A 72,089-nucleotide genomic window follows, 5' to 3' on the forward strand; every position below is an offset into this window, starting at 1 on the left:
GAGTGCTATGAGCGTCCTACACAACAGTTTATTTTTTCCAGATAGTAAGTCATATGTGTATCAATTTTGGTTGGCAGCTATGCCCAAACGTACATGCATAATCTAGCTGCTGTAGAATCCTGGAGCTGACGTTGCCATGGTTACGGCCGTTCGTTTCTTTATCCGATTCCTAGAGCAGGGGTAGTGTGGTGCCAATATCTCCATAACGGTTGGTTTTAGGGCCTTAAAACATTGTTTCCGGACCCGTAGGATTTACCGAGTCTTGTTCTTTGAGTCATGGGACGTAAAAAGAGCTTTGTCTCATCCTTGTACGACAAATTCGATTTCGCCTATATTGGGCTATTATTTTAATATTTTTATATCTCCCCCGTCGCCTCCCCCCCTCGAATTGTTATGAAAATGAAATACAGCCCATGTTACTCACTGGCAATGTAGCTTTTTATAGTCATTTTTAAAATCGGTTCAGTAGTTTTTGAGTCTATCCGTTACAAACAAATATACACATTTTCCTCTTCATAATATTCGTATAGAAGTATATATTACATCCCTACACATACGGTTGCTATCAGGAAGGGCATCCAGCCGTAAAACAGGGTCAAATCCACATGTGCGGCACAGTTCGCACCCGCAACCCCACAGGTGTGCGTGAAGCTATAGAAGAAGAAGATAATCATTTTAAAAATTCACCCGCTTTTTATTCTTTTCACTCCCTTAAGTGGATTTTCCAAAAAAGTGTGTTCATTTGTAAAGTAGATTCCAAGTACCAATTGAGATATATGTATCCTCATATAAATAATTCAACTCCTTCCTCACTTCTTTTCACACACACACCCGCCCCCTTACGTGGATTTTCTGAAAACGAATATTTGTGTTCTTTTATTTTTAAAGGGGATTCCCAATATCAATTTTCATGTCTGTAATATGTTAGGTTTTAGTGATTTATGTAGATAATTTCGCTGCTGTAGAATCCTGGAGCTGACGTTGCCATGGTTACGGCGGTTCATTACTTTATCCGATTCCTAGAGCAGGGGTAGTGTGGGGCCAATATCTCCGTAACGGTTGGTTTTATGGCCCTAAAACACGGTTTTCGGGCCCGTAGGGTTTACCGAGTTTTGTTATTTGCGTCAAGAGGATTAAATTGAGCTTTGTCTCGTCCTTTTACAACAAATTCGATATTTAGCCTATATTAGCCTATTATTTTTATATCTCCCCCACCCCCGTGCCCCCTACCTCGAATTGTTTTGAAAATAAAATACAGCCCATGTTACTCACTGGCAACGTAGCTTTCTATAGGTAAAGTAATTTTTAAAATCGGTTCAGTAGTTTTTGAGTCTATTCGTTACAAACAAATTTTTCCTCTTTATAATATTAGTATAGAAGTATAGATGAAAATACCGACCCCCACTGTGGGTGGGGGAGTAGGCTACATCCACGGTATCCCCTGCCTGGCATAAGAGGTGACTAAAGGGGGGCTCCAGGGGCTCTTAACTATGGAGCGTGTGTTGGCGACTACGGGGCCATTATCTGAGTTCCGGAATTCCTTCCACTTTCTTGTTCCAGGCTCCTCACTTTCATCTACCCAATCCGACCAACCTTGGTCAAATCTTGATCTTTTCTAACCCCGAATGTATTAGATTATTCGAGGCCTAGGGAGTCTTTCATATTCATGCCCTTCGCGGCTCTTGCCTTTCTTTGGCCGATACCTCCAGTTTCGAAGTGTTGAACCCCTTCCATTTTTCCCTCTGATTAGTGTTGATAGATATTTTTATATTTATTTTCTTACAATTTTGCTTTACGTCGCACCGACACAGATAGGTCCTATGACGACGCTGGGATAGGAAGGGGTTAGGAGTGGAAAGGAATCGCCCGTGGCCTTAATTAAGGTACAGTCCCAACATTTATCTGGTGTGAAAATGGGAAACCACGGAAAACCATCTTGAGGCCTGCCGACAGTGGGGTTCGAACCCACTCTCCCCCGGATAGAGGTTGGTTTCCTAGTTGAACTTCCTGTAGAAACAAATAATTATCACCACCACCACAACATCAAAATATCGCAGACAGCAGCAGCAACAGTATTAGTAGTAGCAGCAATAGTTGAAGAAGATAAATAGGAGATATATGTGCAAAATAGGACTAATATTGATAACTGGACGTACTTATAAGTAGGAAGTTGAACTAATTTGAAACAGTGTATTCGTAGTTCATGAACCTCCGTAATTGCAGTTAGTTTAGAAAAACGCGCGTACGGAACTCTGGAATTTAGTTATAGAAATTAAACGTTGGAACGATCACCAATGGGCCGTTACCAATACTTCTAGTCCCATTGCTGAAGAGAAGACACACGGACTTATGTGTTTCCGGCAAATCCTTCAGTTATAGTTAATAGCATAAGCCTGTTCTCATTTCTTAATATTCCTTCCTTCATTGCTCAGCTATGAACAGGGCTAGTATTTGTATGTCTTCTTATTCCTGTCATTTTTCTCAGTTTATTTTAGTCGGTACTTGATATTAATTTGGTCTAGTTTTTGGCCGGATGTTCTTCCTGACGCGAGTCCTATTGGACTATTGTGGTGGTTGATAATTTGGTGTGTTACATGTAGATGAAGAAAAGTGTATTAAGACGGACACAAGAACTCAGTCCCCGAGCCAGAGGGATTAACCGTATTCAGTTAAATTTCCCGGTTCGGCCGGAATCGAATCCGGGACTCTGTGAACCGAAGGACAGTACGATGACCAGTTAGCCAAGAAGGTAAACAATTATACACCACTTATCAGTTTTAATGCAATGTTCATACATAGTTTTTCTTCCGCAGTAAATAAAACCAGCACTCTTCTCATCGTCAGTGACAAAAAAGTAATGCACGTAAATGTTATAGTTACAGTATATACAGAAATAGTTTCTGAATTTGAAGATAAATAAATACTTAACTATATGTGGCTATAGGCTAACTAGAAAAATAGCGAACATCCCTTTGAGTCCGGTAGAGGTCACTGGCATGATAATCACTCACGTAACTACAAAGCATCAAGCAGCCCAATCAGTTAGTGTTCTGCTTTTTCCAGTTAACTTATGGGACAGAAGGAAGAGCTTCACAGTTGAAAATTTTAAACATCCTTTTTGTCATTCCGGTCTCGAAAGCCAAGAATAACGGCCGAGAGGATCAGTCGTGCTGACCACACGACGCCTCGTAATCTGCAGGCCTTCGGGTTGAGCTGCGGTCGCTTGGTAGGTCATGACCCTTCGGGGCTGTTGCACCATGGAGTTTTTTTTTTCTGTAAGAAGGAAGTGAGCTCCCAGACGAAACTATCATTACATCGGTCTGTTTTCAGACCAACTTTGCTTTACGGGAGCGAAAGCTGGGTGGACTCAGGATGTCTTATTCATAAGTTAGAAGTAACAGACATGAAAGTAGCAAGAATTATTGCTGGTACGAACAGGTGGGAACAATGGCGGGATGGTACTCGGAATGAGGAGATAAAGGCTAATTTAGGAATGAACTCGATGGATGAAGCTGTACGCATAAACCGGCTTCGGTGGTGGGGTCATGTGAGGCGAATGGAGGAGGATAGGTTACCTAGGAGAATAATGGACTCTGCTATGGAGGGTAAGAGAAGTAGAGGTAGACCAAGACGACGATGGTTAGACTCGGTTTCTAACGATTTAAAGGTAAGAGGTATAGAACTAAATGAGGCCACAACACTAGTTGAAAATCGAGGATTGTGGCGACGTTTAGTAAATTCACAGAGGCTTGCAGACTGAACGCTGAAAGGCATAACAGTCTATAATGATAATGTATGTATGTAATGTGTTTTTTTTTTGGCATTCTGCTTCAGTAGCGGCTGATTTAGGAACTAGAAGGAAAACTGAAAGTGGAATGGAAAATCAATTTTTGATTAATTGATAAATTCAGTTTTTTGATATATTGTTGTATCATAGATCCTAAGAATCAATAATATGAGGCGTTTAGTAGTTATGCATATTTTATATTATCCACAATTGACCATATTTAATCAAATATAACTGCGTACACTATGTGCACATAATTTGACTATCTTAAAACACACATATAATTATACATAATTTGAACATTTTTAGTACATATAAATCCTAGCCCGGGTTATGAGTATTGTAGAGTAAAATTCCCCGGAGGAGGAATTTCAACCTTGAATTTAAAAGTATTTGAAGAGTTGTCCTGAAAATAGGACACTGGGTTTTGAGTAAGTTCACTCCAATGTCCCAGACCCTAATGTGTAACAACAGCAACAGTAACTATAAAGGGAACAAGATGGAAATTCTTAATTGTCTATTAGTTGTATTTGGCTTGTGACAGGACCTACAGTCTTATGAAGCACCCGAACATCTGAGATGCAACTAGTCATTTTGAAAATATTACTTGCATTGACCAGAATCAGAATGGCAATTCCCACGAAGACACAACATATACAACTACAATCAAACATCTGCAAGTTTAAACAAATAGTCTAGATAGTTTATTTGCAAACCCGGACCTGAGGAAGTGAAATTATTTGTAAAATGTTGAACCTGTCAGTCCTCCTGCAATAACCCAGTGCATATATGAATAGTGTTTGAAGTTTCAAATCAGTCTCTAGAACAGGAGTTTCCATTTGGTAAGGGCTCGAGGGCCATTTTGGATACTTTAGTTATGTTCGCGGGCCGCACTTGACTAGGCCAATTTTCGTAAAATTCTGCAAATAGTACAGAAGCACCATTATGAAATAATATGCATAGTTCAATTGAAATGAGGGTTTGATCATTTTAATTGCTTAAAGCATTATTTTAAAATTGCATAAAAGAGTGAAATTTGGAGGCAGGCTGCGTGGCCGAGACGGTTGAGGCGCTGGCTCAGTCCGGTGGTATTTGAAGGTGTTCAAATACGTCAGCCTTGTGTCGGTAGATTTACTGGCACGTAAAAGAACTCCTGTGGGACAAAATTTTGGCACCTCGGAGTCTCCCAAAACCATCAAAAGTAGTCAGTGGGACGCACAAATAATAACATTATTACTTGAAATTTGGATTTTAAATGTTTTAAAATAAAAAATAATCTGTTGAGAAGAAGTGAATACTTAAAAAGAGGAACTAGTATTAAAGAATAATTAGTTTTGACTTGGGTCTGTAAGGTGTATACAAATTAATACGCTTTTGAACGAACTAATAAATATTTTTGTGACTTTCCTTCACATTATTTCTTACAGTGCTCTCGCGGGCCGCAAAAATGGCTTCGCGGGCCACATGCGGCCCGCGGGCCGCCATTTGGAAACTCCTGCTCTAGATCATACTACATCGACTCAGTTCGAAAGCGGTAATTACTTCTTGCATAGCTGTATACGATCGAAGTTTGCTCAGTGGAACTGTCGTAGTTTCACGTGGGGAAAACCGTAATTCAAGATTATCGTGATATTGACTCATATTCAATTCCTTTAGTTATCTCACTTGGGGCGATAGAATGTCCCCTTTACCCGGAATTGACCTTGCCCAAGTTGGCCCATGTCCGGTGGGGGTGGGGCTGCGAGTGTTGCAAGACGGGCAGCTAGACATTCCGCAAAAGTAGGTCGCGTTAGGCAAACTGCAATGTTTCACAGCGAGGCATTCACTGATCGCAAATCATTGTATGGCGACACGGAGCCCGTCATCGAGGAAGGTACCTTCTATGCTATGTGCTTGAATTTCGTTGTAAGAGTGCGAAAAGTTTTCCGGCTGATCGAACTAAATTTTATAATATACTGAAACTGAAAAATGCTGGAACTTCACTAAATACAGAATGACACGTTTCGTCTAGTCGAGTGGGTATCTTCAGTTACTCATGATAAAAGAAAGCAACTCTGTGCAGGTAGACAAGTATCAGACGCTGTTAACCGGCGTTTACATGGGGTAGTGTGGTCAAATCATTGGGATTTTGCCAACAGCATGTGGGCTACCCATCCAAGTGGGTACCTCTACCAATGTTGCTTAACTTCGGAGATATAACACGATGCGATGTTTCAACATGGCTAAGCCACTGCAACATATACGTGACTAATTGTTTCACTCGTCCGCCTCCGTAGCGTAACGGTTAGTGTTATTACCTGCCGTCCTCGGGGCCCGGGTTCGATTCTCAGTACTGCCAGAAATTTAAGAATGGGACGAGGGCTGATATGTGATCGAAATGGTACATCCAGCTCACCTCCATTGGGGGTGTGCATGAAAAGAGCTGCACCACCTCGGAATGAGGACACAAGTTTACTTTTTTATTCTTTCACTCGTATGTACACAGTTGAATTATGACTTACCATTTACCGCGACACTTTGACTGAATTTTCTTGCAGACCAAGTTCTTCTAGATGACGATTCAGAAGAAAAAATTAAGCCTGACACATTCATTTGAAGTCACTGTTAGATTGCTCCAGTCAGGACCTGCATTTAGCTTAATGCTTTAAACCTGGTTATTGGAAGAGGGTGTCGCGGAAATCCTTTACCATCGTCTCCGAATTCCCCTACCTCTTAGCTCTAGTCTGGGGATGAGGTCATAACTCATCTCCGATCACACTGTGAAGGAGGTTTATAAACTAGGCAACTTTCTATGTACTGTACCTGCAGCACACACACAAACACATACATTAAGAGACAGAAGTATCCTCTGTACTCGCTTCATGCATAAAACTTCGCTAGTAAAGAAAAAAATCCACAGTTCCAACCCTTCCGGCAAGCAACTCAGTGTTGAAAACATCCTAGGGATATGAGCTATACATTTCAGGTAAATACAATACAGTATGGGAATATATTCTTTATTTATTTCTAAAAAAATGCCTTCTCTCTTTCTTTATCTGCTTACCCCCCAGCGTTGGTTTTTCCCTCGGACTCAGCGAGGGATCCCACGTCTACCGCCTCAAGGGCAGTGTCCTGGAGCGTGAAACATTGGGTCGGGGATACAACTGGGGAGAATGACCAATACCTCGCCCAGGCGGCCTCACCTGCTATGCTGAACAGAGGCGTTGCTGAAGGATGGGAAGATTGGAAGGGATAGAGAAGGAAGAGGGAAGGAAGCGGCCATGGCCTTAAGTTAGGTACCATCCCGGCATTTGCCTGGAGGAGAAGTGGGAAACCACGGAAAACCACTTCCAGGGTGGCTGAGGTGGGAATCGAACCCACCTCTACTCAGTTGACCTCTCGATGATGAGTAGACCCAGTTCCAGCCCTCGTACCACTTTTCAAATTTCGTGGCAGGGCCCGGAATCGAACCCGGGCCTCCGGGGGTGTCAGCTAATCACACTAACCACTGCACCACAGAGGCGGTCTAAAATATTTAATCTTCTTAATCATCGTTATCCGATCGATTAGATCAGCAGTTTGCCTTTTTCTGCCACTACGATCGCTAATGTGAGTCAATGCAGAGTTTCACGTAGACCCTTAAAGCTGCATATGCCTGAGGGTATTGAACCAAGGAATGCATTACAGAAAGAATTATGTAAATAAGTTAATTTGGCTAGGATTTAAATTAAAGTAAACGAGTAAAAATAAAGCGATTTTAGGCTGTTTTTCCGGAACTGCATTTAGGCCGGAAGTGATTTTCGAAATTTGTTTTTTTAGTTTGAAAGGTCTATCCAAGACTCACAATTTGAAATATTGAATTTTCGAAATTTGTTTTTTTAGTTTGAAAGGTCTATCCAAGACTCACAATTTGAAATATTGAATTTTCGAAATTTGTTTTTTTTAGTTTGAAAGGTCTATCCAAGACTCACAATTTGAAATATTGAATTTTCGAAATTTGTTTTTTTTAGTTTGAAAGAGCTATCCAAGACTCACAATTTGAAATATTGAATTTTCGAAATTTGTTGTTTTTTTAGTTTGAAAGAGCTATCCAAGACTCACAATTTGAAATATTGAATTTTCGAAATTTGTTTTTTTAGTTTGAAAGAGCTATCCAAGACTTACAATTTGAAATATTGAATTTTCGAAATTTGTTTTTTTTAGTTTGAAAGAGCTATCCAAGACTCACAATTTGAAATATTGAATTTTCGAAATTTGTTTTTTTTGTTTGAAAGGTCTATCCAAGACTCACAATTTGAAATATTGAATTTTCGAAATTTGTTTTTTTTAGTTTGAAAGGTCTATCCAAGACTCACAATTTGAAATATTGAATTTTCGAAATTTGTTTTTTTTTAGTTTGAAAGAGCTATCCAAGACTCACAATTTGAAATATTGAATTTTCGAAATTTGTTTTTTTTAGTTTGAAAGAGCTATCCAAGACTCACAATTTGAAATATTGAATTTTCGAAATTTGTTTTTTTAATTTGAAAGTTTCAACATTTAACAAAGAAATCACAAGTCACGGAGGATAAAGGCTTCCACTATCCGTAACTTTAGCGGACAAAGTGGTTAGCTCTACGTCCGGCCGCAAGACACAATTTGAAATATTGAATTTTCGAAATTTGTTTTTTTAGTTTGAAGGAGCTATCCAAGACTCACTATTTGAAATATTGAATTTTCGAAATTTGTTTTTTTTAGTTTGAAAGAGCTATCCAAGACTCACAATTTGAAATATTGAATTTTCGAAATTTGTTTTTTTTAGCTTGAAAGAGCTATCCAAGACTCACAATTTGAAATATTGAATTTTCGAAATTTGTTTCTTTTAGTTTGAAGGAGCTATCCAAGACTCACAATTTGAAATATTGAATTTTCGAAATTTTTTTTAGTTTGAAAGAGCTATCCAAGACACAATTTGAAATATTGAATTTTCGAAATTTGTTTTTTAAGTTTGAAGGAGCTATCCAAGACTCACAATTTGAAATATTGAATTTTCGAAATTTGTTTTTTTAGTTTGAAAGGGCTATCCAAGACTCACAATTTGAAATATTTCCGGGTGCTTCAGCCCTTCAACTTTTGGCACAATTTAAGAAATTGTTTAATTTTACGTAGTATGAAGACCCCTACTTTGTCTGCTGAGAAATAGTTTCAACATTTAACAAAGAAGTCACAAGTCACGGAGGATAAAGGCTTCCACTATCCGTAACTTTAGCGGACAAAGTGGTTAGCTCTACGTCCGGCCGCCTTTGCTCTCAGGAACCAACATCGTACTCATTTTGGTGTAGAATGAGTGAGCTTCTCTAGACGTCTTTCCGCGTGAACCAAGCACGCATTTACTACCTCAGTCAGACAACCTCTGAAGCTTCAGTGGACGAATTGTTTTCATTGTCCTTGACCATTAAAATCCTACTCAGATGAAATGCCTCTTTCCACTTTTGTAAACTTTCAATCCCAGGTTACTTTTAACTCGTGAAGCCAACTTCAGCTCACGGATTATTACTGTACATAGCATTTCTGCGTATATGAGCTACTATCGTGTTCAAGAGGGAGTCCTTATGATGCGTGGACTGGCCATTCAAAGTTCCACTGTCCTAGTTTCCTATCCACAAAAGTACACAATATTCAGCATTTAATCTACTGAAGGCTGTTGAAATGAGGAAGCTGATATTATGCAGAAATGAATATGTCCAACCAGATATGAATTGAAAATTTAAAATATACTCATTTTTGCTGTCCGATTCCACATGCAATGCTCAATATGTATCTCCACATATCTTAGTACAGGAAGTGATGCTACAAATTATATTGCCCGAATAATTTGATTAATACAGTAATTTCACCGTCGAGAGAACTACACTACAGTATTTTAGGTTCATGTCATGTTACATGTCTAGGCCAAGATTTAGACCAAGAATCTCATGCAGTAATGGGTAAGGATGCGAATGAGTTTCAAATATTCTCTTTCCCTTTCTACGGTTGTGTAAAGGGAGTTGCATAAGCATTAGGGGTTACAATATCTATGCTTCGGCGAAGAGGATACTTCATACTTTTTTTGCATTTTAATCTATTTTTGCATGAAATTCCTGGATCTAGCTCCTTGACTGAAACAGTAAGCGTGGTCTTCGGTTCATAGTGTCCTGGGCTCGACTCCACTCTGGGCCGGGGATTTCTACATCTTTGTTAATTCCTCTGACTCGGGGGCTGGAAGTTTGTGTTTGTCCCAACATAGTTCTCTTCATATATACACATGCAACACACCATGCTACCAACTACCACAGAAGTACGCAATAGTGAATATGTCCCTCAACATCCAGCTGGTGTCAGGAAGGGCAACCGACAGTAAAACGAGGCTAAGTCCACATGTGCTACACAGTTCACATCCTCGACCGCACCACGCGGTTTTGAGAAAACCGGTGGAGGAAGCAGAAGACTAAATGAAATTCCTGGACTACATGATAGTAATTCAATAATATAGTCACGAACTTCCTACCAGTGAACTATCCCCTGTGGGCGGGTGCGGTAAAATATACCCACGGTATCTCTTGGCTCTCGTAAGAGGTGAAAAAAACGGGTAATCCCCAGCATGGTTTGGTGATCACTGGACCTCTATCTGAGTCTGATATTCTTTCAACTTGTATGAGACTCTCTGCTTTCATCTTTCCTATCCGATCTCCCTTACTCAATTTCTGTCCACTTCCGAGCCAGGTGGTGTTAGATTTGCGAGACCTTTACGCCCTTCGAGGCCCTTCCGTTTCTTTGCCGATGCCGCCAATCTTCGAAGGGTCTGACCTCTACCGTTTCTTCTCTGCCTAATGTTAAGTGACAGTTGTTGCTCAGCTGTACATCCTCTTGAAACAATAACCATCACTGAATATTGTATTTTCACGACCGCATTGTAATCGAAATGTGCATAACATGACCTAAAAGTTGAAAGTCGATTTCGATTACAATGTGGTCGTGAAATACAATATTAATTGACTTGGCACACAACGGGCGACTTGCACACACTCTAGTGTGATGACAGTAGCTTAGATCCTTTCCAACAAAACAAATATGACCTAGGCGACCATAGCTCAATGATAGAGCAACCGACGCGAAATTGGGAGGTTGAGGTTTCGAACCCGGTGGTTTCCAGTTGGGCATTTATGTTCTGTAATTAACATCCCTTCAATACGTACTATATTTACTATATGTACGTAACATGACCTAATAGGTTGAAAGTTGATTTCAGTAACCATCAACATATATATCTGTCTATCTATCTACATGCCTATATATCTGTCTATACATCTATTTATCGAATTACCATGCTTGTTTGTGAAACAAACCTATGGTCCGAAATATTACCAAGTTGATTACTGCACAACTGGATGACCTGCAAATCCCGAGCTGTTGCAACTATGTTCAGGCACACCCCCAATGGAGGTGAGATGCATACCAGCCCTCATGTCATGTTTAAATCACTGGCAGTACCCGGAATCGAACACGGGCCTCCAAGGACGGCAGCTAATAACACCAGCCGTTACGCTACAGAGGTGGACATTAGAATGGTGAATGAGAGAAGTCCTTAGTTCCATTGTTTGGCTTTCGTGACAGTGTTCGTATACTCTCATATCAACAAGTGTATCTATTAACCAGTAGCGGCGATTGGGAATTAGAAGTGGGGGCGGCAGAATAATGTACCCGGGTTTGAGGGTTAGGCCTATGGTGGGCAAGGGGGAGAGGGGTATATATATCAAAACTGAAGAAAAAAAGGCTACAAGTTTTTTAATGTTAATTAATTTCTTCAGACAGGTGAAAGTTGACAGTTTACCAACTTAAGTGCGGTAATAATAGTTTTGTAGCATATTGATTCAATACTATACAATCAAACTTTCACCAATTAAATAGAAGTACGTCGTTATTAAACAACTAAAGTATTTGACTACACACTAACAAACTAACAGATACTAAAGAGATTGCCAGACTGACGAATGAACGCAGCAAGGGGTGAATCATATCTCAGTGTCCATGACCTTATAAAAGAATACCCCTGCTACCCTTCCTCACAGCACATGCAAAGTCTCCACTAATTGCTGTGGCGCTATACAAATAGGTTGGCCGCGACGAACGACATTTTATGCGTATTTCCGCTAGTAATTTTGTTAATAATTAAAGAAAGTAAAAGAAAGCATTAGCTGATAACCGGTCTAGAAAGCCAAGAATAATGGCCGAGAGGATTCGTCGTGCTGACCATACGACATCTCGTAATCTGTAGGCCTTCGGGCTGAGCAGCGGTCGCTTGGTAGGCCAAGGCCCTTCAAGGGCTGTAGTGCTATGGGGTTTGGTTTGGTATTAGCTGATAAAACAGTATAGCTTGTAAAAATTGCTTTTTAATCATTATTATAATTTCTAGTTTTATCCAGCGAAAATGGAATAAAAATGTATGTTTTCTTAAAAAAATGGGGTGGTGACTGCCCCCCACCTCCACCCCACACTCCCCTCGTAATCGCCGCTACTGCTGTTTTTTTTTTTTTTGCTAGGGGCTTTACGTCGCACCGACACAGATAGGTCTTATGGCGACGATGGGATAGGAAAGGCCTAGGAGTTGGAAGGAAGCGGCCGTGGCCTTAATTAAGGTACAGCCCCAGCATTTGCCTGGTGTGAAAATGGGAAACCACGGAAAACCATCTTCAGGGCTGCCGATAGTGGGATTCGAACCTACTATCTCCCGGATGCAAGCTCACAGCCGCGCGCCTCTACGCGCACGGCCAACTCGCCCGGTGCTACTGCTGTTAACGGCTGATGTAAAATACAGTACTGCAGTGACCAGTTAATATGTGATATGTCCCTCTACGTGAGAACAAGAATCTATCTCTTGATTTTGAGCTATAAAAGAAACTGCCCCTAAATGAAATTGATAAATATTAAGGCCAATGCTGCAGTTGTTGATCACTATCATGTTTCACGGTTAGAAGCATCTTTTCCAATCTCTGAACAATTAGTTGAAGTAAGTGGTTAGAAAGTGTATCCTATGAGAAGGTACTGTAATAGTTTAAGCTCAGTAATTCATTTTAGAAATTCATGTAATGATATTAGAAGCTCGTATGAACAAGTGGTCAATTAGGCGAAAACTCCCTAGCTTACCACATAATGAACGTCCAGTACTGAACAACTTTTTTCTTTCAAAGCATGTTATGCAGTTTTTAACAATGAAATTACATGTAATTAAAAGTAACTTAGCTATCCATAACCTGCTCAGCACGCACTTTCATTGCGTTAACGGAAGGAATGGTATCGGTGCTATGCGGTACGATGAGCGCAGGTGGAGCCCTCGAAACAGTTAATAAGAAAACAAGTTACGTGGGTCCTTGACCTGCAGACCTTCTTCTGATATAGTGGGGTCAGTACCATGACATACCCCGTGATACCACTTTATTAGACTGATATTAGACAATTATACAACAGACCGAGTTTGTTTCGCGGTTCGCGTTGCATTTGGGAGATGATGGGTTGGAATCTCGTAGTCAGCAGCCCTGAAGATGGGTTTTCCTTCGTTTCCAGTTTTCACACCGGGTAAATGCTGGGGATGTATCTTAATTAAGCCGGTGGCCATTACCTCCCCATCTTTGTTTTGCTACGGGCTTTACGGCGCACCGACACAGATAGGTCTTATGGCGACGATGGCCCAGGAAAGACCTAGGAGTTGGAAGGAAGCGGCCGTGGCCCTAATCAAAGTACAGCCCCAGCATTTGCCTGGTGTGAAAATGGGAAACCACGGGAAACCATCTTCAATGACTGCCGACAGTGGGATTCGAACCCACTATCTCCCAGATGCAAGCCCTTCCCATCCTGGCGTCACCGAAAACCTTCGATGGGTTCCTGAGACGTTAAACTACTATCAAAAGCTCTGTGATTATTTTCTGATTTCTGAGAAGACCCGGAGAATTCTGTTTCATTTGATGAATGTATTATTATTATTATTATTATTATTATTATTATTATTATTATTATTATTATTATTATTAATCACTTTCCATTCCTCGTGGCGGTTCACCGATCAGGAGATGGACTGTCGTCAGTTTATCTCGACCATTACTATTGTGATAGGAAGGTTCTCGTCATGGGACAGGTGGTTCATTCTCCATTCGTGTAAGTGTATTGGCGATGTCCAGATACTGCAGGTGTTGTTGCACCTTACTGTGCACAAGTCCTGTGACAGAAATGACTGAAGATCAATTTACCACAATTTTCGAACTTCTGCTGCGAGGTAAATCTCCTGAACGTAGGCCTAGTGGACATTAAGGGACCGTCACATCCAGAAGATCAGCTTTCCTGAGCTGTTTGTAAATAAGGACAATAACCGACCTGTTTGGTCTTATGGCCCTGTCTGTCTGCGGAGATCGATTCCAGTACAGCTTTAACCTCTCATTTTCGAACACATCGGATGATCTGTACGTACTCATAATATGGAAATTTCTCATCTATAAGTCACGACTTGATTCCCAGCTCTTGGTGCACAATTTTCGCTACCTCATCATGCCATTGTTTACCTGCCATTTATCAGTTGTTTCTCCGCATCTCCTGCCCCTGTCGTTCATTTCTTCCTATATACACTGCCGAAAAAATATGCAACATCCTCAAGGACTGTATTCAGTGGCTACATGGTATATAACGTGCATGCTGAGGGGTTGTTGTGTTAGTGATTAATTTGTCACGGACATCGGTGATCAAATGGCGCTCAGAAGGCCTGTCCGTTCGCACTCGGTTTTCACTCTGCAGGCAGTCACTGTGCTGAAGTTAGAGGTGAACAGTGTTTGAAACATTCGTTTTAGGGTACAACCATGATCCGCCGAAGAGTATGTGCTCCTGTTGAACAACTGCAGCCATGTTGTGGCCCTGCGGTAAGCTACACATGTATTGGTGGTGTGTCGCTGGTTTCAGCAATGGTCTGTGGAACATTCCCACACCCGTAGACCAGCTCTGGACGTCTACGTAGTACAGACACACGTCAAGATCGACGCATTGTTCGAGCAGTGGTGGCCGACCGAACATCATCGAGGAACGAAATCCGATCAAATGTTGCACCTGCTGTGTCACCAAAGACCCTTGGAAACCGTTTGCTTGCAGCAGCACGTGTGCTCCTGGCCGGGCTATCACTGGCACCACGACACCGCCTAGCACGACTACTGTGGTGTCGTGAAAGAGTCGATTGGATAAGAGAATGGCGCTCTATTGTCTTCAGTGACTAGAGTAGGTTCTGTCAGTATGAAAATGATGGACGTAGACGTGTACGGCGTAGACCTGGTGAGCGGCCTATTCCAGAGTGCATTCGACAACAACTCCCAGGCCCCCCCCCCCCAGGCTTCATGGTGTGGAGGGCCATCAGCTACAACTCGCGGTCACAATTCGTGTTTCTGCAGGGTAACGTAAGTAGTGGCCGCTACATTGCACAGGTTGTTGTCCCTGTGCTACTGCAGTTTCTTCGACAGGAAGGTGATGTGCTTTGACAGCACGATAATGCACGTCCACATACAGTTCCTGTGACGCAAGGGTGTACTCGTTACTGGCTTAAGTAAGTTTGCATTCTAACCTATCAGCACCTATTAATCCGGACTCTAGTAATCATACACTCCTGCGATGTGTGAATAAAATGACCTTGTCCTTGACGATCTGGAAAATTCGTTTGATACAGGGCCCAGAGAAACAACGCGGATGGTTTTAAGACAGTTCGGCTGCATTGAACACTTTGTTGGATTGATCCAAGCACTCCATCAAGAGAATTCCCTATTACTAATTGGCTTAAACAAGGTTGTACACTTGCATCAACACCATTTGTTCTGTACCTGGCAACCAAGCTCTACGAAACTTCGTCTGCGAACAACACAGATGTGGAACTTGAGTATAGATTTGATGGAGGGCTATTTAATCAAACCAGACTCCGATAACATAGCCTTACAAGTCTCACCCGTGTAACTGAACTGCATTATGCAGATGGTAATGCTTCTCCAGCTCACACACGCGACGGGCTGTAACTGCCAGTTAACTGTTTCAATAGGATATATGCATATGCCTATGTACTGTACATGCACATTTGGCCTGACCATCAACATTCCAAAAAACTAAGTACTCGCACGGCCAGCTCCTGGAACTACCTTCCCAAATTTCAACTTAACGCCTCTGAAATAAGTAGATAACTTCCCTATCTATGAAGTATTCTCTCAAGTAACCTGTCATCGGAGACGAACGTGGAGAACAGAATTCTTGCTGTCCACGTAGCTTTTGGACGTATCACACATTGCGTCTTCCTTAATGAAAATCTAAGAACATACGTACACCAAACTGATGGTGTGTCGAGCAGTTGCCATCTCCACCTTGCTCTTTGGATGTGAAACCTGGACTCCCTATCGCCATGGTATCAATACACTAGAACTCTTTCACCAACAGAAGCTCAGATCCAGTATGAACATCAAATGGTATGACTAGATACAGAACGCAACAGTTCTTCAGAGGGCAAAGGTGAACTGTATAGAGACTACCATTGCCGGTCACCAACTTAGATGGATTGTCATGTCCAACATATGATGGACGAGAGACTTCCACAACAAACGCTGTATAGGGAAATGGGCAGGTGCCCGTATGAAGCGTATAAGGATCAACTGAAGAACACCTTAAATTGCACAAACATTGATCCGAGTACCTGGTGTGGCACTGGAGAAGATCGTACTCGCTAGACCACAACCACTACAGCTGATGCACGTTGAAAACAGGAAGAACAAAAACGTCAGCGACGTAAACTTAGCCAGGCCGAACCACATCTTCCAGTTTCCATTAGGTACAACCAATGTAGCCCATGTTTCATGCCACTATTGGTCTGTTAAACCATCAAATATATCTGCATAGATCATGCAGATAGTGGAAGAATTCAAGGATGAATACTCGGATACGAACATCAGCCGCCGACGATGAAGGTCACATCATTGTACACAAAGTTCGAATCATGACACGATTACGACACATTCATTGTAACATTAGCTAATTAGAAATGAGAGAGGGAGGTATATAATTATCCTTTGTTTTGTTGTGCAATTATGACAGCATGGAAACATTTAAATTGTTCGACAAGTCCTGCTGGAAAATCAGAATGTTAACTCTCTGTACGTAGTGAGGTAGTAAAATATAACTACAGTCGTCCCAACTGGACAGAACACACCGCATGTTGTGACTCACACCTACTCACCACATACTCTTGCTGCTGAGTAACATCCATCATACGTTCCACGTTTGAAAGATTTCAGTTCCCAACAATGATTTGCTCCCATGGCCTTGTCTTTGGGATATGATGGGCTCGAATTCCATTGTTCAGTCGCCAGCTTTGAAGATGGCTCTCCCATTTTCACACCAGGTAAGTGTTGAGGCTGTAACTTAATTAAGGCCACAGCCTCTACCTTCCCAGTCCTACCTCTTACTCATCCTTACATTGGGAAAACGATCGATGTGTAAGCGAGGTGTTAAGCCACTACCAAAAAATAACGGATGGGTAGAAAATATACTGTGCACTGGACATGATTTGTAGGTGGGGATAGAGTCATTGACCGCTATCATGCAATAGAGCAGAAGTTACGCAACCACGATGCAAGACATATCAAATCAGTTATTCGTAGAAGATCTCCTTAACGAATCGGATGCAATTACATCGCAAGGAAAGAAGTACTTGTGTTAGCGTATGCTTTTCAGAACTATTCGGTGGAAACAGGAAAAGACTTGAGAAAACTATCTAGTTCCTGTTAGGAAAGGCAAAGAAAATATATGATTCTAGTCATTACATAATATTCTCGAGAATAGATGATTCAATATAGCTTTTCTTCTCCTTCTTCTTCTTATGCTTCTTGTCCCTATTTCAATAACTTGGAGTTGGCAGTATGTGTGGATGTCTTTCCTGCTGCCAACATTTGGGTGCCTGTAATGGTTGGCAGTGTGTGATTAGTTGAGTTCGAATTAGTTGTAATGTTTCGCAAATTTAAGATTTTACGAGCTACGTATAATTACTGTATTTTCTTCGTCCTGATCCCCAATTAACAGTCCGTCTCCTCGGCTGAGTGGTCTTCGATTCAAAGGAATTAACTAGACTCTGCTGAATCCCCGAACCGACCAGGAATTGAACCCTGATCCCCTTAAACAGATGGCCTTAGTGCTGACCATTGAGCCTGTTAACGGGAGATTACGAGGAAAAAATAACATACGCATAGCTTATTATATCTTAATGTTAGGAAATATCAGTACACTTCATTACACCAAGTCTCCCCCACACAAGAATTCTCGAAATAGAAATTATAGACAGAATGGTCCTCTAACCTCTGTAAATGTTAGCTTTGGTATGGCGAGGTTCTTAACATGAACCGAGCAAGTGGCCGTGCAGTTAGTGTCGCAGAGCTGTGACCTTGAATTTGGGAGATAGTGGGTTCGAACCCCACTGTCGGCAGCCCTGAAGATGGTTTTCCGTGGTTTCCCATTTTTATACCAGGCAAATGCTGCTGCTGTACCTTAACTAAGGCCTCGGCCACTTCCTTCCCACTCCTAGCACTCTCTTAACCCATCGTTGCCATAAGATCTATTTGTGTCGGTGCGACGGAAAACAAATTGTAAAAAAAAGAAAAAAAGGAAATTGTTCGATGGCAGCACAATTGCTCAATGTATATTTAATACGTTTTTTGTAATAATTACATGTTTCTATGAACACAAATCGATCTCGGAAGCAACCATTCATTAATTCATAATTCACGAAAGTCTCTCCGCAGTTGGTGGCTATCCGCAACTGGGAGAGAGGACTTGGAATCCAGACCATTCATTCATTCATGCACTCAGTCAACACCCACAGTATCCCCTGTCTGTCGTAAGAGGCGACAAAAAGAGGCCTAGAGCCTCTTAACTTGGGAGCGTGGGTTGGCAACAACGGGGCCCTTAGCTGGGTCCTGGCATTGCTTTCACTTACTTGTGCCAGGCTCCTCACTTTCATCTCTCCTATCTGATCTCCCTTGGTGAGCTCTTGTTCTTTTTCGACTCTGACAGTATTAGAACGCCCTAGGCCTAGGGAGTCTTTCATTTTCACGCCCTTCGTGGCCCTTGTCTTACTTTGGTCGATACCTTCATTTTTAGAAGTGTCGGATCATTTCCAATTTTTTCTCTGATTAGTTTTATATAGAGGATGGTTGCCCAGTTTTACTTCCACTTAAAATAATAATTACTACCTCCATTTATCCATTCATTCATTCTTTCATTCATTTAGGCAGTCAGGATTTCATTCTTAATGGTATATTCAATTCGATCCATCAAGTCATTCTTTCACCCAATCTATCACTCATTCATCAATGAATGCTCTCTCCTCAATTAGTTGCTATCCGTGACCGGGTGAAAAGACTGTCATTCATTCATTCATTCATTCATTCATTCATTCATTCATTCATTCATTCATTCACGCTAGTGTTGGCTACTGAATGCATGATTCGAAGCAGTGTATCGATTCATTCAAGTGTCCAAGTGAATCGATTCACAGGAACGGCGAGCTCACGGCACACGATTCAGCTTACTCCCAGCGGACAGTGCTGAGTGGCGCACTCACTGGACGTTGACGGGGAGCCGAGCTTCCGCTGCAGAGAGACAGTGAATCATGGCACATCGAAAGAATCGTGAACGAGCGCGGCTCAGTGAGACACATGATACACACTGCTCCTTATCGGCACACTGGACACGCGGAGAGCCGAGCTTCCGCTGCAGCGAGACATACAGTGAGCCAAGCTACACTGAAAGAATCGTATGCTATGATGGACTCTCGAGCTCAGCTCATTTGAAAATAATACCCATTTGCATTCACTGTCCTCTTCTTACAGGGAGGTTTAAATAATAGATGGATTTATTTGCAGTGTTAAAAAGGTAGTCACAACATAATTCTGAAGTAGCTAGTAAGTAGGTAGGCTATTAGGTTATACTATTTATTAGTTTAATGAATCTTACAGTAGTATTATAACTTAGTTGACATTTGACAATTAAACTCGACTCTAGCCTGCCCTATGACTATGAGTCATGCTCATGACCACTCAAAAGTACCTGTTTTATATTGGGAAGAACGGCTCAGTATTCTCTCAGTTCATATGTCACATCGTTGCACAAGACTTCAATCATATCATGTGGACAGACGCAATAACAGTATGTTGAATCAGAAAACCAGCGGGCTACTGTACATCTCGGATAGCCTATACAAAATATGACGATTTAAAAAAATCCTCAGCTGATAGAAAAATACTTTTAAAAAAATGACTGAGCGAGTTGTCGTGCGGTTAATATCGCGTGGCTATGCGCTTGCATTCGGGGGATGGTGGGTTCGAATCCCACCGTCGGCAGCCGTTAAGATGGTTTTTCCGTAGTTTCCCCATTTTCACACCAGGAAATGCTGGGACTGTACCTTAATTCAGGCCATGGCTGCCACCTTCCTAATCCTAACCTTTCCCACCTTGCGTCGCCGGAAACCTTCGATGTATTAGAGTAACTAGCATTTTTTCTAAGAAAGGAATTCATAGTATGAAGACCAGATGGCAGCTGCGAGCACTGAATGCTGTTGCTGCTGTCTTACCAGCACATACTACACAGATGCAGTAGGAGCGGTGACCAATGAGCCATGAATCGGATCACTGTATCGATTCAGTAACGTGAACGGAATCAAATGAATCGATTCAGTAAAATGAATCGAATGTCCCATCACTAATTCACGCACGACCACAATTCAACCATGAAATCATCCATTTAGCAATTCATGCAGTTATCCACTCATTCCGTTCAGTCACAAGGTATATTGTAATGGTAGGAGAACTCTATAAGACTTGTGACACAAAAGTAAGCTAAGGAAAGGGAAGATACACGTGGGCCTAGACTATATAACACTATTAATGTCTAGAACAAAATAAATTATATTAAGTGTAGTAATAGTCAAATAATTGTAGGAGAAGAATGTAAAGCGTGACAAATTTAATGAATTGCAATAAACGAATGCTCTCCCCCCAGTCTTAGGCGATCTGGAACGAGGGGATGGGAATATTCTATTCTAATTACATGTTTCAGTAATTTTTATCTGTAGTAATATAACGGGATATTCTAAATTACTCACTTACTTAATCTGCTTACCCTCCAAGGTTAGTTTTCCCTCGGACTTAGCGAGGAATCCAACCTCTACCACCTCAAGGGCAGTGTCGTGGAGCGTGAGACATTGGGTCGGGAGATACAACAGGGGGGGAGGACCAGCACCTTGCCCAGGCGGCCTCACCTGCTATGCGGAACAGGGGCCTTGGTGGAGGATGGGCATAGTGGAAGGCTTATACAAGGAAGAGGGAAGGAACCGGCCGTGGCCTTAAGTTCCCGGCATTTGCCTGGAGGAGAAGGAAAGCACGCAAAACCACTTCCAGGATGGCTGAGGTGGGAATCGAACCCACCTCTACTCATTTGACCTCCCGAGGATGAGTGAACCCGTTCTAGCCCAAGTACCACTTTTCAAATTTCGTGGCAGAGCCGGAAATCGAACCCGGGTCTCTGGGGGTGGCAGCTAATCACACTAACCACTACACCACAGAGGCGGACTTAATGAAAAACAAGAGAATTAAATAAGTAATGATCAGAACAGTCAATAAATATAAAACAAATGGAATACTTCTAGTTATTGAATTATTTATGAAATCGTCGGGCTATAATCTATTTAGAGAACAACATTTCAGTAGGTATGGAAATATACGTCCACCTCTGTGGTGCAGTGGTTAGTGTGATTATCTGCCACCTCCGGAGGTCCGGGTTCGATTCCCGGCTCTGCCGAGAAATTTGAAAAGTGGTACGAGTGCCGGAACGGGCCATGGCTGCTTCCTTCCCTCTTCCTTGTCTATCTCTTCCGATCTTCCCATCCCCCCACAAGGCCCCTGTTGAGCATCGCAGCTAAAGCCACCTGGGCGAGGTAGTGGTCCTCCTTTCCATTTGTATCATTCTGGCCCAAAGTCTCATGCTCCAGGACACTGCCCTTTAGGCGGTAGAGGTGTTATCCCTCGCTGAGTCCAGGGAAAAACGAACCCTCTGGGGTAAAGGGATTAAGAAAGAAAAAAATGGAAATATATAGTGATTCCGGGAGAGATGGCGCACCGGGTGAGATGGCGCAGGGTAGGCCAGTGCGGCAATCGTCCGCTAGATCGCTCGACCACTGCTTCTCGTGTGTACAGTGTGTACGTGAGAACAAAAGCTATCTGTTGGATGTCACATGGTGCGAGTGATTTCGCCTGAAATCATGGATATTTCTGGCAAGTACGTCTTCTCTGCCTTCAAAGTTTTGCTACGGCATGATATAAAAGCCCATTGACTGGGTTGTTCAAGTTAAATTAACTTTGCATTGGCACAGGCGGGTGGCTAGGTTAGGCAACGACTATGCTGGTGTGATATACGCCATGTTGGGCCAACGCAGTTCTTGGGGCAGGGGTGCGCCATCTCTCCCCAAATGTCGGGAGAGTTGGCGCGCTACATCTCCGGGAGAGATGGCGCGGGATTCTTTGAATGCCCATTTAAGTATAAAATGTGTTTCCATCCTCCGATCAGTTTGTTAATAAAATATAAAATATATTATATAGCCTATATGCATTTTCTTAAAAAAGTCTGTGTCAAATTATACTAATTATGGAGAAGAGGAAGCAGCTACAGCCTAATCGAAGTTTGTGGTACATGCCTTTAATGAAACTTTAAAGCGTAACATCTCCAACAAAAGTGAAATTTCAGTGAACGAAAAGAATAAAGTACAAAGAAAAATTGCAACCACTGCCACAACGGGAAAGATGATTCAAGATGGGCAAAATATTGCAATATCCGATGATTGCAACTAGTGTGTGGAGTGCTGGGAGAACTATTATTTGACAAAAAAGAAGGATGATTGGATTAAGTGCACCGTCTGCAACAAGTGGCTGCATGAATTGTGTTCAGTGTATAAGAACTTGTGTAATGATTGTGGACGAGAGAGATTAAGCAAAAACCTATCCTAAAAGGACTGAGGGATAAATCTTCAAGTTTAAATAATTAATTGATTTATTAATGACCAAGAAATAATAGACAAGTGAATGTAAATAATGTAAATAAATGTATTAAACCTGCAATCATTGTTTACATCTTAATTTCTTCCCTCCTTAGCTTATCAAGTACATAACACAATCTCACCCGGACACTACGGGAGAGATGGCGCAGGTGACACACTTTCAAATAAACGACCTCTTTCTGTAATCTACTTACATTCAGATCATTTCCTTCAAAAGGCAGTGAGGAGAGATATAAGGAATGGCTTCTAGTATAAAAATAAGCTAATCGAAATGTTGGCGAATACTTGCTGCACGATCATTACAAAATGTGCGCCATCTCTCCCCGACTTACTCAACTGTTTTATCTTTCCATTAAAACTCTCTGGAGCGCAAGCTGCCAATATGCCGCCTGTCGGCTCCATTAGAATAACAGAGTTACATCCTGTTGACAATGCGCTCTGTGGTCGAGTGAATTATTGCAGACAACTTCCGTCTAGACCAGAGAAAGTATAAAGATATTTCAGTACACGGTTATCATAAAGTAAAAGTAAACTCGAGTCCTCTCCCGAGGTGATGCAGCTCTTCCCAGGCATACCCGCAATGGAGGTGAGCTGCATGTGTCATTTTAACCATGGCCTTTCTGCCATTCTTAAATTTTTGGCAGTGCCGCGAATCGAACCCGACCCTCTGACGACGGCAGTTAATAGTGTTAACCGTTACGCTGTCCGGCTCCATGGCTAAATGGTTAGCGTGCTGACCTTTGGTCACAGGGCTCCCGGGTTCAATTTCCGGCAGGGTCGGACACTCCCGGCACTAAAAGCCATACGCCATCATCATCGCATCAAAATGTCATTTCCTTCCGCTCCTCATACGAGGAGAGGCGGGCCATTAGCTCAACGAGGAGCTCTTAGGCCATGTGTAAAAGAAAGATTCATTGTAAAATGAAAGAGTGATGGGTATGTATTGTACATACCGAGAGGGAAGACAGTGAATGAATGAGGCGCAGAGAGACCGCGACAACAAGGCGGGACCAGGGAGGGCCCGCAAAGCACCCCGCACGAGCCGACCCCCACAAACACCAGAATGAAAGCGGACGAGAAATTTATTTGAATCGACGTATCTCGGGCGCGCATTCCGGAACAGAGTAATTGTTAGATAGAGTTACATAAGTACATTACATATGGTGAGGGGGTACAATGAGGGGGTTCGGTATGAAGTTGGAGTAAGGAGTAGGGTAGTGTTGTTATAGAAGGTGGTAGAGGATGGTGGTAATGTTGGTGATAGAAGTGGCAAGTAGGCGAAGAAGGTCTAATATCGAGACGGGCGGTAGAATGAAGTTCGGTTGTGGAGCGGGTAGGTTGACGGCTGGCGATGGTGGGGTGGGTGGCGGGGCCGGTGGGGGGGAATGAGACGGGGCAAGTGGCGGAGAGTGTACGGTACGGGGTGGGGAGCGGGAATGCTCCACACGGTAGGTTCGCCTGCGGAAACGGACGCTAGTGGTGATGAGATGTTCGACGTCGACTGCTGAGGTGAGTTGTAGGCGAACCATGTAGGTCGGGCCGTCGGAGTTGAAGATACGAAAGGCCCGACGGACGGGGATGCCTGCCAGTTGCAGTTCGTGCAATATATCTTGTTCGGTGACAGCAGGGTCAATGCCACGAATGACGCAACTCTGGGAGGGAGTCTGCCAGTGGGCCGTAGTTGTGGTGTCTTCCTGTCCCAGAGAGAGCGGTGGAGTTGCGACTGTGGCATCCAAGAGGTTGGCAGGGGGCTGTTGGGGACTGGGCAATGTGTGAGAGAAGGCTGTGGCAGATGTGGACATGAGTGGAGAGGGGTGGCTAATTATAGGATGAAGGGTAGAAGTGCTCGGGAGGGTAAATGCAGAAGTGGTGAAGGTGGTGGCATAGTAGTAGTAGTGAGGGTGGTCGTTAGGGAGGTGGGAAGCGGTGGGAACTGCTGAAGTGTGCGAGGTGGATGTGGATCAACGCAGTTGGTGGAGGATGTATGCAGGAATGGGTACCACTGCACAAAGTCGTCCGTTGATGGTTACTCCAGTAGTTTGGTAGGCTGTCATGTCGACGTCATCAAAGAATTGGACCAAGACCTGCGTTGACATATCATGAGTGGTGCGATCCGGTAGCCGCTGGGCACCACGGATTGGAAGAATGTCGAACAGCTGAGAGTCGTCGATAGCGGTGTCCACACCAATGAGGAGATGAGTATACATGGTGGATAGGGGAGGCGTCTACCCGTGGATTTTTCTTGGGCCGACTGAGTGCCATACGCCATTTCATTTTACCGTTACGTTACAGACGTAGACGCTGTTCTGATGAATGTACATTAAAACAACTGCGCGCGAATTTGCAATAAAATGAAAGTGGCGATATGTAGCTGTGATTGTTTGAAATTCTTGATAATTTTGGACAGCATTGGTCAATAATTCATGAGCTAGTCTAACACGTTCGCAAATTGTAATTATCAGGCAAGTTTTGATCGAGGGCGCCATGTTAATAACCTTATTTAACAAGGGCGCCGTAAACTTGAAAGGTTAGAGAGCCACTGAAATGAGGAACTGTAATCACCCACACACTGTACGAAGAAGCGAAAAGACGGGGATCAACCCATGGTGGAATTACGATACCCATGAAGAAATTGAAGGCCAGTGAAAGACCTTCGATTCGCAGGATCGGTAAAGAACAAGAGTTGGCCAGGATAGGTCGGACGAGAAAGATAATAGGAGAAGCTTAACGGAAGTGAGTGGAAGATACGCTGGACATAGTTGGGGTCCCGAGATCACAACTCATTTGTCAGAATATGTGATATGTCTTAGTCTCCAGAAAAATAAGGTAGTTCAATCAATCAATCAATCAATCAATCAATCAATCAATCAATCAATCAATCAATCAATCAATCAATCAATCAATCAATCAATCAATCAATCAATCAATCAATCAATCAATCAATCAATCAATCAATCAATCAATCACTACTGATCTGCATTTAGGGCAGTCGCCCAGGTGGCAGATTCCCTGTATGTTGTTTTCCTAGCCCTTTCTTAAATGATCGCAAAGAAATTGGAAAATTACTGAACATTTCCCTCGGTAAGTTATACCAATCCCTAACTCCCCTTCCTATAAACGAATATTTGCCCCAATTTGTCCTCTTGAATTCCAACTTTATCTTCATATTGTGATCTTTCCTACTTCTAAAGACACCACTCAAATTTATTCGTCTACTGATGTCCTCCCACGCCATCTCTCCTCTGACAGCACGGACATACCATTTAATCGAGGAGCTCGTCTCCTTTCACCCAAATCTTCCCAGCCCAAACTTTGCAACATTTTTGTAACGCTACACTTTTGTCGGAAATCACCCAGAACAAATCGAGCTGCTTTTCTTTCGATTTTTCCAGTTCTTGAATCAAGTAATCCTGGTGAGGGTCCCATACACTGGCACCATACTCTAGTTGGGGTCTTACGAGAGACTTATATGCCCTCTCCTTTACATCCTCACTACAACTCCTAAATACCCTCATGACCATGTGCAGAGAATTGTACCCTTTATTAATAATCATGTTTATGTGATTACCCCAATGAAGGTCTTTTCTTATATTAACACCTAGGTACTTACAATGATCCCCAAAAGGAACTTTCACCCCATCAACGCAGTAATTAAAACTGAGAGGACTTTTCCTATTTGTGAAACTCACAACCTGACTTTTAACCCCGTTTATCATCATACCATTGTCCACCGTCCATCTCACAACACTACCGCGGTCACCCTGCAGCCGCTCACAATCTTGTAACATTTATTACTCTGTACAGAATAACATCATCTGCAAACAGCCTTATCTCTGATTTCACTTCTTTACACATATCATTGATATATATAAGAAAACATAAAGGTCCAATAATACTGCCTTGAGGAATTACCCTCTTAATTATTACAGGGTCAGATAAAGCTTCGTCTACTCTAATTCTCTGAGTTCTATTTTTTAGAAATACAGCCACCCATTCAGTCACTCTTTTTTTCTAGTCCAATTGCACTCATTTTTGCCAGTAGTCTTCCATGATCTACCCTATCAAATGCCTTAGATAGGTCAATCTCAATACAGTCCATTTGGCCTCCTGAATCCAGGATATCTGCTATATCTTTCTGAAATCCTACAAGCAGAGCTTCAGTAGAATAACCTTTCCTAAACCTAAACTGCCTTCTGTCAAACCAGTTATTAATTTCGCAAACATGTCTAATATAATCAGAAAGAATGCTTTCCCAAAGCTTACATACAATGCATGTCAAACTGACTGGCCTGTAATTTTCAGCTTTATGTCTATCAACCTTTCCTTTATACACAGGTGCTACTGTAGCAACTCTCCATTCATTTGGTATAGCTCCTTCAACCAAACAATAATCAAATAAGTATTTCAGATACGGTACTATATCCCAACCCATTGCCTTTAGTATATCCCCAGAAAACTTAACAACTCCAACTGCTTTTCTAGTTTTCAACACTTGTATCTTACTGTAAATGTCGTTGATATCATAGGTAAATTTAAATACTTCTTTAGTGTTAATCACATCATTTATCTGGACATTATTTTTGTAACCAACAATCTTTACATAATGCTGACTGAATACTTCTGCCTTTTGAAGATCCTCGTATACACACTCCCCTTGTTCATTAACGATTCCTTAAATGTCCTTCTTTGAACCTGTTTCTGCCTTAAAGTACCTATACATACTCTTCCATTTTTCACTAAAATTTGTATGACCACCAGTTATGCTTGCCATCATGTTATCCTTAGCTGACTTCTTTGCTAGATTCAATTTCCTAGTAATTTCCTTCAATTTTTCCTTCCATAACCATTTTTAACTCTATTTCTTTCCAGTCTGCACTTCCTTCTTAGTCTCTTTACTTCTCTGTTATAATATAGTGGATCCTTACCATACCTTATCATCTTTAAAGGAACAAACCTATTTTCACATTCCTCAAAAAATTGCTTTAAATCCATCCCAGAGTCTGTTTACATTTTTATTTACCATTTTCCAGTGATCATAGTTACTTTTTAAAAAACTCCCTCATGCCTGTTTTATCAGCCATATGGTACTCCCTAATAGTCCTAATTTTAATACCTTCCTTTCTTTCAAATTTATTTTTAACTACGACAAAAACAACTTCGTGATCACTAATACCATCTATTACTTCGGTTTCTCTATAGAGCTCATCTGGTTTTAACAGCACCACATCCAAAATATTCTTCCCTCCAGTTGGTTCCATCACTTTCTGAATCAGGTGCCCTTCCCATATTAACTTATTTGCCATTTGTTGGTCATGCTTCATTTTATTAGCAGTTGATTTGCCTGTTGATTACCAGACGAGCTACTTATTGTACCCAATGTTAGGGGCTGCCTGGCCGAGGCGGTAAAGTGCTCGGTTCGTCCGGAAGGACGTGGGTTCGAATCCCCGTCAGGAATTCATAAAATTTAAGAAACGAGATTTCCACTTCCGGAGGTGCATATGGCCCTGAGGTTCACTCAGTCTGCACCAAAAATGAGTACCAGATTAATTCCTGGGAGCAAAGGCGGCCGGGCGTAGAGCTAACCACTCTACCCCATCAAGTGCAGAGGTTAACAATGGTGGAAGCCTTTACCTTCCACTCCTCCAAGAGCCTTCATGGCCTGTACGGAGGTGACTTTGCTTTGCTTTACTTTGTACCCAACGTTACAGAACGTTTCACAAAGGAAGCTTTGAAACATACAAGAAATCAAGATAATTTATAGTAGCGAAATTACTTACGGGCAAATTAATATTATTTTTTAGTTTTTTATTTAGTTAGTTTACCGTCCAGACCTGCTTTCTCCCCCAGACTCAGCGAGGGATCCCACCTCTACCACCTCAAGGTCAATGACCTGGAGCGTGAGACATTTGGTTGGGGATACAACTGGGGAGGAGGACTAGTACCCCTCCCAGGAGGTCTCACCTGCTATGCTGAACAGGGTCCTTGTCGGGGTGGAAAGGTTGGAATGTATAGGCAAGGAAGTGGAAAGGAATCCGCCGTGGCCTTAAGTTAGTTACAATCCCGGCATTTTGAGGAAGGCTGAGATGGGAATCGAACCCCCTCCACTCAGTTGACCTCCCGAGATTCAGAGGACCCCGTTCCAGACCTCGTACCACTTTTCAAATTTCGTGGCAGAGCCGGGTATCGAACGCGAGCCCGCGGGAGTGGCGGCTAATCACCGTAACCACTACACCGCAGAGGCGGACTAAAATTGATTTAATGAAATGATTCTCGAGTGTAAGTAACTACTAATTATACCTGTTAATGACAGGAAAACTAGATGGCATGTGTATGATTATCCTTCTCTCGAACATCTATTGATCGCTTTACAAGGAGCTGGGTTTTGGGAATATCCAGATTAGCTGTCATGATGCCCAGTTGGATATTATTTTACTGCTGGAACCAATCCTAAGGTTGGCTGTACCAATTTGTCCTTTCTGTTGCTGTCCATAACTTGATTGACACACAAAGGTTTTCATTCCCCGACCTGAAGGGGTGGGGCGGAACCCCTAGAGGGTTACGCCCTTTCTCTGGCAAAGAGATGTGGCCATAACTTGTTCAAGCTTGTGCACGAAGTGATTGTTGAACTGTTAAAGGAATAATAGTTGTGGAGTGTTACTTGTAGGAAGAGCACAGGTTTTCAAGTTTTCTTCACCTCTGTGCTTTTTTCAAATGTAAGTCATATTACTATACAAACAATGTTTAATTCAATTGTATTATTTTGTTTCTTATAGTTAATAGACTACATCTAATAGCATTTCGTTTTCACAACTGACTTCCTGTTGATGTGGTGAGATATCAATCAGTCATTCACTACTGATCTGCATTTAGGGCAGTCGCCCAGTGGTAGATTCCATATCTGTTGTTTTCCTAGCCTTTTCTTAAACGATTGCAAAGAAATTGGATATTTATTGAACTTCTCACTTGGTAAATTATTCCAATCCCTAAGTCCCCTTCCTATAAACGAATATATTTGCCCCAATTTGTCCTCTTGAATTCCAGACTTATCTTCATATTGTGATCTTTCCTACTTTTAAAGACACCACTCAAACGTATTCGTCTATCAATGTCATTCCATGCCATCTCTCCACTGACAGCTCGGAACATACCACTTAGTCGAGCAGCTCGTCTCCTTTCTCCCAAGTCTTCCCAGCCCAAACTTTGCAACATTTTTGTAACGTGACTCTTTTGTCGGAAATCACTCTGAACAAATCGAGCTGCTTTTCTTCGGAGCTTTCCCAGTTCTCGAATCAAGTAATCATGGTGAGGTGACTGATCCCTATTTGGGTCTCATTATGGACAGTTATTCAAAGTGTAGTTGGAGTTAGTTTTCGCTGATAATAGATTCTTTAGGAACTTAGGGAAACTATTTAAATCACAGAAAAGAAATTTGGTCATTAATGTTTCAATGTCTTGATTTCTCGAGTTTTCGTTTTTATTGGTAAAGGAACGATCAAATTAATATATGACTAATAACAAAATATTTTTGATGACAAATCCACAAAATAAGAAAAACCACAGGAAGTGCAGTAAGAGTAGGATAATAAACAACGCGTGGTAATACAAATAAAGGGGGGGGGGGAGGAAAATCACTGTGCGGTACACTGTATATAAATATATCGGTAAATACAGCTTTCAGCAGCAACACTAATGACAAATCCAGGGAATAGTAGTTTGAATTTTATTCATAATACAAGCTATCTTTATCAAGAAGTGCAAATGAAATGTGAATAGATGGTGCCAAACTTCTAGCACCACTTGCTAAATAAATATACAGCTATTAGGAAAAAGAAGCAGGCCGGAAAGCAGTCCGGCTTAAGTCAAAAGCATAACACCCATTAACGAAAACAAAACATGTAGCAGGCTTGCACAGCATGTTACGACCGTACACGACGAACTCGAAGGTCGCAACAGAAAGGAACGGCTGCCAATCCATGCTCCTCCCTCTCCTCCTCAATACGTCTTGGACAGCGCAAAGACACGTCGTTTCGTACAGAAATAGATGATGGGATATAAGGTTCACTACAGCCTTCTTCTTCTTCTTCTTCTTCTTCTTCTTCTTCTTCTTTTCCTTCTTCCTGGCCTTTCTCCAATTATCTCGGATCGGCACTTTGTACGAATTTAGCCCAGTTGTACGGCCAGGTGCCTTTTCTGACGCCATCACTAAGTGGAAGGATGCATTCACTATTGCGTATTTCTTTGTTGGTTTGTATGTAATTGAAGACGTGTATTAAGACGAACACAAACATCCAGCTCCCGAACAAGAGGAATTAACCTGAAAAAGTTAATGTGGGAATCGAGCCCGGGGCCCTCTCTGAAGCGAAGGCCACTACGTCGACCTTTCAGCCAGGGGCCGGACATTGCCACAGCTAGTAATTCGCTAATATTGAAGGAGATACTGAGTGGTGATGTTTGTCTCCTCTGTCTCCGTGTCCTTTTAACACGAATCGTCAAATGATCTTAATCAGCCTTACTCTTCACTCACCAGGTTTCATCAAACTCCATCCAGTCGCGATGTTGTAACAGAAACAAGATAAAGAAGACATATCGTTTGCCATTCCTTACCTTGTTTGAAATAAAGCTAAGTTCGTCCCCCCACCCCACCCAAATCCCGTGGTGCAACAGCCCCGAAGGCCTGCAGATTACGAGGTGACATGTGGTTAGCACTACAAATCCTCCCGGCCGTTATTCTTGGATTTCTATACCGTGGTCGCCATCTCACCGTCAGATAGCTCCTCAATTGTAATCACATAGGCTGAACGGTCCTCGAACCAGCCCTCAAATTCAGGCAAAATTCCCTGACATGGCCTGGAATCGAACCCGGGGCCTCCGAGTAAGAGGCAGGCACCCTACCCCTACATCGCGGGGCCGGCGAACAAAGTTAAGTATCAGGTTGATATCCAAATCCGCACCCAAATACTAAATTAGATCTGGATGCTCTGCTAATGTGAATGCAGGAAGTTGTCGTAGTAGGAAAATTCTTCTTCGACCTAATAATACCATCATCATTAACTTCATCTACATATGCTTATCATTAAATGTGACTTTTGTTTTATGATATAGTCCTCGAAATTATACTGGTATTATTTCCATACACTATACAGTAAATAAAGTATGTAATCTCCTTCTTCTACCACTTCTCCCACACCTGTGGGTTCGCGGGTGCGAACAGTGTCGCACAAGTGGATTTAGACCTGTTTTACGGCCAAAAATGCAAATTAATTCATGGGATTAAATAATAACCTCCTTCTATTCAAAGTATCCGATTAAGGAAGCCCTGACCTTTGACACGTCTAAATCAACTGACTGAAAGTGAACGGCAAACCTGTTGAGAACAATGCTCAAAAAGAAGCCATAAAATAGTTCATGTGAGAACTGCACAGGGCAACTTTCCCAGCCCGTGCCAGATGGTTTGCTTGACACGGATGTGAAGTATTGTCATCAATGACCTTCTCGATCTGTCATTCTCAACTTCTTACCTGCTCAAGAGTTACTGTCTCCATGTAACTCCTGAATAATAATAATAGTAATAATAATAATAATAATAATAATAATAATAATAATAATACAGTAATAATAATAATAATAATAATAATAATAGTAATAATACGAGTAATTGTTACGGAGATATCGTGGTGGACAGAGGAGAAAGAAGGTGCGAGCATGAATGGATGGATAGAGAAAAGATTAAATAGCAATTTAAAACTTTAAAATTTTCGAATATATTTCTTTTCTCCTCTTTTCTCTTTTCATTTCAAATTTTACACTTTGCTAAGCATAACAAATAATCAGGTGCAAGGTCTAGCTCGTGAGCTAAAAAACAGTATAAGAAAAATCTAGAATAATCAGATAACAACAATATAACAACGTGAGCTTAAAGCTCCCCCGTTACAAATTTAACAAGGGCACCATTCCTCCCTTCAATACATACTCAACGAGACGGAGCTCAAAATTTTACATCAGGGGGAAGAGCGTCTTGCTCTACAGAATTACTCTCTAGGAGACTATTCTCGAATATTTACAACTTCCAGGCCTATCAAAGGCACAAGCTACATTTAACAAAACCCAACAGTAGACACTGATATGCTCAATAGTCTGATTAGCCTTGACACGAAATGAAAAATAGAAGTTGGCTTTAACAGGGGCACCAATTACCCATTCTACGTGGCCTTATTTAAAAACAAAAGATTACAGTTACTGGCCGAAAATAAATATGTTAGGAGGCAAACCCTGGCACTCGTTGAAATTCATATGAAAATACTTAAAACCCTATGTGGGCTTACGGCCCGATGTGACAGAGGCGAACCTATACTACGGAGGTGACTAGATGAAAGGAAAACGTTTATTTAGTTGCGAGACAGATTTTAAAGGTTACAAAATTATAGTCACCTCAATGCCAATTTGAATGGGAATACAAGAGGGTTCCCATTCTTTATTCCCAAAGTTACGTGAAGTTCTTTAGATTATTTTGATAATTTACATGAGAAATAGAAGTTACATTACGAAACAAATTTGAAACCTTCCCCTCAAGCTATCTTTCGGAGACTATTACATGATTACATTGAGACTGCCATTACCTTGAGCTGGTGGATCTTCCGGCCCTTCCTCTGCCTCCGCTACGAACACACTCTAAACCTCTTGACCGGAGCGATCGAAAGACAATATGGCCTGAACGGTCCTAGTTTTTATAGCGGAGTGGGAGGTGCCAGATTTATCTGCCACACCCCCAATTTCCATTGGACAATCAAATAAATATCAAAAAATCCTGATTGGTTACTTACATAAATGTACAAAAAATCCTATTGGCTACAATTTTAAGCTGGCGGGAAGAGATAGAAGTGCTGATAACCTTAAAACACCAAAAAACAATCAATAAACAATTCCCTTTAGGGAACTTTGACACACAAAATGACTTCAAAAATGAATTGTTCATCCTCGCCCCAGAGGGCAGGTTGATAGTAGAGACATCTGTCGATGAATGTTCAAACATCGTCTACCACCTAGTTTAAAGTGCAAGTTACAGATGGCCGGTACAGTTTTTTTTGCTAGGGGCTTTACGTCGCACCGACACAGATACGTCTTATAGCGACGATGAGATAGGAAAGGCCTAGGAGTTGGAAGGAAGGGGCCGTGGCCTTAATTAAGGTACAACCCCGCATTTGCCTGGTGTGAAAATGGGAAACCACGGAAAACCATCTTCAAGGCTGCCGACAGCGGGATTCGAACCCACTATCTCCTGGATGCAAGCGCGCCTCTACGCGCACGGCCAACTCGCCCGGTATCGGTACAGTAATAATAATAATAATAATAATAATAATAATAATAATCATAATAATAATAATAATAATAATAATAATACAGTGCGCAACATAAGTCGCTACCTCGTTATAACGTTGGCAATGAACTGATTGTCGCTACGATTTGACTCCTGATTTGATGTAGCCTACTCTCGCTTGATTAGCTACCTCCTACTTTTTACAGTCTGATCAGCCGTGTTTCGAGGTAAACGGAAGGATGATCCGATATAATTATGTACTAGAATCTTTATGCAGTATTTTAAGAGGAATTAAATAATCCTCAAGTCATAGTCTGGACAGGTATATGCAGTTGTCCTTGGTCCGTATTTTTGAGGATACTGTAAACACTTTAAATAACACTCATATGTTGGATGAAGTTGTTATTAATCAAAGCTTTTCAAGGGCCTGAGAGACCAACTCATCTGGCAACAAGATGGCATACCAGCTCCCTATGAAGCAGTCTTTCACGAATTCCATAAATGGTCACTTCCCTGAGTGGATAGACGGTTACGTGCTAGATGCGACCGTGCCGGATGCGACCAGGCCATTATCGTGCTGATAGCGACCGAGTTGATAAGCATCGTGCCGCATGCGACCCATCAATCACTTACAATTGATCTGCATTAAGGGCTGTCACCAGGTGGCAGATTGCTTATAAGTAGCTAACTTGGTCTTTTCTAAAATAAAGGCCTGACACCGTGGTTAGCAGGTTGGAGTGCCGTTGGTCGAAAGAAAAATATAATAATGTTTCTGGCTTTACGTTCCAGTAACTACTTTTATGGTTTAAGTAGACGCCGAGGTGCCGAAATTTAGTCCCGCAGGACTTATTTTACGTGCCAGTAAATTCACCGACACAAAGCTGACGTATTTGAGCACGTACAAATACCACCGGACTGAGCCAGGATCGAACCTGCCAAGTTGAAGTCGGAAGACCAGCATCTCAACCGTCTGAGCCGTCTGAACCACTTAGCCTGGTTGAAAAAAAATCACCATCAGAATGTTGGCCGGCAGGGTAGGAAAGTTGGTGTTAGACAGTTTCTAATCGCTAGATTGTATGCCAAAAGCCTGGATTCAAATCCAAACCTTTTCGCAGTGTTCAAATGGAGTGAGGGGATATGATGCTGTTGATGGTGATTCGGCCGTCGGATGGCGACGTAAAGCATTGAGCAGACACCTTGCTATTATTCGAGAGGAGTAGGCTACGTGCCAAAACCGGGTTTCATCTCTCTCTACTTCATTATCATAATCCCACATCCCGTCGCGCAGGCCGCCCACGGATGTCAGGTAGAAATACCTGCACCAGGCAAGCCGAACACGTCCTCGGACACTCCTGGTACTAATAGGACACGATAAGTAGGCCTAAGTCGTAAATAATGTCAGAGAATTAGGATTTTTTTTGCTAGTGGCATTACGTCGCACCGACACAGACAGGTTTAAAGGCGACGCTGGGATAGGAAAGGGCTAGGAATGGGAAAGAAGCGGCTCTGGTCTTAATTAAACTACAGCCCCAGCATTTGCCTGGTGTGAAAATGGGAAACCACGGAAAACCATCTTCAGGGCTATCGAAAGTGGGATTCGAACCCACTATCTCAGGGCCGCGCGCCTCTAACCGCATGGCCAACTCGCCGGGTGGGAAAAGACGTAAACGCATCACCATATTTCATGTTGTAAAATGAGTTTGCCCAGACGTGTTATGTAAAGTAGGGGCAGTAGCTGCTTATAGGACTTCTTGAAATGGCATTGCACTTCGTTTAGCTTATTTTATCTTGGGTGATGACACAACTTATGAAATGACAATTTGCTTGTCAACGCCGGTCGCATCCGGCACGGTTACAGATTATGCGGTCGCTAGTGGCACGGGTCGCGTGCGGCACGGTCGCATCTGGCACGCCACCGGATAGACAGGCGTGGAACTACTGAGTGGCCCGCAACTTACGCCTTGCTTCTTTTCCTTGTTGGGGTGGGGAGTGTTGATTGTGAAGGACACAGTGTTTGCTATCAAATCGACAAACCTGCAACATTTGAAGAGCTTGATTGACAAAGAGTTGATAATACTTTCGACAGCAACCCACAACCCACAACTGTGCAATAATATATTCAAATCTGTAGCCAAACATTGTTTTCAATGCGCAGAGAATAATGATGGACATTTGTGAGCAATCTGACTAGCCATTCGTGAACTATATTTCTGACTGATATTACATCAGATGAGCCTCCGTGGCTCAGACGGCAGCGCGTCGGCCTCTCACCGCTGGATACCGTGGTTCAAATCCCGGTGACTCCATGTGAGATTTGTGCTGGACAAAGCGGAGGCGGGGCAGATTTTTCTCCGGGTACTCCGGTTTTCCCTGTCATCTTTCATTCCAACAACACTCTCCATTATCATTTCATAGCATTTATCACTCATTAATACATCACCTTGGGAGTGGCGACCCCATTGTAATAACAGCCTATAGGCCTATATGTTTCATTCATTACATCCCTGACCCGGTCAATGACTGGAAAACAGGTTGTAGGTTTTCATTTTCATTACATCAGATCGCAAGTTGCATTTTCTGAATGGGGACTTACGCTTTACCCTGTAATAATAATAATGATAATAATGATAATGTTTTACGGCCCCTTCAATTTGTATAGATTTTATGAAATGCCAAGATGTCAGAATTTTCTTCCACACGCGTTACTCTTCAGATGATGATGCTTGTTGTTTAAAGGGGCCTAACATCGAAGGTCATCGGCCCCCGCGTTACTCTTCAGATTATAATGAAATGTATGTATGTATGTATGCATGTATGTATGTATGTATGTATGTATGTATATCCTACATTTACTATTACCGAGCTCGATAGCTGCAGTCGCTTAAGTGCGGCCAGTATCCAGTAATCGGGAGATAGTGGGTTCGAACCCCACTGTCGGCAGCCCTGAAGATGGTTTTCTGTGGTTTCCCATTTTCACACCGGGCAAAAGCTGGGGCTGTACCTTAATTAAGGCTACGGACGCTTCCTTCCCAGTCCTAGCCCTTTCCTGTCCCATCGTCGCCGTAAGACCTGTCTTTGTCGGTGCGACGTAAAGCCAATAGTAACATTTTGGGCACGGATGGAAATTAGTGTCGCCTAAACCAGATTTGTGATTACGTACAAATCATCTCGATTGTCCGACACTGAATGATAAACCAACTACTCTCTTTTTGAAATGCCAAGAATATACTAATAACATAATAACACGCCGCTGAACTGCCAAACACCAACTGCTATAGCAACAGGTGACCGTGACTCCAGAGGAGCTGTGAAAGGAATCAAGAGGCAGTGAAGCGTCAGCTGGACCATGATTGTTCAATAGAGATAGAAATACTTCAAGGTGAAACATTCTGGTTGTAATAGAACATGCAGCTGCTTCACGAAATAATCTCAGACTTTGATCCCTTTACCTCAGGAAACTATTACAGATTAATTTTCTCCCACGTTCCCTTCTCTTGTTGTAGGTTATTTTGTCCTGGACATTAAACGCATACATTTGGTTTTATGTTAGAGCTAGAGGCAAGAGGCATGAATGCAGCTACAGTAACTGCTAATACGAACAGATAGGAAGAATGACGGGAAAGTATTTGTATAGAGTCGTGCAGTTCCAAAGTCGATATAAATTTACATTTACATAAATATCCCAAAACTGATTCCTTGTATTATCTTGTTTGCTTTTTTCATCTGGACGAACATCTGGAAGCCAGTTATCACTGTAGTTGTATGTATTCTGATACAGGAACTGCTTTCTAATCTTAGAATACAATTATTAGAGGACCCGCACTACTCCACAGCATGTATTCTTAAAGACTTATATCCACGGTGCGAAATCAGAAAGGAGTGGGGGGAAGAAGGATCATACGGCTTAATACAAGTATTTATTTCAGGCGGTATCAGGCGGGGGACGGGGTACGTAATTCCCCAGTATGTAGATTACCCCTCCCCCAGAAAAATTGCAAATGTTAAATATTTTTGTGTCCGCCTCTGTGGTGTAGTGGTTAGCGTGATTAGCTGCCACCCCCGGAGGTCCGGGTTCGATTCCCGGCTCTGCCACGAAATTTGAAAAGTGGTACGAGGGCTGGAACGGGGTCCACTCAGCCTCGGGAGGTCAACTGAGTAGAGGTGGGTTCGATTCCCACCTCAGCCATCCTGGAAGTGGTTTTCCGTGGTTTCCCACTTCTCCTCCAGGCGAATGCCGGGATGGTACCTAACTTAAGGCCACGGCCGCTTCCTTCCCTCACCCTTGCCTATCCCTTGCCTTCCCATCCCTCCACAAGGCCCCTGTTCACCATAGCAGGTGCGGCCGCCTGGGCGAGGTACTGGTCATTCTCCCCAGTTGTATCCCAAGACCAAGAGTCTGAAGCTCCAGGACACTGCCCTTGAGGCGGTAGAGGTGGGATCCCTCGCTCAGTCCGAGGGACAAACCGAACCTGGAGGGTAAACAGATGATGATGATGATGAAATATTTTTGTTTGAATTCTGTTGTTATAACAAGAATGATAAACACTCGAAGGTATTTCGTTTGTACACTCTTTAAGTGAATATTGTCCTATTGGCTACCTATCGGAAACACACCCTCTGCAAGAAGTGCAGGAGTGGTGGTGTAAGCTCGAACTACTTAGAGCGATGACAAGGGAGGAGGGCTTGAAGTACAGTAAGTAATATTTTCCCCGGTTTTTAGATGGACTTGCCAGAGTGAAACGTGAACAATAGGTTGCAAGTGCGGAGTTGCCACCGCCACGTTGCTTCATTGCTCAAGGTCTGGCAGGCATTCTATTATTTCTACCTTATCTGTATTATTGTTGTTGTTTTTATGAAAATATGCACAGTAAAAACCATTCAGTAATATATGTGTTATACATTCCACTCATTATTTTATAATTAAATAAATCACCCCCCCCCCCACGGGCAATTTTAGTGGAGAGTAACCTTTGAGATAAAATCGTCAGTGCGGGGGGCCTTCCTACCCCCCGCGCGATTTCACACCCTGCCTACATCAATTTCTTTCGTACGACTTTAATTTTTATCTTTTGGTTGTATTTCAACCTTCACATCTTTAAAACACTTCGCTGGTGATAGGGCGACATACAGCTGTCCACAGGCTGAGGTAAATAAATGCCTACTAGATCTGGTAGTTGGTTTTGAGCTTTATTGACAGTCGTGCAGAAAGCCAAACGAACTGGGAACTGCTTCCTTTCTTTCTTTTGAACGAACATGGCAAAGAAGAATCTGATTGTGTCCGGTCAACACGAAGAATTAGCACTCTTTGTCCACTCGTCACAGCATCTGAATCTATCAGAAAATCGAGCGAATGGAGATGTACTTCAGAAATCGTAACTTTATTCTCATTAAAGACATTAATGCATGTTACCAAGAAATTTAACCTGAATATCTCTGCATTTAAAACGAAGACAATGGATTTTAAAGGCAAGTATTCTATAAGAACAAGAATTGTTATAGACTATAAAATAATAGAATAAAAATCGCACTAGACATATTTAGGATATGATGGTCCATTCAATCAAGCAAAAGACGTCGAGATGAACTACGTAAATACGGGAAAACTTTAATTGCACTGAGATGCACATTATGTAACAGAACAAGGAAGGAAACGGCTGAAGTTCTGAAACGTAATGTGCATTAGGCTATGTATACGTCGACTTTGACACGAAAGAACTATGAATCGATAACATCTGCAGAAAGTATGTTCCTAAGATCAGGAAATACAAGAGGTATATACAGTATATTTCGTATAGCAGAATGACGACTCATTATAATTATTTTTATTTATTTACAAAACAGTCTCCTAATGGAGGTAACCCCAAAGGACTCAGTATACCCACACGACGATAATAATTGACATTAAAATTATAATTAAATTATTAAAATATAAGTTTCAAACAACACCTAGAGGTGTGGGTTAAGATTATGATTCAGAATTTGACAACTCTTCTTTAGTACTATGATGATTATCTCATCTCTTACGGAAGTTGGAATGTGTTATTTTTTCGAAATTCCTAAAAAAACAAGGTATAGCACCTCGGGTTCCTATCAGTAGACCTGTTACATCAACACATTTGAGCTTATATCCGTCTTTGAAATAATTAACAGTAGATTCATAGATAGCTTTATTTTCTTTATCCACCTCGTCAACTTGTTGAAGACCAACTTCGAATCGGACAAAAGGGTCAATAATTATACCATGTCTAGAGGTGTTAGAATATGGAATAATATCAACTCTTCTAGTAGACCCATCTGAGGAAAGGCATGGGATTTCTTCGTGCACTTGCCACCATTTCTGTCGCAAAGCATTAGCGACCTTAGATCTCACCATGTGTTAGATCATTGTTTTATACAATACCGTACGTTATGTACAAATTCAGGGCAGGTTATTGCTGCACTGCTGAATACTTCATGGAGGTGAAAAATAGTATGCAGCGTATTCAGCCACCTGATAGCATCTTCATTGGCATTGTGCAGACCTTGCGTAAATCTTTCTCCTCAGTGAATACCCCATGGTTAGATACTGATAAATATCGTATGTTTTCAATAAGTTGAAACCAGGTGGGTAGCTACAAGGATGAGATACAAAAGTCATCAGGATTTGAAACAGTCCTTTCTTTACACCCAGCCTAAAATACATTGAAATAAGGTTTAATCAGCTTCCCATCTAGCTTTCATGAGGGATTTTGGATTTCAGTATTTTTGGATTCCTAAGGTTGCAGTCCTGATGCATAGGTAATTGTATACTTATGCAACACTTCTTCCCATTCTTTCTGGAGAATTGTTTTTCGAAGGTGGGGAGGATGGATTTTGGATAACACTGGTAGCCGTTTCTGTGGTATGGATTTGATGGTACCCCATTCAGCTGGGTGTCATTTTTATATGCACTACAAACCCAAACTGTACTGAAGTATTCTGCAACTGGGTATTTAAGGCGAGGGCTATTGTTCGTAGAATCATTGCATTTGCTCCCCACCCTCGAGCGCTTAGTTTGTACAATCCAGATCGCGGACTGCCTCAAACGGTTCCTTTCAGAAATAAATAGCGAAATACCTAAGAAAATCTCTGAGAATCCTGCAAGTTAATGAGAGAGTATAAGTAGATCTAAACAAGAGGTGATCGAAAGAAGAAACCTGACAATAATAATTAGCTTACGGAACATGATATACATGGTACATGAGATGAAGATCATCAGATTGGAGAGAGTCGTAGGTACTTTCAGGAATTGAATACTGTTAGTGTCACTTGTTTTCTAGAAGGAAGAATGTTCACTCTGTACTCAGTTTACGTACGACAACGCCGGGCTGAGTGGCTCAGACGGTTGAGGCGCTGGCCTTCTGACCCCAAAAAATCATAATCAGTACAAATTATTGAAGCCAATTTCATTATCTAATTCAAGCTCTTAAAGCGGCCCTGTTCAGTTATTATAATCTTTGGATTTTCAATCTGCCGAAACGCCATGAATCTTCAAATAATCTTTGGCTAGGCGATCAATTTCAGGAGAAAGGTACACCTTTGTGGGCCGATGAATTGTAGTTTATATACTTCCATTTTTAATCTGGTGAAAATATAAACATTCCTTGTACTTCAAAACTTAAGTTTGTAATGTCCCTCTCTCTACATTCCACTCCGTCATATTGAACCCATAATTCTACGATAAAAAATAATTCCAAATATTTATTTCAGCTACAAACAACTTTTTTGAGAGTAGCCATGTTTTTATTTGAAGAGCCTCGCTATCTCGTGGGAACGAACTCACCGTGACAAGCGAGCCGCGAGCTCGTGAAATGCTGGGATACTTCGGATGACCTCGAGTACGGAATAATTTATCAATTTCGAAAAATCCTTCATAACGAGAGACTTTGGCGACATGGTAAATCCAGGAATAAAGGATCTAAATTATTAATAAACCTTACGTGAAGATAGAATCCCCAGGGTAAATATAAATACAGTTAAGCCTGGAGGAAAGTTGACGTCCTAATCGCGGATTTGCGACACGTGCTGAGGTCATTTTTCCTGAAGAAAGACCGCGAAACTACATGTCAGAAATAATTCATTACGCCCGTTGCAAGTATGGGAAAAATATAAAATTAACACCATAATGAATTATAGGTCTGTCTGAATTTATGGAATAAATTTCAAGAAAATTGGTCCAGTGAATGTGGAATTAGCAGATTGCACAACCGAGCTTCGTGGAGAGGGTGGCGTCCCTCCCAGAGGGTATATAAGAAACCCCCCTGTACCTATTTTACACACTCTGTCTGAAGGTCTGGACGGTGAAACCCCCACGTCGCCCGTCTGCAAGAAAGTGCGAGGTTTAGTTCTCAAAATATTAAATGGAAGGTGATAGAAATTTTCCTGAGCTTCCGCCAATGAAAACTGTGAAGGCTTAGATTAATATGCTTAAAATATGTAGCTGAGTTTCACTCCGTATTACAACTGTGTGTGTTTCATTTTTGTCAAAGGGAGTCTGGAGGCTAGGGCTGATTTTTTGTTATCTATTTAAAACACCTGGACAGCATTAGAGTTACGAAAGCAGAGTCCTGAGAAAAGAGTGGCAGTCACAGGTTGAGAAGGGTGCTCGTCGCATGTTAAAAGCGAAGAAAGTGTGTCATTTGCGGTGTTAATCGATACCAAGTGTAAAATCAGTGTAGTTTAAGTTATATATATAAGAATATGATATCGATTGTAGCCATGAAAGGCTAAATAAGAGGGCAGCTGTCTAAATGTGGCCAGAATCTCCAGGAAGACTACGATTACAGGTCTGTGACTATATTTTCATCAATGTTGTAGTATAGAATTTGTTTGTCCCAATAAATTTTTCAATGCGTATGTCGAATTAATATTTAATAATGATCAGGCGAATGTGTTACATTTCTGGTCGTCGTGTGAAACTCTTCAGGGCAGTAAAATTCACGTCGAGAAACTATAAAATGCGAAGTTTAAATAATGTGTTAATATTCTTTGAGATAGTGTTCAAACTGAGTAAAGTTAGAAAGGTGACAACAATAATGTAGACGTGGTGAATGCCATAATTTCGAATATCGTATGAGTTCAGATAACTTTTTAGAAATAATAATAATAATAATAACAATAATAATAATAATATTTACGACAGGATAAAATTTTTCTTTGTTAAGAATGTATTTAACAGATATGTTCAGTAAGATTTGCGTTCGTCTCGAAATCCAGTGACGTATGACAAAGTTATGTTCTTTTCGTGGGCAGGTAATTTTGTGACATCGTGTATGTCGGTGATATAGGAAATCTCGGTGTGTTATTGTATTCTTGAGGTCCGAAAGTTGTAGTAAAAATGAATGAAGAGGATTCTTGTAAAGTTGTTCGTCACGGGAGTATTGAGGTGAAAAGTTCTGAAACAGGAAGAAATGGATTGTGCCGGAATGATATGTTGAGAGAATAGTTGTGTAGATGTTGAAGGCAGAGGAAGCCTGTATTTAATGAGTAATGCCGCCGTGATAGGCGATGAAGATGAATTTTTGAGACAGGCTATATTTTGTTGATGGCGAAGAATTTTTGAGACAGGCTGTGTATTAAATGTGATATTTCTGAGGCAGGCTGTAGTGAAATTCCGCTAACAATCCGGAACAGCTGACCGGGTGAAGGTTGGTTCGAAATGAGTACTTTGTGATGCACATTAAGATTTCAAGTCAAGATCTCCCAGTGAAAAACAATTCTGTAGAAGATTGTAGCTCTTGGCAGTTAAGTCCAAGTGACGATTAATGTAAAGTCAGCACAATGAATATTATAGTAGGCGACCTCAAGGGTAGAAGAGCATTCTGAATACACGGTTGGTATTATTTGACTGTTATAACAAATTTCCATTCCGTAAATTTCATATATTACGAGACGATAATTTATCATCACGTCGGAAACATTGTGGGATGAGATATTGGACGTTATTAGCGATAGTTTGGCTGTGAAGATTCATTGAATTTCGCTTCACTGGATAGTTTATGGATATGGATTTTTGGAATAGTGAGATGGTAGGCGAAGTTTGGGCCTCACCCTAAATTACAGTGTCGATTTTTGCGGTGGTGATGATTACTGTTTAGGCGATATTCACGTAATGTTAGACGTGTGATGAAAATTATTATTATTTTTCCAAACTTCATTGCGCATGTCGTGATCGTGTTTGAGTTGTGGATTGTTTGCTACGCATTATTAGTTTCAATTTCATGTTTTATTGACAAGGTAGGGACTTAGTTGCCTTTCCCGACTTGCGTTCATTCAGTGGTAAGATTTATTTCATTGTGTGCTATAGTTTCGACAAGGTTTGCGGCTAAAACATCAAAGAGTGTGTTGAAGTTACGATTTCGCCGGACATTCTAGAGGAAGCGTAGACAACCCAGTTTCCACTCGACAATAGATTTAGGACGTCACACGTTATCATAGGAGTATACTGATGATAAGACGTCCCAGATCACGCTCAACGATAGGTTTAGGAAGGTGTGTGTATGTGTACATAGAGGTTAGTGTTAGGGTGTGTAGACATTATGTAGGGCCGACAATATGTTTAGGGTGTCGGCTGTATACATATTCAACCGAGCTCGATAGCTGCAGTCGCTTAAGTGCGTCCAGTATCCAGTATTCGGGAGATAGTAGGTTCGAACCCCACTGTCGGCAGCCCTGAAAATGATTTTCCGTGGTTTCCCATTTTCACACCAGGCAAATGCTGGGGCTGTATCTTAATTAATCCCACGGCCGCTTCCTTCCCACTCCTATCCCTTTCCTGTCCCATCGTCGCCGTAAGACCTATCTGTGTCGGTGTGACGTAAAACAACTAGCAAAAATAGTATATATTCAAGTTTTAGGTTAGGTGTTTTTGCGAAGTGACTTGAGCGATGGTAGTGTCTGCAGTAGTGTGTGGAATGCGAAGAGTGTTAGCTAAGTAATATTGAGGCCATGTTTAGCCCTTACCAGCTGGAAGGTGTTTACCTAAGATTATGGAACCTCTAGTGGCATGAACGTGAGGGTTGTCCAGTATTGGGTACTGAGCTAACGGTGATTGAGTATTTATTGCGATTTTTCACGCGTGAGTTCAGTGAAATTCAGTATTTTTTTTTATTTATTCACGAACCTAATTGTTTTGTCGTTCAGACGTCCGATTGCTTTGCTAGTGTGCGTGTTGACACTTAGTTTATTTATGTGAGACTTGAGTTACGAATGCGGGTTCGATTCGTCACCCGGGAATATATTTTATTTCCAATTGTTGTCGTTCTTTCATTTTTGTAATTGTTGATTGTGGTCGATCAATAACTTTGTAGTTAGTTTGTTGGGACAAACAATAAGTAGATGGATCTGTAATGGTAGTCGTTGTTGTAAAGGAAAGGATTCCTAGATTTTTGACTTTATGTTACCATGTGGACTTGTAATTTTATTAAACGTAACGTAACCGTTTATAACCTGAAAGTTGGTTTATAAGAACATTTTTTCAAGTGATTTACCACTTTTTATTTAACTTCAGTGTTTGGCATTTCTCCTAAATGCAAGATGAATAAGTGTTTCTTGCATTTCGAAATTTTGTTCTTTCAGAACGACGTAACGTAAGATCCTCTCAGATCGAATTGTTGTTGGTTCCTTCTGAACAGCTGCTTGGGTGATGCACGTTTCAGCATCGGGATTAGTCTGTAACTTAAGGGTGTCACGAGAAGGAAATACATGGTGGAATATTATTTTCAATTGTGAATGCTGCTGTTAACTTGTAGTGAACACCATGCTTTCCAGTAGTATTTCGCAACCTATCCAAAGCAACTGATAGTCAATTTGGTTCGATTAAGGGTCCATTCGGCGGGTGTTCCCATATCCGACATGGTATTTGAATGGTGGATAACCTTCGTTAAGAGTAAATCTGGAATTCTACTTGTTGAAGGTCAAATTTTCGACGGATCGTGTGGATTAATTCTCAGTTATCGTTTGGATCAATAGGTGACTGATTTTCAGGTTTTCTTTCAATTTTTTTTCTACTTTCGCTGTCCACTAATCTGTGATTTTTCTACTTTTCTTCGAAGAAAATTCTTCGTTAATGTAACCAATAAAACTAACGCCATGCAATGTGACTGCGTTTGAAACATTAAATAATTAATTTTTTTCTTGATCAATGATTTTATATAAATCAATTTTTGCACTTAATTGATTCAATAAAAGTTAGTAAGCACATATTTGCTCCTTATTTCAAGTCGTTAGGCTTTCTTCTGAACCCCATCTTTTGGTTAAGATCGTGACCGAAATATTCCCGCTACGACCCCAAGATTTAAGAGTTCGATATTGCTCTACTGCAGCAGCTGTGGCCGACCAACAATGGAATGGTAAGTTAAAGGGTTCAATATGTCTGTTGCGTATTTTCCGTACCTCTCATTTCTGCTCATAATGTTTTAAACTGAAGGTATTTCCAAGAAGATTTGTATTCATTTATGTATTCAATATTATTTAATATAAGTAGATTTAACCTTTTTTAAATAATTAGTGATGAAAAATCTAGGAAAAACTTGAAAGAGAGAACGATTAAGACAGACAAATTCTGAAGGATTATCGTAAAGATTGTTGTTGATATTGGTTATGAAATCATTTCAGAAAAAAAAATCAATATTCATTTAATTTTAGAATTTGCAGTACGGAGTGGATATTATCTGAAAGAAATTTAAATTTAAATTTGACAACAATTTACCGGCATTTACTGGGTTATTCCAAAATATGATGATTATTTCCAACATGCCGTTGAATGCATGCTAAGCATGCGAAATTTTGTCCTGGCAGCATTTGTAATTGCTTAGCTATAAAATTTAAATTGTATCCTTTACTCCATTTATGCCAGAGAAAGGTGTACATCCTACAATGATCCGTCGAGCTGGCCGTACGGTTAGGGGCTTGCATCCGGGAGATAGTGGGTTCGAGCCCCACTGTCGGCAGCCCTGAAGATGGTTTTCCGTGGTTTCTGATTTTCACATCAGGAAAATGCTGGGGCTGTACCTTAATTAAGGCCACGGTCGCTTGCTTCCGACTCCTAGGCCTTTCCTATCCCATCGTCGTCATAAGACCCATCTGTGTCGGTGCGTCTTAAGCAAATGCTAAAAGAATCGCACAATAAAAAAAATCGAATGGGGCTGTGTCAGGGTCACGGCCGCACGTTTTAATGTAGAATACACGTGCCTCGTGATAGATATTATTGAAATAAAGCATCTGGTCAATATGTATTTAACATTTATTGTTGACATTTTGTTTCTTAATTCTAAACAAATTTACACAACTTGATGTGGAATGGGTCTGTGATATGAGAAGTATCATACAAGAGAACGACGTCAATATTACGGTCGAAAGTAAAATGTACAATGTATTTGTACACCATCGGGCTGAGTGGCTCAGACGGTTGAGGCGCTGGCCTTCTGACCCCAACTTGGTTCAGTCGGGTGGTATTCGAAGGTGCTCAAATATGTCAGCCTCGTGTCGGTTGATTTACTCGCACGTAAATAACTCCTGCGGGACAACATTCCGGCACCTCGATGTCTCCGAAAACCGTAAAAGTACTTAGTGGAAGCAAATAATAATAATAATAATAATAATAATAATAATAATAATAATAATAATAATAATAATAATAATAATAATAATAATAATAATAATAATAATAATAATAATAATAATAATTATAATAATTATAATAATAATTTACCGGGCGAGTTGGCCGTACGCGTAGAGGCGCGCGGCTGTGAGCTTGCATCCGGGAGATAGTAGGTTTGAATCCCACTATCGGCAGCCCTGAAGATGGTTTTCCGTGGTTTCCCATTTTCACACAAGGCAAATGCTGGGGCTGTACCTTAATTAAGGCCACGGCCGCTTCCTTCCAACTCCTAGGCCTTTCCTATCCCATCGCCGCCATAAGACCTATCTGTGTCGGTGCGACGTAAAGCCCCTAGCAAAATAATAATAATAATAATAATAATAATAATAATAATAATAATAATAATAATAATAATAATACATATATTATAATTATTATAGACTGTTATGTCTTTCAGTGTTCAGTCTGCAAGCCTCTGTGAATTTACTAAACGTCGCCACAATCCTCGATTTGCAACTAGTGTTGTGGCCTCATTTAGTTCTATACCTCTTATTTTTAAATCGTTAGAAACTGAGTCTAACCATCGTCGTCTTGGTCTACTTCTACTTCTCTTACCCTTCATAACAGAGTCCATTACTCTCCTAGGTAACCTATCCTCCTGCATTCGCCTTACATGACCACACCACCGAAGCCGGTTTATGCGTACAGCTTCATCCATCGAGTTCATTCCTAAATTAGCCTTTATCTCCTCATTCCGACTACCCTCCTGCCATTGTTCCCACCTGTTTGTACCAACAATCATTCTTGCTACTTGCATGTCTGTTACTTCCAACTTATGAATAAGATATCCTGAGTCCACCCAGCTTTCGTTCCCGTAAAGCAAAGTTGGTCTGAAAACAGACCGTTGTAAAGATAGTTTCGTCCGGGAGCTGACTTCCTTCTTACAGAATACTGTTGATCGCAACTGCGAGCTGACTGCATTAGCTTTACGACACCTTGATTCAATCTCACTTACTATATTACCATCCTGGGAGAACACACAACCTAAATACTTGAAATTATCGACCTGTTCTAACTTTGTATCACCAATCTGACATTCAATTCTGTTGAATTTCTTACCTACTGACATCAGTTTTGTCTTCGAGAGGTTAATTTTCACACCATACTCATTGCACCTATTTTCAAGTTCCAAGATATCAGACTGCAGGCTTTCGGCACAATCTGCCACTAAGACCAAGTCGTCAGCATAGGCCAGACTGCTTACTACATTTCCACCTAACTGAATCCCTCCCTGCCATTTTATACCTTTCAGCAGATGATCCATCTAAACTACGAACAGCAAAGGCGAAAGATTAGAGACTTGTCTAACCCCTGTAATACCCTGAACCAAGAACTCATTCTACCATCAATTCTCACTGAAGCCCAATTGTCAACATAAATGCCTTTGATTGATTTTAATAATCTACCTTTAATTCCATAGTCCCCCAGTATAGCGAACATCTTTTCCCTCGGTACCCTGTCATATGCTTTCTCTAGATCTACGTAACATAAACACAACTGCCTATTCCTCTCGTAGCATTCTTCAATTACCTGGCGCATACTGAAAATCTGATCCTGACAGCCTCTCTTTGGTCGGAAACCACACTGGTTTTCATCCAACTTCCTCTCAACGACTGATCGCACCCTCGCTTCCAAGATGCCAGTGAATACTTTGCCTGGCATACTAATCAATGAGATACCTCAATAGTTGTTGCAATCCTTCCTGTTCCCTTGCCTATAGATAGGTGCAATTACTGATTTTGTCCAATCTGAAGGTACCTTACCAGCACTCCGTGCTAATCTTACTACTCTATGAAGCCATTTCTTCCCTGCCTTCCCACTATACTTCACCATTTCAGGTCTAATTTCATCTATTCCTGCTGCTTTATGACAATGGAGTTTATTTACCATCCTTTCCACTTCCTCAGGCGTAATTTCACCAACATCATTTTCCTCCTCCCCATGAGTTTGGCTGTTCGAAACACCACCAGGAAGATTTCCTTTTACATTGAGAAGATGTTCAAAATATTCCCTCCACCTCTCCAGTGAATCCCTGGGACCTATTATGAGTTCACCTGAATTACTCAAAACACTGTTCATTTCCTTTTTCCCTCCCTTCCTAAGATTCTTTATTACTGTCCAGAAAGGTTTTCCTGCTGCTTGACCTAGCCTTTCCAGGTTATTACCAAAATCTTCCCACGACTTCTTTTTGGATTCAACGACTATTTGTTTCTCTCTGTTTCTTTCATCTACGTACAAATCCCTGTATGCCTCGGCCCTTGTTTGGAGCCATTTCTGATAAGCCTTCTTTTTACGTTTACAAGCTGCTCTCACTTCATCATTCCACCAAGACGTTCGCCTTTTCCCATCTTTACACACAGTCGTTCCTAGGCATCCCTTGCTGTTTCTACTACTACTGTATGCCACCCATTCTCTTTCTATATCCTGAGCCTGCTTACTGTCCACTGTTCGAAACTTCTCACTAATCATATCCATGTACTTCTGTCTAATTTCCTCGTCCTGGAGATTTTATACCCTTATTCGTTTGCAGACAGATTTCACTTTCTCTACCCTCGGCCTAGAGATACTTAGTTCACTACAGATCAGATAGTGGTCTGTATCATCGAAAAAACCCCGGAAAACTCTTACATTCCGAACAGATTTTCTGAATTCGAAGTCAGTTAAGATATAGTCTATTATGGATCTGGTATCCCTAGCTTCCCATGTGTAGCGGTGAATAGCCTTATGCTTGAAGAATGTATTCGTAATTACTGAACCCATACTAGCACAGAAGTCCAGCAAACGCTTCCCATTCCCATTAGCTTGTATATCTTCCCCACATTTACCAATCACCCTTTCGTATCCTTCAGTTCTATTCCCAACTCTCGCATTGATATCGCCCATTAGCACTATTCTATCCTTGCTGTTGACCCTGACCACGATGTCACTCAATGCTTCATAATACTTGTCAACTTCATCCTCATCTGCACCCTCATATGGTGGATATACGGGCACAATTCTAGTCCTAATTCCATCACATCATTCGCTCATTTACGTGCCTAACAGAAACTATGTTGCGTGCAATGGTATTCCTGATAATAATAATAATAATAATAATAATAATAATAATAATAATAATAATAATAATAATAATTGAACGCATAGTCAAGGGTCTTTCAATAGGCGCACCGGATCCTCTTTATCCCCACCGGGGAGATCACTATCCACGTCCATGAGTTCCACGTCCATGAGTTCCAAATCATTTTCCACTGGGGCTGTAGTTGTGCTGGGCTCGAGCTCCAGAAGCACGGACGCTCGGCCGCCTTAAATGTGAGACTCTCCATGAGCCTTCTGATGCACGGCATTGGCAATTATGGACTTGCTGGAACTGTGAAAAGCCTGTATATCTTCTCCAGTGCTTTTTTTATCATTCTGACGCAATTTGTTGCCATTTATTATCCATATGTCACAACATTTTTCGAATGAATGCATTTTCCGTTTTCTCACACCAAACTTTTCTTCTTCTTTCTTCACCAATTTTCCCATACCCTTATGGGAACGATATGTGTCACACATGTTGATTTTCTCCAGTTTTTACAGTCGGACGCCTATCCTGAAGCCTAGTTTTCACCTTGGGACTGATAAAGAGACGTTCTTCACTTGTTTTTTGGCCATGTACTTGTACATCACACTGAGACGAGTCAAACGACACTTCACACGACTTGTTACCAAATTGAAGTCCAGAGCTACACTAATTATTAGCCGTGCGTCACGACGATTTTAGTAGGCCTATTTCAATACCGAGCTCGATAGCTGCAGTCGCTTAAGTGCGGCCAGTGTCCAGTATTTCCGTGGTTTCCCATTTTCACACCAGGCAAATGCTGGGGCTGTACCTTAATTAAGGCCACGGCCGCTTCCTTCCCAGTCCTAGTCCTTCCCTGTCCCATCGTCGCCATAAGACCTATCTGTGTCGGTGCGACGTAAAGCAACTAGCAAAAAAAAAAAAAAAAAAAAAATTCAATATGACAGTCCTATTGCATCACACTATGACGTCATACTGAGATCAGACCTTTTTTTCTTTTTTTCTTGGACACGTTGGGTCTTCGTCTTTACATTGAGATATTGAATGCTGTCGTCGCACATATTGCCTAGGAATTATTTCCATTTCAAATCTTTCAAGGTTTTCTAACGCACACCGACCTAGGGAGGTTTCCAAAACTATAGAAGTATTCTACATCAAAAACACTCGTCAGGTGGAAATAAATCATAAAAATAATCAAATGAATTCTGTAAGTTCACTAGGTACTGAAACAGAGTTAACTGAGAAACAAATGCCACAGAAATGACGGTGCGTGGGAGAGAGTGATGTATGTTTCTCAGAATCAAGAGCCTAGTTTTCACCTTGGGACTGATACAAAGACGTTTAACTGAATTTTAGTTGACTGGTATGAGACAAAACGAGCTAGGAAGTGAAAATCGGTGGGAGTTTCCTTTTTATTCGTTACATTACACATGAATGGTAGAGATTAGGAGTAGTGATCACCAGTCTTCAGGAGGATTTGATATACTGAAGATTACTACAAGTTCAACTCACCTAGATTCAATTGGAGCAGATGTCTGTGCATCGGGAACAGCAGAACATCGGGAAGAGAAATTCAGGTTTAAAGGGTACTTGTGATAATTGTTTTTCTCCTTCTTCTTTCTCCACCAATTTTCCCATGCCATAAAGCGGGTTATAGGTACGATCAGTGTTACACCTGTAGAGCTGGTCCAGATTTTACTGCCGAATGCCCAACCCGACGCCAACCGGATCTGTATTGAACTGCTACTTGTTTCTATGGTGGTCGGTGGTGTGGTGTATTGTAAATGAAGAGGTGTTGATTAATACAAACACCTATTTCCAGAGCCAGAGGAATTAACCAAACTCGCCCGCCCGAGAATCTAACCTGAGACCCAGTAAACAAAAGCCTGTTATTCCAACAATTAGGCCGAGGATGTGGACTTTTAAAACTTTCTTCAACTAATCTCAGGCTTTTCTGTGGTCGCTGGAACCTACTTGTCAGATTTCGGTTTGCAAACGGGGATTTAAGATCAGATGCCCTTCCTGATACGACATAATATTTTCGGTTAAATTCTTTTTTTTTTTTTTTTGCTACTTGCTTTACGTCGCACCGACACAGATAGGTCTTATAGCGACGATGGGATATAAACGGCCTAGGAAGTGGAAGGAAGTGGCCGTGGCCTTAATTAAGGTACAGCCCCGGCATTTGCCTGGTGTGAAAATGGGAAACCACGGAAAACCATCTTCAGGGCTGCCGACAGTGGAGCTCGAACCCACTATCTCCCGATTACTGGATACTGGCCGCACTTAAGCGACTGCAGCTATCGAGCTCGGTCGGTTAAATTTCAACCCTGGATCGTCTGAGGTTCAAACTTCGGCCATCCGGATGGAAATCTACGCTAGCTGTGGTTTCTCATCTTTTTATTCATCGGTAAGGTTACGGTCACTACCTTCCCAGTCTTAGCCCTTTTTCCAGCGTTGCCTGAAAGCCTATCTGTATCAGTGCGACCTTTAGTAGACAAATAGAGAGAATATGAAACAGTCATCCTGATTGATTATCATGTGATGGTATTTTCTGGTTTTATAGCACCAATTTGCCAGAATGAGCAAGAAATCGGAAGCAACACTTCCGGAGATCCACAACTACTTCACCGTGTAATGTTATGTTTCTTATCGCAAGGCGCAATCGGCATACACCAACAATAGTTCCACTAGAACGAAGACGTTTGAGGGAATGCATCCAAGATTTCAACTACTGATTACTTCATAACATTGACCTTTCTAAGTTTCTCCTATTGTCGCAGTAAACACGTTCGTTTTATGCTTTATTTCACGGTTGAGTTCTGCTACTCTGTATGCAGATTATTCTAAAACAATCTACGTTCATTACGTGAGATGAGAGGGGAAACATAGATAGAGCTGTTTATTAGGGCATTATTTTGCTGTCGGAAGGCCTCACAATGGCAAGGAACTGACTCAAAGTAGCATACAGCTGTTTACATTTACGGATGGTAAGTCAAGCTCGGGTTGGCTTGTGAGTGATTGAGCTGTTATCTTAAAGATCAAAGTGAAGATAGAACTCTTTAACGCGGAAACGGAAAAGTATCCGTCCTTACTAGGAAACTATGTATCCATTTCGTTCTACCGTAATACGACCTCTTCACACTCACAGACTCCATTTTTACGTTTTACAGTCCCTCTCCTTCTGCCACTGTGTCAAATATTTGGAATTGTTCACTGCACCTTTTACGAAGAGACGATTGAGTTGTATAATGTCTTGAGCACATGGACTTGAAAGAATTCTTGGCACTCAGGGGAAATTCCTCGCCGTGCTTCAAGTTTATCGCAAGAACATTAGCATCCACAAAATGTGCATTAACTATCAACGATAGGGTACGTATCTACATAGAACATACAACTCAATCGTCGGCGGTTGCAGAGTGGACTTCGGCCTACAAGTCGCCACGGCTGGACCGTGGTCCGACAGTTCTGCACTCCGACCGACCAACCGAGCAGAGGGCTAGTCGCCAGGGCTCTACCGTCACTCTACGCCTTTGCATACGGGAGACGGACAGGGGCTTGTCCCCACCGTCAGCTTTCCTGAGAATTGCTTCTGAAGATGGTTTTCCGTGGTTTCCCATTTTACACCAGGCAAATGCTGGGGCTGTACCCTAATTAAGGCCACGGCCGCTTCCTTCCAACTCCTGGCCCTTTCCTGTCCCGTCGTCGCCATAAGACCTATCTGTGTCGGTGCGACGTAAATCCAATAGCGAGAATTGCTTTCCGTGATTTTCCATTCTCCTGCACTAAGGCGAATGGCGGGACAGTTCCTAGTACAGCCCATGGCTGCCAACCCCTTCACCTAATCGAATCACCCTGGCCAGAGAGACGTCGTTACCGTCTAGAAGGCCCGTCATCCCCTTCATCCCCTTCAGGGTCGGAATGAAATCTTGTGTAGTGATGATAGTAGTAGTTGTTGTTGTTGTTGTAGTAATAGTAGTATCTCAAGGCTGAGTAGCTATGGCTTGAAGCAGAGCTTTGCATTTTGGAGGCGGTGAGCTGGTTACACCGTTGGTTGTCCTGAGATGAGTTTTCCATTCTCTTCACCTAGGTAAATGCTGGGATAGTTACTTTTATAGGCCACGGTCGCTCTTTTCCGCACCACAAATCACCGCAACACATCACCTGGCCTGAGAGGTGGCATCACCCTCTAGGAGGCCCACCGTACCCCAACAGGGTGCGGAATGAAAGATTTTAGGTAGGTAGGTGTCTCCACGGTGTATATCCGCCAGAGTCTTGGAAAGGTATGGCAATCTAACTGACGAGTCCTCTGCCGCACTGGAGTGAAACTCTGCCTATTAATTTCACGATTAGAAAACCCAGAGAGCTTGTATACTTCAATGCAATATTCACAATCAGTGAAATTAAAGTCGGATTTTTGAAGGGCGGAAGAAAGTCCATTCGACACTCCATGTCGTACGATGTCGGCATGTAAAAGATCTCTGGTGACACATTTGGTGATTACCCGACAAAATTCATTAAATCTCAGCCATAGACGCCCAAGAGAGTTTCGGTTTACTCGGTCTGCCATCTAGTGGGGGCCTAGAGTAAATCGGAACGTCGAAATTGACGAGCAGACAGCCAGATGGCGTCAAATTGAAATGTCTGCACACGGTAGCTGAGGCCATACGATTATTATTATTATTATTATTATTAGTTCTAAATTATTGTTATCGTATGGCCTCTGCTACCTGGTTTCAGATATTTCGATTTGCCTGCGTGTCCAGCTTTGACGTTCCGTTTTATTCTTCCAGACTGCAGAAAAGCTGCAACTATTTTGGAAGATATTTGAGTGAATCACCACAGATATTTTCACATGCCGACATCGCATAACATGAAAATCCGAACACCTCTACCGGGTTTGAATTCACGATCTTGGAATCCGGAGGCCGACACCGCTCTACCACTGATCCATGGAGGGAAGGTAAGAATAGGACGGCCGAGAAATTAATATATTGATGAGGTGAAGAGAATAATGGCGTTTACAAGATATGATGGATTAATAATAATAATAATAATAATAATAATAATAATAATAATAATAATAATAATAGTAATAATAATAATAATGGCGTGTGTCCTCCGTAGAGGCTTGGTGCAGGTCTTACTAAGTTGACGCCATATAAGCGACCTGCGCTTCTGTGAGGAGGAGGCCCTACATGGGATGAATTCTAATGATGAATGCGGCACAATCACCCACCCCCGGAGCCATAGGAATCAAGTCATGAAAGTTGAAATCCCCGACCCGGCTGGGAATCCAACCCGGTATCTCTGTTACCAAAGGCCAGCATGCTAACTATTTAGCCATGGAGCCGGACCACTTGAAGGATTGAAAAAGGCGATAAGAAACAGAAGAGTTTGACCACATCGAGGTGAAATGTTAAGGTATGAATGATAAAAGACGAACTAATCTTCACCATATTCTTCATTCAACAGCTACGAGTTTGCATAGAAAGTAATAACCACGATAACTTTTATGTTTCGAGGAACTTAAATCTGCAATTCAAAGTCAGAAAGCATATTCATGGATAGGCCTTGGAGACACATTATCAGAGACCCCACGAGTGGACTCATGATGCTGCGCTTTAAAAACGAGAGAAGAAAAGACATGAAAAAGTAAGAATATAATGACCAGTGTCAGTTAACATAGACCCTGCCTCTTAAATACACTCATCGAAAGTAGTCATTCTTGCTCTTTCTCACTGATTTACGGAGTGGGGATGAATGAGAAATCTGGTGAAGATGCTTCAGTCATCCGTGAAACATCTTCACTGTTTACCTTGACCCACGTTCCTTCTCCCAATGACAGAACTAATGTGTATAGTTCTTAAAGCAAGCCTGGACTTTCACGTCACTTGCTGTCCGACTAATTTCACATACTTTCTGCCGCGTTAACTCACTTTCGCGGACGAAATTATATGTAATCAAAATAGGAACCTTTGTTCGTAAAGAAATCTCTCACCCTATAATATTGTTTTTCCATAACGCGTAGCTTACAGGGATGATTCTGCACGTTTGCAAAATTATTTTTTAATCAACCCAAGTTGTTGGGTTCAATCCCGACTCAGGCCGGTGGTGTTTGAAGGTCGTGTAGGTAGTACTCTACAAGATGGATTGTTTTTCATGTAACGTATATATATCACTTTTTTTAAATGATAGATGGTTTACGTTGCAAGAAAGAAATTCCATCTCTTGTAGATTCATAGCAATATATGAACGTAGACTTCCCTTTTTTTACAAAATTACATTCTGGTACATATGTATTAAAAATGTAAAAATGGCTAAATATAAAATAAACAATTTTTCTTCTTATTGCAATCTTTTCCAAACCATTAAGTGCTTATGTCGTATGAGTTTATTATTGTTTTATACAAAACTCTTCATAGATATCGTAATTATGTTGAATGTTTGACTCTTCCAAGTCAAGTCATTCTTCCTCTCTATTCGCCATTAGTTGCTGAGAATTTGCACACAACAATTTAATGCCCTTCTTGTACACCAACTCTCATTTGGATGTCTGGGAGGTCGACTGGGTAAGGTACCCTGTGAAATGAACAGAGCCATCCAGAAAGCGCGAGGCTGTTTAGGCCCCTTTTACTACCGGACATTGAAACCTTCCTTGCCAGCTAGTGGTACACGGGTGGAGGGTCTACCAGAGGCCCCAAGGTTGATTCCAGGGCAATCGAGGAATTGTAATTCTCAACTGAGGACTGGAAAGGGATTCGCTGAGTCTAATGAGACCAATTGAGGAGCTGTCTGGTAAGAGAGGCATTGAATGTATGTTTATAGCCCATTTTCCCTTGCTTTAGTGGAAGGAACCCACCCCCACAGTTTGTCCAAGTATGTCTGAAACATCCTGTACTTACATGTTTCCTCTTCAAGTCTCAGAAGTCTCTTTTAAGTTTCTCGTCCTTCTTGTTTCCTCTCACAACACGTAAACTGGTTCGTTCTCATTGTTGTTACTGTTAGATTTCGTCACTTACTCATCATCCCATTTTGACGTACAGGAACACGTGCATCGTTTCGTTCCTTCCCTCGGTAAAAGTCCACATGACCCTCCGCCCCCCCCCCCCTCCCAAAAGTGTACATCAGACTTTCCTCAATAGTTTCAAAACTACAAGTCAAAAATTAAATTAACTGATTTAAAAAAAAGGAATGTCTAAAGCAGGGCATCTCAGTGCATGCACTGTGCACGGCGCAAAAGACGACTTCGCTGGGTTGCCCAGAGTGCAGACCTCCCCACTCCTCGATTTGGAGCAATAGCGCTTACTCTCTCTTCCCTCATGCCTGTCTCGCTCGCTCCTCCTATCGCCCTCTTCCTCATTTGCTCCGTAGCGCTCCAAATCCGAGCCGAGCTTAGCCGAGCTTAGTCCAGAGACGAAGCGTTAGTCCGAGGCGAGCCGAGCGGGACCAATGCACACAGTGCACGGAGCTCTTGCGCCTCGATTTGCACGCGTGAGATTTTGGGCGTTTCAGAGGCCCTGGTCTAAAGAGTCTACCCAAATAGTTTTCAAGGTCAGATCACGTAATCGTGAGCAGGACGCCCATCTGATATCTCGGCACTGCGACCTTATAGCATTCGCCGCGAAGTGTCCTTCGTTTATTGACTTCTATATAATATTTCTGAGTAAACTTGACTAGGTGCAGGTAGTTGATAACTTTGTGAAAATTTCCTAAATGTTTCAATATTTTTATTTAAAGGTCAAAACATAACTGAAATGAAAACTACTAGAAAAATATCAAAGAGAATCAAAGCCTAAGACATCCGAGGTTGGGCATAAGAGAGCCTATGTACAATGTAAGAAAGCCGAGGCGGCCGAGTGGCACGAGGAGCAACCAATTAGGTCTATCTACGCTATGGAAATAGATAAAAACACATTACAAGATGAAATCAAGTCCCTCAAGAGTAAAACTATTGTAATGTGATTATTTCACAACATTCGCAAGAGGAGAGTCTAATGACAAAATTTAAATCTTTCCACTAACACTCACCTACACCTCCGTGACGTGCCCTACGCCCTAAAAACCTGCGGCCGAGGCTTAGATACAGCCCGCCCCGTTTTTGTTCTTTTAATCAGAAACTTATTCATACTGACCTTAGTTTCTTTTAAGAACAACGGAATATTGCATCGAACACGTGTCAAATTTTAGAATCCGAAAGTTGCTAGAACGCGGTGAAATTGCGTTACGACTGAAAACCTACAAACGACTGACTGTTGAGCAACCCGCAATGATGCCAGCTTACTACAAAGGAGAGTGTGCAGTGAACAATAAGAGGGTTGAGAACCACTGACCTACAGTGCCCCCTGCCTGGATGAAGAGGTGACTTAAGTAAGGCTCTCATCTTAGTCTGGCAATACTTATACAAGGTTTCTCGCATTTCAGTCTTCCATCCTATCAGAACTCTCTCGGTCAACCCCTGTTCTCTTCTGATTACTACGTTCATATGTTTGCACGGCCACGTGAAACTTTTATTAGTTGATAGTTCTGACCTCTTCCTTTTAATTTCTAAACATGATTATCGGGATGGCTATCTAATTGAGATCCGGCTCCGCGGTGTATGGCTAGCGTGCCTGCCTCTTACTCGGAGGCCCCAGGTTCGATTCCCTGCCAGGTCATGATTTTTACCTGGATCTGAGGGCTGGTTCGAGGTCCACTCAGCCTACAGTGATTACAATTGAGGAGCTATCTGACGGTAAGATGGCGGCCCCTGTCTAGAAAGTCAAGAATAACGGCCGAGAGGATTCGTCGTGCTGACCACACGACACCTCGTGATCTGCAGGCCTTCGGGATGAGCAGCAGTAGCCTGGTAGGACATGGCCCTTTGGGGCTGTTGCGCATGGAATTTGGACTTTTTTTTGTCTGGTTGAACTTCCGCTTATAACAAAAATCGTCTCCATCAAATTGCTAGCTTACTTGATAGATAGATAGATAGATAGATAGATAGATAGATAGATAGATAGATAGATAGATAGATAGATAACTTCCTTCCTTCCTTCCTTCCTTCCTTCCTTCCTTCCTTCCTTCCTTCCTTCCTTCCTTCCTTCCTTCCTTCCTTCCTTCCTTCCTTCCATCATAGCATACTGACCAATCGGTTGTTTGAGAAGACTAGTCCAGAAGGGTAAATTTTCCAGAAACTAAATAAACATGTGTCCATCACAAACTAAAAATACGAGGATGATGCATGCTACACCTTTCGAAAGAACATTTTTCAGGCTACATGACCTTCATATTTTAAGAATTTCAGACTAACATGTTTTAGATATAGGGGCTATTTTTAACATGAACGTGTGCTGTTTCTTAAACAAACGTAGATAATTTACACATTTCGTACGTTTAAGACTACCAAGCGAGTGGGTGTGCGGTTTGGGTCACGTAGCTGTCAGCTTGCAATCGGGATAGTGGGTTCGAACCTCACTGTCGTCAGATCTGAAGATGGTTTTCCACAGTTACCCATTTTTACATCAGGCAAATTCCGGGGCTGCATATTATATAAAGGCCACGGCCGTTTCCTTCCCACTCCTAGCCCTTTCCTATCCCACCGTCGCAATAAGATCTGTCTGTGCTGTGCTGTTGCGACGTAAAGCTGATTGAGAATATAGAAGACAAACTTGAAGACTTTTAAAGCCCATAATATTTAGTGGATTCCTTAAAATTAACCAGTTTAACATTCCTACGAGTTTTGGTTTACACTTTTAAGAACTTCCAATGACTACAATGTAATGTTTTATGGTTCAAAAACCCGTGTCAAAAGTCTGGATTCGGTTCCAGTTCTCTTCGCAGTTTTCATATGGAGTGAGGACATGTGACGCTGTTGATGGTGAATCCTCCGTCGGATGGAGACGTTAAGCCTTGAGCAGAACCCTTGGTGATATTCAACAGGGGTAGGCTATGAGCCGGCACCGAGATATACCCCCTCCCTTCCTGCTATCATATTTCACGTCATTTATTTCATCTCATCAACCCCTCTGATGAGATTGACGTCAGGAAGGACATCCGGTCGTAAAACTTCGCTACAAAAATTCATTGCACTTCATGCCTGACCCCGTAGAGAAACGGGGTACGGGTTGGACATACTGATGTTTTACTCATACCATTTCCAGGTACCGAGCAAGTGGACGTGGGGTTAGGGTCCCGCGGCTGTAAGCTTGCATTCAGGAGAGAGTGGATTCAAACCCCACTGTCGGCAGCCCTGAAGATGGTTTTCCGTAGTTCCCCTTTTCACCTATCCGTGTTGGTGCGACGTTAAGGAAAACTGAAAAAAGTCTAGGCACAGACACAGATGTTTTCACTCTACTTCGTTTTCCATATGCTTCGCAGCAGTTAGTCTTGGACATGTGTTATTTCTCAAAATAATATGATTTTTAAAATGCGACTTTAGAATAGGAAATCATAGGACATGTGTCCGCCTCCGTAGCGTAACGGCTAGTGTTATTAGCTGCTGTCCCTGGGAGCCCGGGTTCGATTCCCGGTGCTGCCAAAAATTTAAAACTGGCAGGAGGGCTAGTATGTGGTTGAAATGGTACTCGCAGCTCACCTCCATTGGGAGTGTGCCTTAAGAGCTCCACCACCTCGGGATGAGGACACGAGTTTACTTATTGAACATGTGTCATTTATGTGTAACATGATGCATTTAGGTTTGAAGTACGTAACTGTGTTCATAACTCAACATGACCCAAAACTGGACCTGTACTGTTTCTCACACAACCGCTGCAATTGTTTTCTCTTTTGCTAGCTTACTAGCTTGCTTTCTTGTTTGCTAGAATATTTCCTTCCTAGCCAACTTCCATACTTGTTTGCTTTCATTGCTTACTTGCTTACTAACTATAGTTCATTCCATGTTAAGAAAACAGTATTGCTTGTATGACAACACCATCACGGGAAAACGGCGGCACATAAATTTGTGAAATTCAGTACTTAAGTTACAGATAAAAAGAGTAAGAAACTAAGCTGAAAATTATTTTTATGAACTAAAGGGGACGGGGTGTTTACAGGGGCTATGTTTGGTTTGTACGGAATCAGAGGTAAACTATGGCACATACAATTCTCAGCACTGAAGTGTAAGGCAAATTGGGGGAGAAAATAGAAAAAAATATTTGTTATTGGATCGAGGGATGAGGGATGCATTTAATTGCATTTAATAAATTCTCCCAGGCAACGCGGGATACTACTGTTCTGTTGTATCGCTCTCAAAACAATAGTATAAATTAAATGCAGTCGTAAAAAATGGTAAAATTAAAATGCGCTTAAGAAGAAAGAACAGATAAGTAACAAAACCAAGCACAAATAAAACACACGACAATTTTTTATCAGTACAAGTTGTGCCATGACGTATCGCTGCACACCACAACACCAAAACACAGTACGAAAATAATAGAACTTACACAAATGCTATATAATATACAACCAAATCTCACTCAACACAAGACAAGTACGCACTGGTTTAAAGCCTAAATACACATAGGCTACGCAACAAATAAATACTGTAGATAACTTCACTACAGAAGTGAGCAGTCGGCTGTTCACAGAGTGAGAGACACACGAGAATTGTACCAGAGCAACACAGAAGAAGGAAAATGGAGGAAGGCAACGAAGCGATGGCTGTTCCTGCCATTGTGATTCCTCCCTACAAATGTATGAAAAAGAAAATGTTATGTAGTTATTTTAATAACTCACGAGCAAAAATGCCTAATCCTTTTTATGTCTTGCATATTATATTACAAAGTACACATTGAATTATGGTTGTCTCATAGGGGTGTGTTCACTCCTTGTAGGTCCATAAGAGCAATACTGTTTTCTTAACGTGGAATGAGCTGTAGCTAACTAGCTTCCTTGCTTGCTAACGTGTTTCCTTCCTATTTAGCTTGGATTCTTGCTCGCTTACCTGCTTGATAACTTGTTATTTAACTTGCTTCCTTACTCATTTTGCCTACTAGCTAGTTTGGATTCTTTCTTGCTGTTTGATAGCTTCCTTCCTTATTTGGTTACTTACTAATATTATTATCTCTATAACTGTCTAGCTAGCTAACTTGCTTCCTTATTTGTTTGACTGTTAACTGGATTGCTATTTGTTTGCCAGCTACTTCCATATATGCTGGCGTTCAATTTCTGGCACCATAGCAACTGGCAACACACCGATAGCGATCTATCGGTAGAACACGAAGACGGGTTTAGTAGATTACAAACTTCGTGAAAAGAAAACGTTTTTTAGAAAAAATGCAAATCCCCCGTGATAAATTTCCACGCAAGCGAGAAGTGACGTTTATTTTGCAATTTGATTTTCACTTCTTCACGTAAAAACAGATTGTGCAGCAGATAAAAATAATATTTCCCTCATATGCTTATGATATAAATAGGTTGTGCTATGAACGAGTTGTCATATTTATCTATTCTATACCTAGCAAGTGTTCGTGTGGTTAGGGTCACACAGCTGTGATAGATAGGTCTTATGTCGACGATGGGATATGAAAGGCCTAGGAGTGCGAAGGAAGCAGCCGTGGCCTTAATTAAGGTACAGCACCAACATTTGCCTGATGTGAAAATGGGAAACCACGGAAAACCATCTTCAGGGCTGCCGACAGTGGGGCTCGAACCCACTATCTTCCGGATGCAAGCTCACAGTTGGGCGCCCCTAACCGCACGGCCAACTCGCCCGGTAGGAGTCATATTCATCAGGAAGTTGCTTTGTTACTCTCACAATTATATGGCGATATTTATTAAACTATAATTAGCATTCTTTTCTGCTGTTCTTTGAGGTTGTAAGCTGCATGGATAATTTTCGTGAAGATTGGGAGTACTTCATGAAAGTAGTTAAGAGCAACATTAATATCTTACATAAACAACGCGAATAATCAAATATCTGATCTCTTCTGCTAATAAAAGAAGATCTGTGTGCCGAGTAATTATGTAAGTACTGAATGGATAGGTTTAGTGGTAGAAGAAAGGTTACACACAATATGCAAAACTCGCGCGACCCGGAAACTTCACACTGTTGAGTTATGGCAAGTGAGAAGTCGTAATTATCTCTTCCCTCGTTTTTGTTATTTCAACTCCATTTCCCTGTAAATTATGTAATGATATAGGATGCACTACAGTGGTTAGATAAAACTTCACGCTGTCGTGATGAACAACATGATGCATTAGATAGGAAGACTCTGGGATCAAATATTCTGAACTGTAAACTCTAATGTTTGTATTCTAATATTGTTTCCTTTCTTTTGCGTGATACAGTATTGTCGTCATCGTTGGATGTAGCGCACGTCGTAATGCTCCCCGCCATCGGCTACGGTGTTCAGCAAGCCAGGTTGTTTAATGAGCTGAGTTTCTACCAGGTCAGTCCATCGAGTTCGCACCCCGGCATGTCATCGCTTCCCGCTGGACTTCACCTGGACAACCAGCTTCTCCCTGTGGGGGCTGTGAGTGATATACCCAAAGAACGTAAGGATTCCCTTGTAGATCAGGATAGGAAATCTTGTTGTGGTCGGAATTCCACGAAGATTGATCCATCAGTTCCGCGTGCTTTCCACAGAATGCGAATCACAGGTCGCCGGCACCACATCTCAAATATCTCAATATGGTGGTGGTCTGCGTTGCATATAAGTCCATGTATCTGATATATAGGACATAAAGGGAATATCAGAGTGTTAAAAAGATTGGTTTTAAAGTGTCTCACTAAATTTATTTCAGCTCCGTCATGGCAATGAATCTACGTATATCAGGTTCACACCTACTGTCGTTGCTCGCGATGTTTCCCAGATATTTATGCTTCACCGCCTCATACATGCCAATCCTATTGATATTTGGCCGATTCAAGTATTTTTGTCCCCATTCCTAATTTATGTTTTATTCTGACATTGATATGACCCATGATGCATTAACCAATACATACGATCGTCGTAACTCATCCTTTTATTAAGCTGATACTTTCCTTCACCGAAGGGACGGACCTCTTCCTCTTTCATAATATTAAGAAGGGACGAGTTTCTTCGTTGTATATCCCCTTAAAACAATTGTCACCATCACCAAGTTGATTTATAGGAACGAAAATCACTCAATCAGTCTTAGTATCGAAGTTACGAGAAGTTGAAGCCTGTACCTTTTCGGACATAACTCTACTTTGATTTTATATGCTCATAGTTTGTTCGCCGTACCGCTTCTTCTTCTTGTTTTTATTATTATTACAAAGTAATTTGAAGACGAAATGATCCCTTAGTCGATGGATTGCTTCAGGAGAAACAATCACTCTCATCTTTCCGTACATTTCTTGAAGATAAACAATAATTTGCTTTGTGGATTTCTTGAAGTTAAATGATCACTTACTTTGTCGAATGCTTAAGGGAAAATGATCTTTTAGTTTGTGGATTACTTCAGGAAAAACTTCCGTACCTAGTGGAAATACTGACACTGAGAATTGCATAAGGGAAAATTATCATATCATTATCCGTACGTTCCTTGAGGGGAATTATCATTTACATTGTGGATTGCTTAAGGGAAAATCATTGCTCAATGAGAATGATTACTTCCTTTTTGGATTGCTTAAGGGAAAACAATCGATTATTACTGTCATGTATTCCTTGAAGGCAAATGATCACTTACTTTGAGCATTGCTTGAATGGGAAATGACAACCTATTACTTAAATATTTTGTTCTATGAAAATTATTACTGAATTTTCTGCTATATTTGGGGTTAACTTGCATAGGCCATAAAGGCATGCTTGGTTCACGTAGAAGGACATTGGTTTGATTCACCGTCAGGAAGACGAAGAGTTTAAGAACGAGACTTCGACTTATGGAGATGGATATGGTCCTCGGTTTTACTCAGCTCAGCCTAAACTAGAAATGAGTAGAGGGTAATTGATGGAAAAGATGGCCTGGCATTTAGTACAGAGCTTAGCGATAGTGAAAGCCTTTATCTTACACTCCTCCAGGTCCTTTCATGGCCTGCATGGAGACGAATTTCTTCCTTGTTTATGGTTAAATTATCGCAAACTTTCACCCTTTGCCTCAGGGTACATTATGACTTACATTGGTGTCTTATTCTGGGGAAAAGGATCACGATTGTGCACTACAAATGAAGCAGGATTGAAAGTTTGCGATGTTGCACTGTTTCACTCTTACATCGTAGCTCTCCCTTCCTCTGTTATATTACGACTGCTTATCAATTAGCTGCGGGGAACAGTAGGTTTCGTCTGTCGAACCATTACTAGAAGTAATATTCTTGACATCCATTAACAGAAATTGTAACTTTAATGATATTAAATTAGCTAAGGATTGGGGCAAAGTGCGTATCCGTGGAGATTCATTATATTTATGGGACGTTAAATGTCACTAAGAATTACAAAGCAAGTGTTCCGGTGAAACATGTTGTGATGATTTAACCTCAACTGTGTCGCCAAATAAATTATAACTGCAACCTCTTTTCCATTATATAATTCAACTGAGATGTTATAAAACCATGTTAGTTTCTGGCTCAGGTGGATAGGAAATAAAGTTCACACAGCTAAATTTCTTGAGTTTTGTATTGTTTATAATATTATTTTCTTAAAACGTACCTAATCATTCACATTTCAAGCCTAAATTGAACTTTCCAGGGTGAAATAATTGATGTACTCCATCGTATTTAATAAAGAAATACTGAAGAAGGTCTGTCATTATCACGGGATAAAAAGTTATTATAACCATACTCATTCGCATCTCTAGCACTCCGCTGAGGGTCATGATAGCCGAGGGACAACTTCACTGTCTTCTCACCACTGCGGCCGTGGTTTGCTTCCCAGCCAGTGCATGTGGGATTTTCGTTCGAAAATCCTTGTAAAGAGGATTTCACTTAAAACTCGCCCGTGGTCATGAGAATTACATGAAGAGTCACGTAAAGCTGCACCTTAATTTGTTTGAATTCCGCTGCATGTCAACTACTGTACCAGGCAAGTGTGTGACCTCGTCACTACCAGATCGTAGGCACTCTTCACCCTTCTTTCCGTAGCTGTGAGTTGCGGGCATCAACTGCTCTCGCCCGTTTTCATCAAACGTAAGACACTAATGACGTTACTGGTTTTACGTCCACGAACTACTTCTGTGGTTTCCGGAGGCAGCAAGGTGCTGGAAAGTTGGAACCGTGGGAGTTGCTTTACGTTCTGATAAACCTGCAGACTCGAGGTTGACGTATTTGAGCGCCTCCGTACTAGGTAACCATCCTCGCTTATTTCATGGCATGTTGATGCATCATAGTTGTTTAGGTCGGTAGATGCAGAGTGGGTCTCGGCCCATAAGTGGCCACGGCTGGTCAGTGGTCCAACAGCTCTGCACTCCGAGTGGCCAACCGAGCAGAGGAGGGGTGGCCACCGCTCTACCGTGGCTTTCCGCCTCTGCATTCGAGAGACGGCACAGGGCTGGACCTCACGGCTGGCACCAACCGTCAGCTGTCCTGAGAATGGTTTTCCGTGGTTTTCCATTCTCCTGCGCTAAGGCGAATGCCGGGACAGTTCCTAGTATAGGCCACGGCCGCCAACCACTTCACCTTCTCCGAGCATATCCTTCACCGCAACAAATCTCCCGGTCTGAGAGACGGCGTCACTGTCTAAGAGGCCCGCCTCCCCCTTCAGGGGAGGACTGAAAACATTTAAGTAGTAGTAGTAGTTGTTGTTTACTCACATAATCGCTTGCTATGTCGCTTAGGCTAGCTTTAAAAGAAAGGTCTAGAGAACGGTTTTATAGCCTCAGAAGCAAGCTGCGTACAGTGATTTCAGCATCTGTATTTATTTTTAGATTCTCTAGGAATGTGGCGACCCAAACACCAAACCACTGGAATAATCCTGCGTAATGATCCCAGGATAAAGAAGCCCCCTCTACCAAGTTCCAACGGCCTCCTTGGAGGTCGGATGAATGGGTAGAGGTATAGGGCTCTCTGTTGCCCTTGAGATGAGAAATCATCCCTAAAGGCGGATGAACCATAAGTTGGTCAAGACATCAGAATGTGGAAGGCAACGGAAAACTACCATATTAAAGAACCTCTGGATATCCCAAGACACACCTGATATGGCCCTCTGTATACATAATATTTCCGGAGGTACAACTTCCTCTCACCCGGACATCCGGGAGGGGAGCACATCGAGGAACAATACGAAATGTGGAAAGGAGAGAAGAAGGAAGAAAGGTTGTAGCTAAGGATTGGAACATGGAATGTTCTCACACTATTACAGACAGGCTAGCTTGAAAATGCTAAGCAGGGAATGAAGAAAAAAACTGAAATGTTCTTGAAATGTATAATATATGGTGGGACGGAAGTTGAGAATTACAAGGCGGAAATTACTGGCTGCTCTTCTCAGGAGAAGAAAAGTGTGGAAGGTTTGGAGTAGGAATTGTGTTGGGAATGAGGGTAAGGAATAAGGTAAAGAAGATTGAGAAGAGTGATGATGGTAAGACTGCAAGACACAAGAAATACTTGAGGGGCAAGAGGGCAAGCATTAAATGATGTATAAATTAGCAAAAGGGATGATGTTCCAGGAAAGTAAGAACAAAGTTAATATGGAACTAGAAAAGAAATGTGAAACATTAGTGAGGGACCTACACGAAGTTACGAATAGATGGAAGGAGTATATTGAAAGTCTATGGAGAGGACGAAAGACGTAACTACTTTGAGGTTGAAGGAAACTATATAGTTTATGAAGATGAAATGGGGTACTCCATTTTGGAGGCAAAAGTAACAAAGGTACTGAATGAAATGAAGAACCACAAAGCATGCGGTACTGATGAGATATCAGCAGAGAATTTAAATAATTTGGGATAAACAGGCGTGCAGGTGATAACATCACTCTGAAATGAAATGTATGAGAGAGGTGAATGATCAGATGACTTCCTTGCGTCCACAGTTATCCCAGTACCAAAGAAAAAGAACGTGAAAGAATGTAAATACAGAACAATCAGCTTAAAATCACATGCAGCCAAAGTGCTCCTAAGAATTCAAAATAGAAGACTATATGGAACATTTTAAGACTCAGTTGGAGAATAATGTAATTTTATGAAAGGTAAGGGGACAAGTGATACCATTGGTTGTATTCATTGACCTAGAAAAGTCATTTGAAAGAGCGAAATGGGACAAGCTGATAGAGATTTTGAGAAGAAAAGTAGTACACTGGAAAGAAAGAACGTTAATTAAAAATGTGCACACAAATCAGAAAGCAAGTGTGCGGATAGACGTCGCAAGACAGCAATATTGGGAGACGTGTTAGACAAGGTTGTTGTCTCCCTCCAACCCTATTCAATATGTATTATTTTGGAAGAGAGTGTAGGATTGCACTTGGGTGAGAAAAGAGGTATCAGTTTTGGCGGAAGAAGGTTTGATGATATGGTGCTTATAGATAGTTTAGATAGCTTCTTGGTAGACTTTGTGGTCTTGAAAGGTTTTTAGCTCCTTCCTCATCTGTCTTGTTACAGAATAAAATTTACACTTCATATAATGCTAAACAAGTTTTGGGATAATGTCCATAACATGGTTATCACAGCACCCAAATTATTTCCAATTAATAGTGATACTGTGTAAACCCGTCTGTTGCCATCTGTTTTGACATTTGAGGAACATTCTCTAAAACAAGGTTACTCTCTTCATTTGAGGAATCACGCAAAGGAACACATTTAACTATTCATTTATCTTCTTAGTGTATACAGTCGATTACTCCATATACTCCTTCTTGATAATTAGACTTGTACTGTTCAAAACCGTTCCGTGGCCTCCGCCATATGACGTTTCTGGACCTGAATGTTACATACAAGACTTGACTTCTTCTCTGCTGTTGGTGTAATCTTTTATTTGCTGGTTTCCATTCGTATCTCAACCCATACTTTCTTGACTCAATTGTCCGAACACCATGGGGTTCTGAGCTTATGAATTTACCCTCATTCTATTTCCATTAAGTTTCCTATTAAATGAGTGACCTGTCTGTAAGACATAGTTGGAGGTATGCTTGCTGTACGTATACTTCTGTACGATTTCCGTTGATCATTTCTTATCATAACCTGCAATGGTTCCCTTAAACTCGATCTAGAGACCATTGAAGGGTTATAATACATATATTTGTTAGTGGTTTTACGTCTCACCATTGCGAGTGGAAGAGAAAGTGTGAGCACTTAAATTGATCACTATTGGCTATACTGCTAATAATAAGAGTTGACGTCTGACATTTCTTAGAGGGAGGTCCGTTTACTGCCTGCCGAGGCGGGATAAAGGGAGTGGCTGTGTGGTTGCCATGGAAACGAGGGTGGGGCGACTGCGGTTGCCATGGAGATAACACTTCAAGGCAGCTCGTCTTGCTGGGAGTTGCCAAACCTGTCACTGTCACTGATAAGAACCTGATTGTTTGTATAAGAGTGATCGCAAATGGGACGGCACCACCTGGCCAGGTAGTCTACAACAGATCACAGTAGTATAATACAGGGATTCTACGGCCACCGCCACCGCAGGCTCCCAGAGGCCACCTCCACCACCACCACAGCCAGAGGCCTCCCAGATGCCTCCTCCACCACCAGCACAGCCAGAGGCCTCCCAGAGGTCTCCTCCACCACCCGCGTAGTATAATACAGGGATTCGGCGGCCACCACCACCACAGGCTCCCAGAGACCTCCTCCACCACCACCACCACAGCCAGAGGCCTCCCAGATGCCTCCTCCACCACCACCACAGCCAGAGGCCTCCCAGATGCCTCCTCCACCACCACCAGAGCCAGAGGCCTCCCAGAGGTCTCCTCCACCACCCGCGGGAAATTTGAATTTGTAAACAAAGCCACGTGCTTTTTGACAACTATCATCGACAACAACGCATCGCTAACCTCAGTACTGCCATCTTGACGGGCCTAAACCTCAGTAGTACCAACTTAACCTAACTAGCGCGAGATTTGAATTAGTAAACAAATCCACGTGTTTTTGACAGCCACGTGCTTTTTGACAGACAACAACGCATCGCCAACCTCAGTACTGCCATCTTGACGGGCCTAAACCTCAGTAGTACCAACTTAACCTAACTAGCGTGAGATAAACAAATCCACGTGCTTTTTTGACAGCTGTCATCCGCCATCTTTAAACCACAGAGCACTGTGCTGCCCTCTTTATCGCAGTAGCTGCAAATTCGTCACCTGTCATCCGCAGTGCTGCCATCTTAACGGGCCTAAACCTTAGTGCTACCAACTTAACCTCACTAGCGCGAGATAAACAAATCCACGTGCTTTTATGACAGCTGTCATCCGCCATCTTTAATCTATAGAGCACAGTGCTGCCCTCTTTAGCTACTTACCTTTGAAATGTGGCGGCGGATAATTTGAAAAATGCTTTTTGACAGCAGCCATCTTTAAGCACCGTGCTGCCCTCTTTAGCCAGATACCTTTCAAATGTGGTGGCAGGCAATTCCACATGACAGCAGCCATCTTTAATCAAGAGAGCACCGTGCTGCCCTCTATGTGGTGGCGGCAATTTGAAAAATTCTACATGCTCTTGTTTGGAAACAAACTCACGCGCTTTTTTGACAGCCGTCATCCGCCATCTTTAATCAACAGAGCACAGTGCTGCACTCTTTAGCTAGATACCTTTGAAATGTGGTGGCGGCAATTTGAAAAATTCTATGTGCTCTTGTTTGGAAACAAAGCCACGTGCTTTTTTGACAGCTGTCATCCGCCATCTTTAATCAATAGAGCACTGTGCTGCTATCATGCGGGCAATTTCGTCAGCTGTCATCCGCCATCTTTAATCCACAGAACACCGTGCTGCTCTCTGTAGTAGCGGGCAATTTGAAAAGTTCTGTTAGCTGTCATCCGTCATCTTTAATCAAGAGCGCACCGTGCTACCATCTTTAGCTAGATACCTTTGAAATGTGGTGGCGGCAAATTGAAAAATTCCACGTGCTCCTGTTTAGTAAACAAACTCACGCGCTTTTTTGTCAGCTGTCATCCGCCATCTTACATCGAAAACCTCAGTGCTACACTCTTTAGGTACATACCTTTGAAATATGGTGGCGGATAATTTAAAACGAAAATTCTACAGCAGCCATCTCTCGACGCTAATTGCACAAGATGGTGGCTATACATGACTCCTTAAAGGTGCTTATGCAAGATGGCCGCTATACATAGG

The sequence above is a fragment of the Anabrus simplex genome, chromosome 5, assembly GCF_040414725.1.
Source record: "Anabrus simplex isolate iqAnaSimp1 chromosome 5, ASM4041472v1, whole genome shotgun sequence".
NCBI classification, from domain to species: Eukaryota; Metazoa; Arthropoda; class Insecta; order Orthoptera; family Tettigoniidae; genus Anabrus; species Anabrus simplex.